Consider the following 72,089-nt stretch of genomic DNA (forward strand, 5'->3'; position numbering starts at 1 on the left):
GAACAGATATTAATCCCCATTTTCCTGAGGCACAGAGAAGTTAAGTGATTAATCCAAGGTCACACAGCAAGCAAGGCGTGGAGCCAGGATTAGAACCTTGATCCCCAGACTCCCAGGTCTGTGATTTTTTTTTCCACCAAGAACACTACTTTCCATTTCTCTTTTCTTTTCATCTTTTTTAAAAAAAATTATTCTTACAAAGATGGCGAAATGGTTTGGTTTTCTGTATGCCTTAAAAGGATAGTGGAGGGAATGAAAGCAGAATTTACGATAGCAGGAATGAGAGGGGGTAAGTCTTTGAAGGATGCTTTGCTTCTAAAACCCACCAGCTGCTCAAAAGGAGTCTTTCAGCAAAGCAGGGATTGAGCTTCATGGCTGGGGACCTGAGAAACTGCCCGGAGGAGTTGATTATGCTACTGGAGATTTGCACAGCACCACTCACAGCACCTCAACCCCAGTAATAATAATAATTATTATTATCATGGTATTGGTTGAGAAACTACTATATGCCACGCACTGAAGTAGATACGAGATGATCTGGTCAGCCCAGTCCCTATCCCACATGGCGTTCACACTCTAAGAGGGAGGAAGAACAGGTTTTCCATCCCCTTTTTACAGATGAGGAAACTGGGGCCCAGAGAATTTTAAGTGAGTTGCCCAAGTTCACATAGGAAACAATCAGTAGATCAAAATCAATAGAATTTATTGAGCGCTTACTATGAGCAGAGCACTGTTCTCAGCACTCGGGAGAGTACAAAACAGAATTAGCAGGCACGTTCCCTTCCCAAAACGCGCTTGCAGACAAGCGGCGGAAACAGGATTCGCACCCAGATCCTCTGGCTGCCAAACCCAAAGCTTTTCCACTAGGCCGCACCGCTTCTTGAGCCCCCGAGTCACCTAGCTGGCATGAGGTGTCGACAGGGGCTTTTTGTCTCAGCTTGCACCGGCCAACCCCATAGGTAGGGGAGGACCCGTGCGTTCCATACCCTGCCTCCTAGTTTGGCTCGCTTTTGATTCGCCGTTTAAGTCGGACCACATGTTCCTGCTAATGCTCGGGAGATTTATCTGCAAACAGGATAAAGGCAGGGACTTGTCAATGGCGTGCTTTCAACTTCAAAGTCCGCTTCCTCACCCGGGCTGACAGAGTCCTGGGGGTCTTGACCCGACGTGCCGGTAGCATCGACTCGACATGATCTCATCGATAAGAAGAGTCTTGTTGGGTGAGAGGGAGTAAGGCCAGCTGTATTTTCTTTTCCTACTTTTCCCTTCGTACTGGGAGATTTTATGTTGCATTTGTACCGGAGGGCATCCGTGATGGGGCAATTATACAAACTGCAATCAAACTGCATCTCGCTATTGGCTTGTTCGGAGCAATGTAGCTTCCCCACAGAATCCGATTTTTCTGATGCGTAATACCAAAGGGGAAGTCAAGTCCTCGTTTACACCAACTCCTGTTGAGGGGTGAAGGGACTGTGCTCTTCCTTCTTCTATTTCAGCTCCCTGCTCAGTGAAATTGTTTCATGGAGTACTGCATAATGAAGAATGAGAATAGATACTGAAATGAATGAAATGCGGCCAGCTCAGCCGAAAACCTTGCCTAGAGACACGTCTCCACTAAACCTACACTGTTCAACACCACGCACTTGTGCACAGCATTCCTTCTAACATCAGATCACTTCGTTTCCAAATAATCTCCTCTGCCCAGAGGAATATTTCCTCATTCCCTAACCACATTCTAACAGTGTAATGAAGAGAAGAGCTGTGGCGGAATCGAGTGAACCTGGGTCCAAGTCTTTCCTGAGATCTTCTTTGACTCTGACAGAGACGATCCCAAATGTGAAATTTTTCAGAGACAGGAGAGTGTGGGCTCAGATAGCGCTTATCCACTTTATCTTCGAACGCATCTCAGACTTCCCCGGGGAAGTCCACGGTGCCTCTCCCCAGAACGGGATGTCAGGGATGACACCGTCCAGGGAAACCTCAGATCAACCGATCATTCAATCAGCAGTGGTATTTACTGAGCTCTAATTGTGTGAAGAGCTCTGTACTAAGCTCTTGGGAGAGTACAATACAACAGAGTGAGTAGACACGGTCCTTACCCGCAACAAGCCTACGGTCTACAGGAGGTGAGAGATGTCCTTGATTGTTTTCTAATTCCAGATTTAACTAAGTGACACTACCTTATGGGTCAAAAAATGTCAGAAGAAAGTTGAAAGATGGAAAACAACCAGGACAGTATTCGCCATAAATGTTAATTAAAAATGGGCGTTCGTTCACTCGTTCCTTTCCTGTCACGCTCTGACTGAAAAATACTCTAGCAATATAATTCACTTTTTTTCCTTATTGTGACACTGTTGTCTCGGCATATTAATCGATGCTCTTTCAATCTGGCAACTATAGCGACAAGTTAGGCTTCGCTATCTATACCTCCATGTAAACAGAAGGCGGTGGATAATTAAAGATAGGTAGTTGACATAACACTGCAAATTATATGTTTTTCCTGCCTCAAATTATGCAGGGCCACAATACATCGTATAATTTTACAACGCATTGTTACAGGAACTGATGCGCTATACACAGTTTGAACCGCATTTGCTTTTAAGGCATTTCAGCTGCCTTACTGCAGCAAACTACTTTTTCCAGTAACTTTACATATTCAAATACCAAGCTCACAGAAGGAGAAATAGAGAGTCATAGTCATAATAATGTTGGTATTTGTTAAGCGCTTACTATGTGCAGAGAACTGTTCTAAGCGCTGGGGGAGATACAGGGTCATCAGGTGGTCCCACGTGAGGCTCACAGTTAATCCCCATTTTACAGATGAGGTAACTGAGGCACAGAGAAGTGAAGTGACAAGGGGCAGAGCTGGGATTCGAACCCATGACCTGTGACTCCCAAGAACAGGCTCTTCCCACTGAGCCACGCTGCGCAGATACTGAAAGATAGTGATACTGAAACTCTTACTGAAATCTGACAGTGGGCTAGGCGATGAGCAGAATAGAATGTCTCACCCCGGTTCATACGGTCAACAAGGCGAACCAAGGTCTAAAATGGGTGGAGAAGCAACGTGGCCTAGTAGAAAGAGCATGGGCCTGGGAGTCAGAGGACCTGGGTTCCGATCCCGGTTTCTCCACTCTTCTGCTGCGTGACCTTGGGCAAGTCACTTAACTTCTCTGAGCCTCAGTTACTTCATCTGTAAAATGGGGATTATGACCGTGAGCCCTATTTGGGACAGGGACTGTGTCCAACCCGATCATCCTCTACCTACCCTGCCGCTTAGTACAGCGCCTGGCACATGGTACATGGTTAACAAATACCCCCTCCAAAAAAAGAAATCTATGCAGGGTAACGGTGACCATTCAGCACTCAACTGGTCACTTTTAATAGAAATTCATATCAAATATATTTACGTATTCAGTAGAAGATCTAAAAACCCACCGATATCTGAAATCCATAGGCTTAAGCACCCCTGGTAAAGTGACCCAGGTGATATCCCATTTCCAATAACCCCGCATTCTCTTCCTCCACTTGTCTGTCTCCTCAGCCAACTCGGTTCTGCAGTCCTCCCACATGGTGGTGACGCTGCTCTGCCTGCTGCTTCCGCCCCGTCGCCCACCGCCCCTGTAGGCCTAGCTCCTTTACCCCCTTTGAGGTCTGCCCAGCCCCAGCTCAGCAGATTCCCCATCCAAACCAAAAAGTAGCCCCCTACAGCCACATGAAGATAAGCCCTTCCCTCCACGGTCAGACCCAAAGAAAAATGGGGGCAGCTTCATCCACCGTGCCTACTACCCACCCTCTACCTTGTCCCTCTACTCCCGACTTGGGCAGCCCCAGCCTCATGGAGGGAAGACCGGTGCTTGAGAGGACCTTCCTTCCACCCCCACCAACCCAGCAGAGGCACTTGCCCTGAGAGGAATCACCCAGTGTGGGACTCAATCGACCCTGGAGCCGCTAGCTCCGGGGCTCAGTGTGGGAGGAACAGTTTAAGGAGAACTCCGGCCTAAGTAGATAATTGTACTGTGCATTCTGGCTGACACGGTGCTGGGTCTGGATCCAGCTAGGCAGCTTCGATCAGTCACTAAATAAAATGAAATAAACCTGCGGAGGATTCTAATCCACCCCACTCCTCCTTGCCCTCCCTTTTGCACAGGAACCTGGGTCTGCGGAGGAGCCGTGGGTCCGTTTGCCGGAGGCGGGCGCTGCGCTGTCCTAACCGAGATATGGGGGGAGATGGAAAGGCAGACGTAATCCGGGCACAAGTGCCGGCAGACGGAGGAAGATTGCCACTCCTGTGTCCCCAGATGTACCACAAAAGAGGCTGAGGTAGGAGGACCAGGGTTGGAGAGTGTGGGAATATCGATCCCCACGAGGTGTTCCCTCTCTCTGAAAGGACTAACTTCCAGCCCAGCTCATCATCGCCGGACACTGACTCACCCCTGGGCATGGGATAACTTCCAAGGCTGCAGGAAGCTACATCCGATTCCTGCCTGAATCTTGGTCTGAGTCACGGACTCTGACTGCCGATGAGCTTCTGCAGCGACTTCTTTCAGAATCGCAGCATTGCCGGGATCTAGCCACAGTTTTCCAAACCATTCTGCTTTCATGTCAGGCCTGCGGCTCCAGTGGAAAGGATGGGAAGTCAAGAGATCTGGATCTTGTCCTGGGTCCACAGTTTGCCTGGTAGGTGACCTTTGGAAAGTCACTTCACTTCTCTGTGATCGGTTTCCTCATCTATGAAACGGGGATGAAATACCTGTTCTCCCTCCCGCTTACACTGTGAGCTCCTTGTGATTATCTTATTTCTACCCAAGTGCCGAATGCATAATGACAATAATAATGCTTCCTAAGCACTTACTATGTTTGAAGAACTACACTAAGCCCTAGAGTAGATACGAGATCACCAGATTGGACACCACACCAGACCCACGTGGGGCTCACAGACTAACTAGGAGGGAGAATGATTATTCTCATTTTACAGATGAGGAAACTGAGAAATTAAATAACTTGCCCAAGGTCAAACAGCAGACAAGTGGCAGAAATGGGATTAGAACCCAGGTCCTCTGATTCCTGGGTCCACTCTCTTACTAGGCCACGCCGCTTAAGAATTTAATAAACATCATCATTTTGATTATTGGACTATAAAATCTGAGCTTCAGAAAGGGGAACCGCTCAATGAAGTCCACTCCTCTGGCAGAATGCTGACCTGTAGTTAGGAGTCTTCCTTCATCTCGTTGAGATAGCCCGTGCTCCACCAGGAGCAAATACTTATCCAGGCCCCTCTCGATTTGGACACGTTTCCTCTCAGAGGAGAAGGTGCAGGCCTCAGTTAGCCGCGTGACTTCTATCCGGGGCCCTCTCAGGCAAAGACGGTACAGTCCCTGCTAGAAGAAGCCCTGCTTTGACCAGAAACGACCGACTTGGCCCTTTCAGAGAGCGACGCTTCCTCAAACCGAGGAGGGCAGGACCCTTCTGGATTGTAAGATGAACTGGGCCCTCCCTCGGTGTACCTGCAGGACGAGTGACATCAGGGTCCGGTGAGCACAGACAGATGGTTCCCATACGAAACTCTTCCGGACAGGGCCTGTCAAGGGCTCCAGAGACCAAGACCCCAAACCCCTGAACGCCCCAGCAGGGCAAATTCCCTTTCCAAGTCTGTTGGACCCAGGAGTCCTTGCTGCAGCCTTGCCAGCTACTGACTGAAGTATGAAATAGGTCTGACTGCAGCTTGCTTTTATGAGGTTTTCAAATACGATTTTGGCCTTTGTTTCAGACGTCTCCACTTAGCTTTGCCAGAATTCAATTTGTGTTTTTTACCGTTATTAATAGAATTGTTTCATTCCTTATTCCATTGGTTTGAGTCAGGATCATGTCTCCTAATTCTTTCGTACTATCCTAAGCACTTACTACAGTGCTCTGAGCATAGTAGGAGCTCAGTGAAATGCTGCCGATAGACTGATAGATCGATTAGGATTGGAAGGGGTGGTAATTCTTGCTGGTAATTTGCTTGGGGTGATCAGTTTGTTTGGTATGTCAAGTGCATGTCTTAAGTGCTTCTTGCAGTGCTCTGCACACAGTAAGCGCTCAATAAATATGAATGAATGAATGTCTTGCACCTATCGAACTGGCCCGATCATCCCTCGCTCTTGTTTTTTGGAAGAGAGAAAGAGTGCGATTGACCCAGGCAGTCTAAGAGCCTCCCAGATGTGTTTTAAATTTGTTCTTGATTTGGAATTTCTAAACTGGGGGTGCGGCATTTAATTTCGCCTCCAGTCCTGGCTTCGCCACTGTGGTTTCATTTTGATTTCAATTCCCTTTGGTCTTATTTTTAACAGCTGTAAGCTCTCTGCTTTGCTCTTTCCTCGGTTTGATTTTAGTTTGGGCTGGGTTCCGCCTCCCCTTTTGCTCTGCCATAGCTCTAGCTTTATCTTACTTCCCTCCAACTTCTCCCCTCTCCTCTCAGCTCCCTACTGTCACCTCCTCTCTCCTCTCAGCTCACTATTGTCACCTCCTCTCTCTTCTCAGCTCACTATTGTCACCTCTTCTTTCTTCTCAGCTCTCTATTGTCACCTCCTCTCTCCCCCCAGCTCTCCGCTGCTATTACATGTCACTGTCAATGCCTCCTGGGCAGCATATCTTGATGGGTTGGAGCTGTTCAGCACGCTCTAGGGGCCAGTTGGAACTTCTTTATGGATCGACTCAAGTTGCCTGAGCTCCAGCTCCTCTGGACTCTCCGTCTAAACCCCAGGCAACCAGTTGAGCCCCATGTGATTCGTTTCTACCTCATTCTACCTCATTTAGAGGCCATCTTTACCCTCTGCCCCAGACTCTCAGCTCCCTGAATGGATCCTTTCCTTCCACATTTCCCAAGTCAGTCTCATTGAAATTCCTTTCCCTTCTCTCAAAGACACTCAGCCTTACTCATGCATTCATATTTATCCTCCTTTTTCAAAGTGTCGTGAACTTAGAGGTTCCATGCTCATAGCACGTTGATACCTACTGTCGCCTCATTGTAATTGCCTACTGTATGCCTGATGCTTTTATTTAACACCATTAAAGCCTGCCTTATGTTGCTATACTTCTGCATTATGTTTTGGTCTTTGTTGAACGTCAACTACCATATTTTTGCTGCGATTAACCCTTTGTCTATTTACACTTCATATCTGAAAGCATTCCACTCGAGTACAACATCTTCGCCGACCGAGAGAAGCACCACGGCTTAGTGGAACAAGCACCGGCCTGGGAGTCAGAGGACCAGAGTTCTAATCCTGCCTCAGCCACATGTCTGCTGTGTGACCTTGGCCAAGTCACTTAACTTTTCTGGGCCTCGGTTACCTCATCTACAAAAGGGAAATTAAGACTGTGATTCCCACAGGGCCCCTGGACTCTGCCCAACTTGATTAGCTTGCATCTACCCCAGCGCTTAATTTAGTGCCTGACAAATAGTAAATGCCTAACAAATGCCTTTTTTTTAAAAGCTGCCTCTGGAGTTCAAGCATTGAGGATTGCCACTGGTTGGAGACCTCTGGCATCGGACTCCGAAGCAAAAGCTTCCTGAAACTGGGGGTGCTTACCTGTACAATTCCAAAAGGTATTATTTATAAAAGTCCTATTTATTTTCAGAGCAATCCAAGAAAAATGTGGGATTAGAAACTCTAGCCAGAATGTCTACGAAAACTCCTGCAATTTTGGCAAATCCGATTCCCAGACCAAAGAAATGACTAAAGGCAAGATTTAATCAATACTACAAACTGGAGAAAAATACCAGCAGAAGATACAACGACTAAGGTTTACGGAGTGATATTTGAAGTCACTGAACTTTGAAATACCAGATACAAAGCTTGAGTCTCCGATTACCAGAAGCCACTTACCCACATACTTGGCCACCTGGGCCCACTAAGGCTTTGTTTGGGGAAAGTGAATGGGCCAGACTTTAGACAAAAAGAACCTCAAATTAGCTCAGTCAACTTCCTTTTAATCTCAGGTATATCTTAAGAAGAGAGAAACCTCTCACCTTGTAGAGGTTTCCTCCTGGCTGGGTTTCAAGGGAGCGGCAGACAAAACAACAGTTCAAAATAGCCTGCAAGAAAAACCTAAGTGGTTTTTTTTTTTCCAAATTCCGTCTGAAGAAAACTCCACCCCCCGCAGCATGGATGGAGTTCTACTATTGGCAGAGAAGCCAAACTCATTCTAAAGTGCACCAATAGCCTCTTGTACTTGAAACCCTTTGCAACCTGGATTTTATAACTCTGTCCCTTTTTTCCAGTGCATTTCTCTTGCCAGTTTTTAAACCAGACCTGATTGAAAAGGCTTTAAAATATATCACCTAGGCTGTGATTTCGCCCACTAACCCCTGGGGGTTTTGAATCCAGCCCAGGATGGCAGTCCCAGAGTAAAGAAGAGCATGATGGACTGGCTGAGAGCTATGCTGGTGTCTATTTGCAAAGAGTGGGCTGGATGTCTAGTAGAGTGGGAGTACGTGTGTGTGTGTGTGTGTGTGTGTGTGTGTGAATTTGTGGTCTGTGAGTTCCAGCCTGCCACACTCCTATTCTCCCCATCATCTCTGCCCTCTTAGAGGCTCATCTACCCCAACCTGCTTCTTCCGATCCCATTCTCCCAGCACTTCCGGTTTGCTTTGGGGGCAAGTCCGATTCTTCTGTGCATCACTGTCATCGGGGTCCAGTTCACGTCCTGTGCTCTCCCCACCTCTGCAACAACCGTGCCAGTCCAGACTCCCCTACTGACGCCACCGTCGACTCTGAACCCAAACCCCACCTGCGTCATCCAGCCTTACCCCACCCCCTACCCACATCTCATCCATCCACTCTCGCAAGCGAACAATCCCGGCTTTTGCCAGGCCATTCATTTTTCAGGAATAAAAATAACTGGTGATGCAGAGGACTTCGGGCAGAATGTAATTACTCGAGATGGAATTGGGCCAGGAACGAAGGCTAACCCCTGGCTTTAATGAGAAGTGTCTTAAGAGCCTTACTGACAACTAGGCTCTGGGCCTCTATTGCGAATCACACCGGAGATAAAAGTTGAATCACAGCATTACAGTACATTGTTATATAGAAGCTTCCTTGAAAAGGTCTTGGCTGCCCTTTTCCCCATCATCAATGGAGCAAACCAGGATTATGTTTTCTACACGGCAGAGTAGGAGTACGCGCGTGCGCACACACACACACAAACACACACAACACACAAAGACCTGAGAGCTCGAGCAAATAATGCTTTTAGCTTTCTAAAAAATCTCTCCCAACACAACAGATGATGATCATCACAGGCAAGAAGGCCCACAGTTGACTGTGAACCATCTGTCAGAGGCGGCACAGCATCATGAAAGACGATCAGCCCGAAGAAGACAGGTTTGGGGCCAGCCTCCCCCAGGCAACTGTTATGCACCCCTTGTGGGACAGGGACTGTGTCTCATCTATCTCGTAATATTACTACTATTACTAATAATGATATGTGTTAAGCCCTAACTGTGTGCCAAGCAAGCATTATACAAAGTATTGGGGTAGATACAAGATAATCAGGTCGGACACAAGTCCTCGTCCCAAATGGGGTTCATGGTCTAAAGAGGAGGGAGAACATGTACTTCATCCCCATTTTACAGATGAGAAACCGAAGCCCGGAGAAGTTAAGCTATTTGCCCAGAGTTACACAAAAGGCAAGTGGCAGAGCCGGAATGAGAACCGGTACTCTTTCCACTTGGTAACCGCTTCCCACAGTGCTTCTTGTAACCGGCCCGGCACTTAGCCCAGTGCTTGACGCACAGTTAATAAAGAACACGATTCTTGCTGCAAACCGACAATGTTCACCCCCAAATCAGAACTAAACGTGGGGCAAGAATACTCTTCAGCCTCGAGGCAAGGGTGTTCTGGGTCCAAATATTCACACCCTCCCAATGTTCCCCGTGTTGCGAAGGTGGCTTTTGCTGTTCTGGTAGGATTGCCGCTGCTGTAACATAGACCTAATGTGTCATATTAAGTACCGTGTTTCCTAAAATGCTGCAGAAATAACCACGTGAATGTTTTTGGATGCATATGCCAAAAGCTATCTTTTTTAAAACTTTCTGTAACTAAAGAGACATTAAAATTTTTTTCCTGCCAAATTTTCATTTCATTTCTTCTGTTGCTGAGTTACCTTTTTCTCAGTTAATGAAAGGTTTTGTGGATTTTTTTTTTTAAAGGGAGAAGCTCATTTTTCAGACCTGCATAATTCACAAAGAGCTGAAGTCCCTTAGTAGTAAAAAACCAAAAAATATTTTGCTTTCGGTAGATGAGCATAAGGGGTGTTTTGGTAAAATGATGGGTAATTGAAAACCCGAGGGTGGGAGGGAGAGGAGAAAAAGAAAATATTTTTGAAACATCAACAGTGGCATTTGGGACTCTGAAAGCTTTAGGAAGCAGTGGCCCAATTCTTCCTCTCCTTGCCTCAGGCACAACTTGTCTCTCCTTTAAAGAGCTCTTTACACTCAGAAGAGATAAAATGATGAGATTTCAGGCCCCTGGAAAAATGAGTGTTTCCTATTAGAAGCGCCCTGCGCCTATCGTCTCTAGCTAGGCGGGAGAGCGTCACTGAGGACTAAGCTCACAGGTTCCCCTCCATCCTGCTACTCACTCCCTTCAGGTGACTGGTTTTTCCTATCACTCATCTGGGTCCAGATGTGTCCTCCCTGCTCATCATGACCGGAGTGTCTGTAAACTGTGGTCTCAGATCCAATTCCACCATCTCTCCCCTTTCTCCAGGATACTGTGCGGCTGCTTCATCCCTTCAGTAGTATTTAGGGAGCGCTTACTAGGTGCGGAGCACTGTACTGGGCTCTTGGAATGTCCAACTGGGCAACAGATAGAGACAATCCCTGCCCAGTGACGGGCTCACAGTCTAAGCTTCTTCGAAACTCTGCTTCTCCTGCCATGCTGCACTCCTCTAGGGTCCTTTCCCAAACCGACACCCGTTGTCCAGGTGCTGCGGCTACCATACTGGCCCCTGGCTGGCGATGGTGACCGAACCATCAGAATTAGGAGAGGTCAGGATGGAGGGGATTATGGCTAGCATGGAAGGAGCTGAGTATGTTCATTCATTCGATCACATTTATTGAGCCCTTATTATATGCAGAGCACTGCACTAAGCCTTGGGAGAGGACCATATAACAATAAACACATACATTTCCTGCCCACAATGAATTTACGGTCTAGAGGGAGAGGCAGACAGTAATATAAATAAATATATTACAGATAGGGGCATGTGTTGTGGGGCGGGGGGCGGGGGTGGTGGAATAAAGGGAGCAGGTCAGGGCAACGCAGAAGGGAGTGGGAGAAGAGGAAAGGAGGGCTTAGACAGGGAAAGCTTCTTGGAGGAGATGTGCATTCAATAAGTTTTGGAAGCGGGGGAAAGGAGGTGTGTGTGTAATAGGAGACTAGGTAGTATATGTTATATATATGTATATATATTGTATGTCATATATACTATATACGCGTGCATGCATACAGTCTCTAAACTGTTAACTCACAGTGAGTAGGGAACATGTCTACCAACTCTATTGTACTTTCCCAAGCGCTTACAGAAATGTTCAACATCACCCTTTAGTATGATATCCTTAACCATCGCAGGTGAAAGAACTCCAGCATACTTAAAGTTTCCTTACTAAGTGTTTATTGTCAACACGCGGTAGACCATACGCATAGCATTCATATTTATCGAAATCCATTTTCCCCGTCTTGAAGGAGCTTCAGGTCACCTCAGAGGAATTTCAAGGAACAAAGATCTGGTAAACACATGCAAATCATTACTCTATTCTATTTTAAGACACTTTGAGCCGCACAGCCTTGGGGACCTGAAGTTACCCTTAGAGAGTCAAACTCGTAGATTATTTATTTATTTTGGGATATACAAAATATGTTTTCCATCACTGACCAGATGCAAGGACACGAATGAGCCTATCTAAAAAATCAATATTAAAACATTGCCTTCATTTTTACCTGCTTGCGTGTCCCATCTCTTTACTGAACCGAACCCACTTTCAGAGCTGCTTTTAGAAGCGGGTGAAGTGGGTAGTCATCAGACTGCCAAGTTTGGGCCAGTATTCCCTCCCTCAGAGCCTGCTTTAGGGGAAGGCCATGTGAGAAGCCACATAAGGGTCTCCACTAAAACCAGCTCGGAGTGAGCAGCAGCACATATATGTCTGGTGCTCTTGGAGCAGCCCCAAACGAGCAGAGTGGTCTGGTGGAAAGAGCGAAGGCCTGTGAGTCAGGGGATGTGGGTTCTAATCCTAACTCTGCCTCTTGCCTGCTCTGTGATCTTGGGTAAGTTGCTCAACTTCTCTGTGTCTCAGTTTCCTCATCTGTAAAGTGGGAATTAAATACCCATTCTCCCTTCGTCATAGACTCTGAGCCCCTAGCAGAACAGGGACCGTGACTGGTCTGATCATTTTGAATCTACCCCAGTGCTTGGCACATATTCAGTGTTTAACAAAGATCACCATTATTTTTAAACTGGAATTTTGTAGCCCTGAGTCAGAGTGGGCATAAAGAGTGGAACTATTTGTCCCTCTACTGCACATTCATTGAACTCCTCATACCGGCATCCCTCCCGTTCGCCCAATTCAGAAAGCCTTGCCTGATTGTGTGCAAGGTGAGGTGTAGACAGACCCCTGACCTTTCAAGGCCTGACAGTGAGGTTAAAAAGCCCACCGGTTTGGATCCGTCCCGGCTTTGAGGAGGGGGGTGGAGGGCAGAAGACGCCAACAGCTAAGCTCCCTTAGCTTAGTCACGGAGGAAGTGTGTGGCTCTGGCACCTCAGTGGCAGGCAGATACTGTATCTTCTCTCTGTTCTAGTAATTGCCTGACACATTTGGATGTACAGTAAATCGTATTTGATAGTGAATTTAATGACCAATGTCAATCAAAAAATATCTCTTCCTTTCTCCTACGGGAACTGTGCCGTCAAAAAAAAGTAACGGCCGACTGATTAAGAAATGCTTTGCCCAGAAAGATAACGGTCTACATTTCTCAGAGCAAAAGCAGAGGTCCTGTTTATTCTTAGACTTTTATTATATAAAAAAATTAGTAAATGTTTTCCGTGAATTCTGATCAGGATATTACTCTGGGTGGCAGGGTACCCTCATTATAAAACTATACAATAAACCTAAACTCCAACAGAGCTCTTCTTCTTTATCAGACAGATGGTAATTGCTTTTTAAAAAATATACAGCCTGTGTCTTATCCGTTTGAGTTATCTGCGTTTGGTATCTCAACTAGGTGATATCTATCTTTTAAAATTACCTAATCATTTATTCGGCAGAGACTAAAACAGCTCTCTAACTCTTCGGCTTTCCTGAATAAAACATCGCTGCCTTAATGGAAAAGCAGGGCAACAAAAATATTTCCTCAAGGACGAAGCAGAAATTACAAGATGATACGACTCTGAGATATTGAAGATTCAAAGAAATATTTAAATAGTTTTTTTTCATTTAACTGTTTCGATCCATTTTAGTGCAAGACAAAGTTCTGACTGCAAACTGACATTAGAAGAAATGTAGGATGCAGGTCTTAACAGATTTCAGTAAACACAGCACTCTGCACACTACAGCAATTCTTCTATCATGGTTTACTAGCTACCCTTCTCCTGGCATCTAAAAATTTCATGCTCAACAAATTCAAGGCAGTTTTTTTAAATGTGTATAAAATGAGAGTGTTTTTGCAGCTTCTCTTTCAAAAGCCTCTTCATTCAGACAGATCCTCCCAGATACTTTTTGGAACTAAGGCACACTGGGAAGTTTATTTACTGCGGCAATCAATGATCACATGGCATTCCAGTGGCCCGAAAGAATCAGTGCTTTTCCCCAAGTTTCCAGCACACACTCAGGAAATAATTAATGCTCTGGGAAGATGTGACTGATTATTTAACTGAACAATGTTACATGGTTTTCCTATTGCACCAAGTACCAAGAAGTCATATCTGATGTCTCTGCTTATCTGCCAAATAACATCAACAAATGTGCTACTGGAAGCTCTTCAATTTTACATTACTTCCGAAGAAGTAAATCACATATCTCCTGCAAGGATAACAAAGAAACAAAAAATACCATCTGGATAAATGTTACTCCAGCGCAGCACCTCATTTTTAAGAGTTCTAAAAAGGTCCGAGACCCATCCTTTCCCAGTGAAATGCTTCTTGTTCATTTTCTCCCAGACTCTCAGTCTCATTTATATGTGCTCACGGTGTTTCTCCACTGGTACAAGAAGCAATCCCGAGGTGCCTGGAATTCTTCTACGGGGCCAGCGATGAAATCGCTCAGTTCCATCAGAGAAAATAAAAAAGCAAATTAAAATCAGGACACGTGGGTTAATTTCAGGGTCTTCACCTCCTCATCCACTGTGGGTGGCCAAACTTGCAGCGTGGCTCAGTGGAAAGAGCCCGGGCTTGGGAGTTCGTGTTCCGGCTCTGCCACTTGTCAGCTGGGTGACTGTGGGCAAGTCACTTAACTTCTCTGTGCCTCAGTTCCCTCATCTGTAAGATGGGGATTAAGACTGTGAGCCTCATGTGGGACAATCTGATTACCCTGTATCTACCCCAGCGCTTAGAACAGTGCTCTGCACATAGTTAGCGCTTAACAAATACCAACCGTTATTATTAAAACTAATCTGACCATGGATACCCAATCTGTGAGCAAATCCTCTTGGTTCAACCTTCACAACATGGCTAAAATCAGCCCTCTCTTCTCCATCCAAACTGGGACCACTTTACTCCAGGCACTAAGCCTATCCTGCCTCGATTATTGCATCAGCCTTCTTGCTGAGCTTCTGGCCTCCCGTATCTCCCCACTTCAGTTCCTCCTTCACTCCGCTACCCAGCTTTATAAGATCTTGTGAGAGTTATAGGGGCACATCTGACTCCACAGTCTTGATGCTCCGGGTAAGACATTACACTTTAATTATGACCTCTGTGCTCTGTCAAAATACTCACGTCAATTGACTGATGGGTTTTTTTTCCTCCCAGTTATTTTTCAATCCATTACCACATCATCTCAGGTAACATTTTCGTGTACAACTCATCCCTCTCCTGTTTTCATGGACCAGTGCCTGACGCTGTCATCCCAATTGATTTCCAGGTGAGAAGTGCTCACATGACACACGCTAAGGGTAAACTCTTCCCTGAACGCGCAGCTGCGGCGCACGGGGAGATGCATGATCTCAGTCAATTAGGGAGCTGACGGCTTGCATGCTGCCAATCGGCAGTCACGACGGCATCGCGATAGAGTGGAATCGGGCCTGTTTCCCTTTACCTCCACCGGTCCGGAAGCCCAGTAATGTCCCCCAAAGGAGGGAAGAGTAGGTTTGAACTCTCTTAGGTCTCACCTGGTTAAGAGCGGGAACTAGCAGTTCCGCAGCAGACGGTGTGATGTTCAATCGGCACAGCAAGGACGGCTTACATTCACAGGTTTTAGAGTAACCACGGCTACGTATTCACTAGAGAGCCATGCTCTTGGCCATCAACATAGATAAATCTGGGGCGTCCTTACTCATCCAAGCAGTAAAATCACTAGTGAGAGTTGCTTTCATTAGGACACGGAAACCGAGCTCTAGCTTGTTTCCATCTTGCTGCTTACTATTTAAATACCCCACCGCCCACCCCCCGCCAAAATAACGATAATAATAACTATTATCAAAGTACCTGTTAAGCGCTTACCATGTGCCAAGCCCGGTTCTAGGCAGTGAGGTAATACAAGTTAGTCAGGTCGGACACACTGGGCTCGCGCTCTTAATCCCCATTTTTTTACAGATGAGTTAAGTGAGGCTCAGAGAAGTTAAGTGACTTGCCCAAGGTCACGCAGCAGACATGTGGCAGAGCCGGGATTAGAGCCCATGACTTCCGACTCCCAGGCCCGTGCTCTATCCACTACTCCATGCTGCTTCCCGTAATGCCAAAATGCCGATCCTCAAACCTAACACTGTCCGAGCGAGAGATTTTTGGGCAAAAAGCCAGTCATATTCTAGGCTCCTGCCTGCGACATGATCCGTGTAAATGCAGACGCAATGCCACAGATGCAACACTTTCACCTACCAGTGCAACTTCTCCTGAGATCGACAGTACGATTAGGTGATCTGATGCTCATCTGGAGCTCAGTGGGTCGAACCAAATTGACAGAAGCCATTTTTAAAAGGAGGACGTGGAGGAGGATTCCGTTTCTTCAAGTTATTCCATCACTCCAAAACACTGGTGTTAATAAAAGACAGCTAATGATCTTTCCATCAGAATCGATGGCAGTGAAAATCAGAAAATGAGTCTAGCCCCTTAAAGGTCCTTTCTTTATTACGTACAAACCAATGAAAAATGCCGAGCTACTTTTTTCTGCATGATTTTGAGTTCCCTTTAAACGAAATGTGTGATCCCGATGCCTATCCCTCTCTGTGCCACCTTCCCATTTCCGTTTCATAAAGAGCATCACTGACTGCAGATGAAGCTGTAAGCAAGGAAAAGGGTCCTGAAGGGAGGCAGAATTTGTCCCAGAAAAGCTATACAAAAAAGGATTGACCCCTTTAAAAGAAATATAAAACACCCCCCTAAAAAAGCTCTTTGCCTTAGGTAGTTGTATGTTTCTCTCAGGGAATTCCAAGAAGATCGTTTCAGTCTGGCCAGTTTGCTACCTGACCTGGTTGCAGCTCTACGTGCCCTGGCTGAAGTTGAAATGGAAGGGCAAAATGAGAATTTCTCTCTGTGGAGAAGAACCCAAGTCCAAGCATTTTCATCTTCAGGAGAAGGGCCTACTATGTTTTTTCCCCAAACTTGCCTCAATCCCCAGAAACTCCGGTTCTAAGTCTCTACTACGTCCAACTTCTTCTCCCAGATCCCTGCTCGATGATATAATAGAGATGATGAAGAAAGTGGAAAAGATCGCTCCTTACGTCCGAGGTGCCCGCGAAAAGCAAGCGTGCGTGAGCACGCTGAATCATTTATTCTAAGACCTTCATCCCCTGTCCAGCACTGGCCAAGTGAGAAAGTCTCCTCTTTCCACACCACTGCAACTTCAGAAATAATTTCCGCGCTGCTACTCTGGGCCACACCCACTCACGGTTCAGTGGACGCCTGCCGGTATTAACCAGGGGGAAGCCGGAGGCAGCGTCGGCAGGAAGGCATCGATAACCAGGTTGAAACTCTTATTATCCCTCGGATAAGAATATGAGAACATAAGCAGGGCCGTTACTGGGTCATTCAGCTCAGTATTCAGTCTCCCGTAATGGCAACGGGATGCTTAGAGGAACCACGGGAAGCAGCGTGACCTAGTGGAGAGAGCATGGGCCCGGGAGGCAGAGGACCCGGTTCCAATCCCGGTTCCGCTGCTTTTCGTTCATTCATTGAGTAGGATTTGTGGAGCGCGTACCGGACGCAGAGCACGCTTGGGAGAGTATGATCAGTGCTTGGGATGAGTGGCCTGCTCATTATTAACAGCATTAATGGCATTAATGGAGTCACCGAGAAACAATAGGAAAGAGGGATGTCCTTTACCAGGCAGTCCACGAAATAATTACGGGCTCAGGTGGTTAGTGTTTTTAACCGTCACCGTTAATCCGTAGCTAAGATCAGAGTGCTCTCTCTTAAATCCGTCTTCCCCCGTGTCCCCCCATCCCTCACTGTCCTTCCCCATCTTCCCTTTCATCCCTTTCTCACCCTCTTCCGTCTTCTTCGCCTGCTTCCTCCGTCTCTCCTCATCACTCTTCATCTTCGCCATCTACACCTCTGTTTCCCTCCCTTCTCCTCCAGTCTCCTTTCCTTCTGATCTCCCTGGTCTTCCTCACCTTCCGTGCTTTTGCTTTCCAACCTTCTCTTCTCTTGCAGCCACCCATTTCCTTGCTCTGGCCACTACTTCTCCTTAGCTGTGTGAGTGACGGAGGAAGGCAGAGGCGCCTCGGCCACATTTATAGCAGCCAATACTGTGATGGCAATACCTCTGTCCCCTCCTCTGAACATACAAGCCACGACAACTGCAAATACCCGGGTCAGCAGGCAGAGAGGTTCCTCTTATTAGAGTCTAAGTAGAGAGCCACCCACCCAAAATCTCCTCTGCGACACACAGTCCCACGAGGGGAAAAGCACACGTTCCCCGAGCCGGCATATATGTCCGAGTTGCAAATCACTTACCCTGGAGCGCTTGGTATTTTTCATAATTTGGAAAAACAGTGACCACGGTGAGCAGACAAAGGAATTCATCAGCGGCATGAAACTTGAGAAATAAATGTCATATTCCACGAATTTATTTATCGGCTCTCACTTTCGAAATCCAATTCTGAAAAGTCAGTAATGAAATTTGGAGTTATAACCCAATTGACTTTATATGGTACTATTTGTAATGGCTTAAAAATGAATTTGTGAGTTTGGTGAACCCTGGCACCCCAGACCACTGGCTAGCCCCAACAAATTTTGTGTGGGGGAGTCAAAGATAGGGTTCAGAAAGATGATAAGGCATCCACCGATAACTCTGCACTACCCTATTCATATGGCACACTGATGCCACTCACCACCCCCCTTGCAATCCCCCTCTCACACACACATACACACACACAAACACACACACCCCCCTAATTAATTTGTATCAACCCCTGTGCTTAGAACAGAGCTTGGCACATAGTGAGCACTCAACATGTACAATAAAAATAATAATAATAATGAAAACGATAACAAACACACACACAGAGATTTTATCTCTAGCTAGTGCTTTGTCTCGCTTAATCAGTTCAGCCTTCTTTGGGTCTTTGTCCTAGCTCTTTGTACTATACTCTTCCAAGTGCTTAGTAAAGTGCTCTCCACAAAGTGCTCAATCAATGCCATTGATTGATTGATTGACTGATTTAGCTGCTCCTTCATCATTTTCACCCATTCTTCCTCTGTCCCTCCTCCTCCCCCCTCCCCCCCAACCCCAACTATGGGGGTCCTGCAGGGTCAATTCTGAGTTTCCTCCTAGTCTCCATTCTCCATCTACCTTCCCCTCCCGCCTGACTTTCCCATCACTGTTGACTTTCCCTTCCTGTCTCGTAAGCCCGTACTCTTGGCATTATCTTTGACTCATCTCTCTCTTTCAATCATATATTCAGTCAGACACATCTCCAGAATCAGTCCTCTCCCCTCCACCCAAACTGCTGGGTGCTGGTCCGACCACGTATATCCCTTTTTGACTACCGCATCAGATTCCTCACAACCTTCCCGCCTCTACTTTCTCCCCTCTTTGGTCTTCATTGTTCAGAAACAGCATTTCATACGGCTCTCTCCATTCCTCCGAAACCTCCAACGGTCACCCGGTCCTCCACATCAAACCCAAACCCCTGACTTTCAGCCTTAAAACACCGTCATCTCTCTCCTCGTTATATCCACTCTCACCTCCCACTGCATCCCGGCTCACGTTCAGTGCTCCGCTCGAGCTAAGCTACTCGTCGTATCGTTTTCTCATCTCTCCTGTTGTCTAATTCTCGCTCGCACCCTCCCTTCTGCCTAAAACTCTTCTCCCTCCACATCCAGAAAACTGCATCTTCAAAACCTTTTCTGAAATCACATCTCCTCCTGAATAATCGCTCATCTTCCCATCTTATTTCTCCTCCAACTGTCACTGCAGCACTCTCCGGTCACCTAAGCACTTGGGTACTCTTTCCTTCCTCCTTCCCCAAGCGCTTATGAAGATTCCTTTGATCGACCAGTAGAATTTACCGAACACTCACTACGTGCCGAGCACCGTACTAAGCACGTGTTTGAAGTTCAATACTTAGTCGATGTCGGTAGAGATCATCGTCAGTACCCACGAGGAGCTTACGGTCCTCTTCGGGGTGAGGCCGATCCTAAAATAAATGCCATCTAGGAAATATAGTAGGGTATAAGGGTGCTGGGGGGTTGGAGCGAGTAACGAACTGCTCAAGGGGAACACGGCCAAGGGCATAGATGCCACAGGGGAAATGAGGTTTCCGCGAGGGAAGGCCTTCGGGAAGAGATGGGACTTTAGGAAGGTCTTGAAGGTGGGGAGAGTGGCGGACCGTCATACGCGAAAGGGGAGGGAGCCCCAGGCCCGAGGGAGGACGTGGGCGAGGGGTCGACGGCAAGATAGACGAGATCGAGGCACAAAGAGCAGCTGGGTGCTAGAAAAGCCAAGTGCCTGGATTGGGCTGCGATGGGAGAGCAAACTCTTTAAACTCTGGTGCTTCCCGCTACGTGTAGTTCATCTTTCCCCGGCTAGACTGTAAATTCTTCCAGGGCAGGAATTTTAGCCGTGAACTCTGCGGCGCTCTCCGAAGGGCTCGGAACAGTGATCTCCCCGGAGAAGTCAGTCTCCCCTTCTTGACTGCAAGCTCTTTGCAGGCGGGGAGCGGGTCTACCGACTCTCTTCCACTTTCCCAAGCCCTTAGTAGTGTCCTGCACATAGTAAGCACTTAAATAAGTATATGATGGATCGACCGATGGACTGATTCAGCCCAGCTCCTCCTGCCAAAGGGAGTGCCCTTGCGAAGGAACGGGGTCCAAGCATTGCACGGTTTGTTTTTTTCCTTTTTTTAAACCGTGGGAGGATGGTCCTTTCTTCTCAGATGTCCAGACACAGGGCAGTGACTCTCCTCTGTCTTTACTTCGGGGGGTCATACCCGGTGGGGACCCGGAATCTCTCAGCGGCATCTCTGGGCGAGGGTCTCCTTAAAGCCCGTCAGAATACATCGCTGCAAACATTCTTTCAGGGCCAGGCCCGGCCTCGAGCTGGACACTTCTTTCAGATGCTAACAAGGTTTCGGGGCTTCTTCCATTACAAAGGTGAATCTATTGCTACCTAACGCTTTATTGTCCTCCGAGACAAAGGGCGGGCAGCTTCACTTGCACACACGCACATTCACACACACGGACGCACTCCCTCTCGATGTTTGCAACTGCAAAAATTCAACACAACTTTGCAGAAAGAAGTAGAGATGCTTCGCTTACACACACACATTCACACAAACACACTCCCTCTCGATGTTTGCAACTGCAAAAATTCAACACAACTTTGCAGAGGTAATTATAAATGCTTCACTTACACACACACACACATTCACACACACAGACACACTCCCTTTCGATGTTTGGAACTGCAAAAATTCAACACAACTTTGCAGAAACCACTAGAAACGCTTCCTCTTGAAATTGTAACGGTTACATACCTTTCCGATTATGGCCCCTATAACACCTACTCTCTAGGTTACAATCTGTGTGCGTTAAAAAAAAAAAAAAAAATGAACTCGAAATCGAACCTGATCCAAATAAGAGCTTCAAGGAATGGAGAGGAAAGAAGACAATACAAACGAGCGACGTCTATACGGAACTCTCCTCGGCCCAGCAGATCCAAAAGGGCAGACTCCAATCTCAATGAGTTTCCCTCATGCAGTCTCTCTGCAGTGCCTAAGGAAGGCTTAAACAACGGTTTTCCGAGGTGGACCGCCCCTTCTTAGAGAAGCGGCGTGACTTACCGGAAACAGCCCGGGCTCGGGAGTCAGAGGTCGTGGGTTCTAATTCCGACGCCGCCACGCGTCAGCGGTGTGACTCTGGGCCAGTCGCTTGACTTCTCCGGGCCTCAGTCACCTCATCTGGAAAGTGGGGATGAAGACCGCGAGCCGCATGCGGGACAACCTAATTGCCTCGTATCTCCCCCAGCGCTGAGAACGGTGCTTGGAATTTGTTTAAGGAGATGTACGTCACCCTGACTCTATTTAGTCGCCATTGTGTTTATGAGATGCTCTTCCCCTCGACCCTATCTATCGCCATCGTTCTCGTCCGTCCGTCTCCCCCGATCGGACGGTGAGCCCGTCAGAGGGCAGGGACCGTCTCCGTCGGTTGCCGACTTGTTCGTTCCAAGCGCTCAGTCCAGTGCCCCGCACATAGTAAGCGCTCAATAAATACTATCGAACGAATGAATAGTGGGCGCCTAACGAATACCGGCCCCATCGTTCTCCAAACGGGGGAGACCTTTTCAGGGCACAGCAGGGTGGGTAGCAGAGTGCCTCAGCGGCAAGAGCCCGGGCTTGGGAGTCGGGGGTCACGGGTTCTAATCCCGACTCCGCCACTCTGGTGGCGACTCTGGCGCGTCACCTTCATTCATTCGTCCAATAGCATCTGTGGAGCGCTTACTGGGTGCAGAGCGCCGTACTAAGCGCTCGGAATGGACAACTGGGCAGCAGACAGAGACCATCCCCGCCCGACAACGGGCTCACGGCCTAAGAGAAGCAGTGCGGCTCAGGCCAAAGAGTTCAGGCTTGGGAGTCGGAGGTCGTGAGTTCTAAGCCTGTGACTCTGGGCGGGTCACTCCACTTCTCCGTGCCTCGGTTCCCTCCTCCGCAAAATGGGGATTAACACTGTGAGCCCCCACCTGGGACAACCTGATCACCTTGTAAGCCCCCAGCGCTTAGAACAGCGCTTTGCACACAGTAAGCGCTAACCAAATACCAGCCTTCTTATCGTATCTACCCCAGTGCTTAGAATAGTACTTGGCACACAGTAAGCGCTTAACAAACACCATCATTATTATTAAAAGGAGGAGACGGACGACCAAACAAAACAAGTAGTCAGGCGTCGACACCTTCGAGATAGATAAATAGAATCCTAGACGTGTACACATCATTAATAAAATAGAATAAACAACAATATATGCCTTTCCTTCTCTGGGCCCCAGTTACCTCATCTGTAAAATGGGACAGTGAGCCCCACCTGGGACAACCCGATTACCTTAGAACAGTGCTCGGCACACAGTGAGCGCTTAACGAATGCCATCATTATTATTATTATTATTATTATCACGTGCGGGATGTGCGGGAAGGGGCAGGGGTGTGTGTGTGTGTGGGGGGTCTTTCTGCCCCCCTTTTCCCCACCTGCTCCCACGGGGCAAAACCGCCGGGCTGGGATGGCGGGGCTGGGGTTGCGAGGAGTTGGGGTGTAGAGGGGGAAGGGCGGCCTGCAGAGTGGGGAATTTGAGGGTTCGAGGTGTAGAGAGGGTGGGACAGAAGGCTGGGCGGGGGGGGTTCCGAGGGTTTGGGGGTGCAGAGAGGGAGGGACAACCTGCCGAGAGGGGAATCCGGGGGTTTGGGGTGCAGAAAGAGGGGGGTGGCTAGCTGGGGGGGGGGGAAGCTTTAAGGGTTTGGGGGTGCAGAACGGGCAGGGCAGACGGCTGGGTGGGGGGGGGTCTGAGGGTTTGGGGTGCAGAGAGGGAGGGGCAGTCAGGCCGGTGAGAGGGGAATCCGAGGGTTCGGGGTGCAGAGAGAGAGGGGCCGTTGGCCGGCCGGGGGGGCTTTTAGGGTTTGGGGTGCAGAGAGGGAAGGACAGCCGGCCGAGGGGGCGGCGTGCGTTGGGGGTGCAGAAATGGCGGAGAGGGGGAATCTGGGGATTCGGGATGCAGAGAGGGAGGGGCCGCCGGCCCGGGGAGGGGGGACGGGGGCTTTGGGGGTGCCGAAACGGCGGAAGGATTTGGGGCGCGGAGAGGGAGGGGCAGCCGTCCGGGGGGAGGCTCTTAGGGTGCGGGGTGCAGAAGGGGCAGGGCAGACGGCCGGGGGGCAGTTGGAGGGTTTGGGGGTGCCGGGAGGGAAGGGCAGCCTGCCGAGGCGGAGGGCGGGGGGGGGGGATCCGAGGGTTTGGGGTGCCCGGGGGGACGGACAGCCGGCTGGGGGTGGGGGGCTCCCAGGGTTTGGGGGTGCGGGGAGGGAGAGGCAGCCCTCGACGGGGGAGTGCAGGCGGGGCCGGGGTGCAGAGAGGGGAAGCCGGGGGTTGGTCCCGGCAGGTCCCGCCCCCGGCCCTCCCCCCCGGCCCGCCTTAGCGCCGCCTCCCCGCTAGCTCTCGGCGGGGGGACCCGGAGCCCTCTTATTCGTCTGCAATGTCCGCGGCGGCGACGGCGGGGCCGCAGAGGCAGGGCCGCCCGCACCCCCCCGCCTAGCAGCCGGCCGGGCCCCCCCCGGGACCGGACCCCCCCCGGGACCGGACCCCCCCGGGACCGGACCCCCCCCGGGCCCGGACCCCCCTCGGCAGGACCGGTTCCTCTCGGCGCCGGACGCCCAACCTAGAGGCGGCCGGGGGGCGGGGAGGGGGAGACTCCGCACCGGCCGGAGAGCAGGGGCAGCCTCCGGCCGGACCCTCCGGGCGGCGGGGGCAGCCCGAGAAGCATCCTTGCAGCGGGGGCAGCCCGCGGGCCAGCGCGGCGGCGGCGGCGGCGGCAGCGGGGACATCCCGAGAGGCATCCTTGCAGCGGGGGCAGCCTCCGGACCCTCCGGGCGGCGGGGGCAGCCCGCGGGGCAGCGGCGGCAGCGGGCACATCCCGAGAAGCATCCTTGCAGCGGGGGCAGCCTCCGGACCGGTTCCCCGGCAGCGTCCGGGACCAGGCGGGGGAGCATCGGCGGGGGCGGGCTCCGGAGCGGGCGGGCAGCGCCGGCGGCGGGGGCCGGGCCGAGGACGCGGCGCTTGGCGGGAGCCACCGAGCCCCGGGTGTCGGGGCGGCCCCCCTCTCCCTCTCCGTCTCCCTCTCCGTCTCCCTCTCCCTCTCCCTCTCCGTCTCCCTCTCCCTCTCCGTCTCCCTCTCCCTCTCCGTCTCCGTCTCCCTCTCCCTCCCCCCTCGTCGGACTGCAGAGGCCGAGCGAGGCGGCGGCGGCGGTCGCCCTGCGGCGGGACCCAGCTCGGCTTGCGCCGCCCCCTCCCCTTGCCTCCTCGTCGTCGTCGTCCGCTCGGGGTCCGGGGACCGGCCGGGGGTCTCGGGGGTGGCGGCGTGTCCGTCCCCGCTCCCTCCCCGGGCTCGGAGAAGACGGGAAGATGGCCACTCTGCTCCGGAAGATCGGGCTGATTCGGCTGCACAACCGGGACACGGAAGACCCCAAGCATCACCACCACCATCACCACCATCACCACCACCATCACCACCACGGCAGCCGGCACCACGGCCTCAGGGCCGGGCCAGGGCAGCAGGCCTCCTCGCTGAGGGCCAAAGGGGGCCAGAAGCACGGCGGAGGCGGAGGAGGAGGCAACAAGCAGCAGCAGCAGCAGCTGCAACAGCAGCAGCAGCAGCAGCAGCAGCTGCAGCAGCTGCAGCCCGGGGGCGGCGGCCACGTCCAGGGCCAAGGCAGCCCGGGCCACCCCGGGGGCAAGGAGACCCCCGAGCCGGCCGGCCGAGACCCCCAGCAGCAGCAGCAGCAGCAGCAGCAGCAGCAGCAGGGGCCGAAGGAGAAGCCGGGAGGGCCCAAGGAGCCCCCCGCGTCCAGGGAGTCCAGGCCGCAGGGCGCGGGGGTCAAGGGGTCATCCGCGCCGGGGTCCGCGGCCGGGCGGGCTCAGCACTGCACGCAGGTCCGGAGCCGGCGACTGATGAAGGAGCTGCAGGACATCTCCCGCCTGAGCGACCGCTTCATCTCCGTGGAGCTGGTGGACGACAGCCTCTTCGACTGGAACGTGAAGCTGCACCAGGTGGACAAGGACTCGGTCCTGTGGCAGGACATGAAGGAGACCAACACGGAGTTCATCCTCCTCAACCTCACCTTCCCCGACAACTTCCCCTTCTCGCCGCCCTTCATGCGGGTGCTCAGCCCCCGGCTGGAGAACGGCTACGTGCTGGACGGCGGGGCCATCTGCATGGAGCTGCTCACCCCCCGGGGCTGGTCCAGCGCCTACACGGTGGAGGCCGTCATGAGGCAGTTCGCCGCCAGCCTGGTCAAGGGGCAGGTAAGGCGCGGGGAAGGCCCGGGGGAGGAGAGGATGCCCCGACCGGGACCGCCTGATCGCTTCTTCTCCTCCCCCGCCACGCCACGCTTAGGACGGTGCCTCGCGCCTGGCGGGGAGACGGGGGGGAGGGAGGGCCGAGAGGAGGCCCCCCCCCCCCCCCGAAACCGAACGCGCCTCCGCGCTGTCGGGCCCGCTCCGGTGACAGCCAAGACGCCCCGCCGCGAGCATCCCGTTCCCGTCGGGACGCTGGGGAAAACCCTCGACCTCCTCCGCTCCCGACCTCCTCCTCCTCCTCCTCCTCCTCCGCCGCCCTCTAGTTGAGTCTCTCCGCCGCTTAGGGTCCGGGGCCGGCGCTTGCTGGGATGGCGGTGGCGTCCCTTAAGCGCCCGCCCTGTGCCGAGCGCTCTTCGAAACCCCGGGAGGGGGGACGCGAGGGGATCGGTTGGGGCTCAAGGTCTTAATCCCCATTTGACAGACGAGGGGACCGAGGCGCGGAGAAGTTAAGTCACTTGCCCAAAGTCACGCGGCCGACGAGTGACGGAGCCGGGGTTGGAACCCGTGACCTCCGACTCCCGTGCCCTTGCCGCTGAGCCACGCTGCTTAACCGAGGGCGAAGCGTCGTCCTGAACGCTACGAGGTGATCGGGTGGTCCCGCCCGGGGCTCGCGGTCTTCGTCTCCCGTTTCCCGGGTGAGGGAACTGGGGCCCGGAGGAGTTAAGCGGCTCGCCCGAGGTCACGCGGCGGACGGGTGGCGGAGGCGGCATCGGGACCCACGTCCTCTGACCCCCGAGCCGCTTTGCCACCGAAGCCACGCTGCTTCTCGACCGTTGAACGCCCTCCTCCTCCTCCTCCTCCCGCCCCGCATCTTTCCCCGGGTTCGCCCCGCTTCCCCGAAGCGCTGCGCCCCAAGAGCCTGGATCCCCCCTCCCCCCGCCCCTCCGCAGCATCCCGGGTGTCGAGGTGGTAACTGGCGCGCAGCCTCTGTCGGGCCGCAGCTGAACATCTGTTCTCTTCGGCCCCCCGAGAAATCCGTCCCCTCCGGCGGCCGCCCCAGGAGGGGTCGTTTCCAGCCCGGGGATGGACAGGGAGACCGAGTTAGCCTGGTGAATCAGTCTCCTTCCACCCCCACACCAGGTGCCTTTTTAGAAAGGCACACTGGTGCGATCTGCCGCTTTTCAGAAATGCCACGAGGTGCCCCGGGATTCGAGAGGATGAATTGGCCGAAGGGATGCCTCGCTTTTCCTCCGGCTCCCAATTCCCCTCCTTCTCCGGCGTGTCGTTGCTCCTCCCGGTGGTCTGCTCGTTGGCGGAGTGCGTTTTGGCGGTGTACTCGCCGAGGTGAGGGAATACAGTGACCGCCGGCCCCGTCCGGATGTCAGAACGAAATCGCGGAAAGGAAGGAGCGGGTGATCGCTGGACCGCTCCCAGATCCACTTGTCTTAAATACCCGGTGGCGTAGGCATCGCCTCAGGTCTTTTGACTATCCAGGGGTTTCATTCCAGAACGCTTGCAAAAAGCGATCATCTTGAGCAGGGTGGGTTACTTCGACCTCACCAGAATACAGAATTGCTGGCAATAGGAGCCGGTTCTTATAAGAGCGTGTTTATCGTCCTTTATGGGGTCGTCTTGGTCTCCCTCGCCCCCACGTTCTACCGCTCCACATCCTTCCATTTGCGATCTCTATCGCGGTCCGTTAATCCCGATGAGAGATGTAAATCGATACAGAAAACAGGATGGCGTTAAATACCTGTCGTTTTTAAAAAAACAGATCCGAGTACGCCGATAGAAAGTTCGCTTAAACTCCTGGCGGTTGACCCGTTTTCTCCTCACCTTCCCCTTAAACGTCTCTCACGCACACAGACTCATTTTCCTCTCCTAACTGGTATAAAAGGAGAGGGCTAGGGTTAAGAAAATGATTCAGATGAAGATTTTTCTGACTCTCCTTGGAGCGTTAATCAAACATTGACCTCCGATTTGGGAAAAATAGGTGCTCGCTTAGACTGCCGTAAATGCTTACCTAGGGTATTTTCAGTGTCGTTCGATGCTTCGGGAGATTTCGTTTCCCAGGTCCCCCAGTTGTTTGGCCCCCTTTCTGGTGGTTCTTTATTTTAATCTGTTTGAACTCCCTGTTTCATCCCAAAAGGTCAAGTTCCACGGGGCACCTTGGTTGTGGGGAATATCCTTCTGATTCCCCGAGGGGAGATTTGCTTAATTCCTAATAGATTGAAGAACTCTCTTGCAAAGGCCACCAAGTCACACTGATTTTATGCTCTCTTCCTCTTAGCGATCCTCTTTCCCTTCCGCATTTGTATGAGGACCGAGTAAAGCAGAACTCGTGTCTATCAATAACATCTTTAACTGACGGAGGATATCATTAATCCTATAGTAGAAGGTTGAGCCGAAAGAGCCGCAAACATTTCTTTTGGGGGGGTGGGGGGGGTGGGGGGAGAGCGTACTTTATATTCGAAAGGAGGATCATAAATTGGAACAAAATGCAAAAGAAATACCCATACTACGCTCACTTAACCTCTTTTTCGAACTCTCTGGAAAAATCTGCCACCTTCTGTCCGTAACCCCAAAGAAAATTTTTATAGGTGGAAGGAGAAGTGTACTTTGTAGTGGTGGTGAAAAGAGTCTCCCCTTTTAAATTAGCAAGGTATCTTTCTTTTGCCTTACTGCTAAAATGCTGTGTAGTTTGACGTATTTACGTCGATGTCGGTTGTAGCGTATCTTGGTGAGTCTGTAGATACAGTAACTAGCCGGAAAAGAGAACTAGGATATTTGAATTGGGCACAAGGTAACCTGATACTGTGGCTAACGTAATTAGTGGTGCATTAATTAGTGATACCTGTGATATATGAGGGATGTACTCTCCTAGTACCCCAAACCGGGACTCGCTATAGTTTGGTAAACACGTGCATACACTTCCCCCTAATTCTGTTGCATAAAATAGACGACCCAAATCTCAAAGTTCTGTAATCCCGGTTCAGCGTTTTTCCCCCCCCGCATTTGATATACTGATCTTGTTAGTTTATCAGATAGATTCCCCAAAAGGGGAAAAAAAAATTGCCTCAGGAAAAATTGGTTCAAGTGTGATATTGCTTTAAGTTATAGCTTAAATTGTAAATAAAAACCTCGCAGGGAAATCTCTAATTTGGTATTCTGTGGACGGCCACCCACATATTATGCCAATTATCTTCCTTTCGTGAATTCGCTGCTTATTTTTCCGTGCCTATTCTGTTCTCCTCCAACTCACCTTCACCTCCTTGGCTCACTGTTAGAAAGCCACTGCTCTTAGGGGATTTTTATCAGGAGAGGATATAAAAATTATTCCTTAAAAATCGGTCCGTGTTCCTAGTGACGTCGTGCGTGATTAAAGGCCTGGAGAAAACAAAATCCAGGTGATCATTGGGGGGGGGGGGAGGGGTTTACTTTTTGACAATAAAAGGACTATAAAACTAGATAGGCCTGTTAAATTTGGGGTTATGAGTCGATTTAGATTTTCACTATTGATATTAAAGACTAAATACTGCTGGGAACGTCCACAGTTCTAAATAAAAATATCACCGGGAGTCTCATGAAAGCAATTCTAATGATCTTAGGTTTGTTCAATCTTTGATCGTTTTCCAAATGGAAATTTTGGCCTTAGTCGCATGGCAGGGTCTATGATCGGGGGCTCTGATCCTTTACAGAGACTTTTAATTTGACTGTAAAAAATCAGTCCCTGGTTGAAACTGGCATAGTAAAAGCTTCACTGAAAAGTATTTTCTTATTTGGCTGCATTTTAAATAAATGCATATAACTGTCTTAGTCCTATACACTTGCAAGGGAGGTCAGAATGCATCTTTCTCTTAATAAGTAAATGATTTTTTCAGCCACATAAAAGGATAGTCAGATAATCTTTTACTACTGTACTCTACATTAAGAATAATTATTATAATTATGTCGATGACACCTTCTGAAATGATGAAGATGCGTTCTGACCCAAAAATTGATTTGTTCTTTTACTGGACGAGGAAATGATCAATCCATCCGTCGATCGTATTTATTGAGCACCTACCGCGTGCACTCGGGAGAGTACAGTTCAACAGAGTTGGTTTGTCGCATCTATCGCCCACAACAAGTGATATGAAGAATTTGAGTCTGCATGATGTGCATGTAGGCTATCTATGGGAAAACTGAGTTCATTACTTTTGAAAATTCGTCTGAACTAGTGGTCACGGTGCAAAAATGAGATTTCATCTAAAATCTGACTGTTTCTCTTTAATTTTGCCCATAATGAGAGTTTTAACTCAAGTACTAACTCTGCGTATTGATTTACCAATATATCGGAATCTGAACTATACAAAAGTGAAATTTATGAGAATCATTATTGTGGCTAATAGTCTTTTTGTGTTATTGTCCTTGCTTGGTTCATTGACTGTGTAGAAGATTCTGGGATGCAATTTTGATTCCCAGTACAACTCCCTGAATCTTTTGAATCTGTGTAGCACATTTCTTTTTCCCAAGCACTTTCATGTTGTCATCTCATCTTGTCCCCGCAACGTCTCCGTTTGGTAGGAAAAGGTAGGTGTCCATCGATTACTGATCATTATCCCATTTTACAGATGGGATTAAGTGAAGTACAGAAGGGTCTTACTCAAGGCCACACAACAGGCCAGCAGACAATAGGATCCGGATTCTCGGACTCCAAACACGCTGCCTTTTTAAGGAGATTTGAACAAAATACACCGTTTTCTTATACCGCGGAGATTACGTTCTTGACGAAACCTGCCTTTAGGAAAATGCGCGTTCTAGTTTACACAGCTTGTTGGATAGAGGTGATGCGGCATCTCTGTGCACCGCCGTTCCCTGCCATCGCATCGTGTCCGTCTAGCTCGGCATTCCATGATTCCCCATTGGTGATCTCTCCAGGGAAGGGTGGAGCGAGGAGAGAACTACCCTCAACTTTCTTTTTCTAATCAGTCGGTAGTATCTATGGGATGCTCGCTCTGGGCAGAAACCTGCACTAGTCAGTCAGTCAGTCGTCTACCACTGAGCGCTTACTGTGTGAAGAGCACTCCACTAAGCGCTCGGTAGAGTACAGTATAACAGACACATTCCCAGCCCACGATGAGCTTACAGTCAAGAGGGGGAGAAAGACATTAATATAAATAAATTATAGAAATGCGCATAAATGCCGTGGGGCTAGAAGGGGAAATGAATAAAGGGAACGAGTCAGGGAGAGACAGAAGGGAGTTAGAAAAGGAAAAGCGTATTTAGTCGGGGAAGACCTCTTGGAGGAAATGTGCCTTCAAGTAAGCCTTCGAAGGACGGGGGAGAGAACTTGGAGAGTCGTGCAGTCTATTTCGCATTCGCTTCCTCGTCCTTCGACTCTTTCTCCTCCCCTGCCCCGGTGCTTAGAATAGTGCTTGACATCTAGTAAATGCTTAACAGATACAATGATAATAATAATGGCAATCCTCTCTTCCCTCTGACCGGGGCCCCAAGGATCATAAAAACGAACTCATTCGCTCTCACGGCTTTGACTACCATCTCTACGCAGATGACACGCAGATCTACATCTCCGCCCCTGTCCTCTCCCCCTCCCTTCAGGCTCGCATCTCCTCCTGCCTCCGGGACGTCTCCACCTGGATGTCGGCCCGCCACCTAAAACTCAACATGAGCAAGACTGAGCTCCTCATCTTCCCTCCCAAGCCCGGTCCGCTCCCAGACTTCTCCATCACCGTGGATGGCACGACCATCCTTCCCGTCCCGCAGGCCCGCAATCTCGGTGTCATCCTTGACTCGTCCCTCTCGTTCACCCCACACATCCTATCCGTTACCAAGACCTGCCGGTTTCACCTCTACAATATCGCCAAGATCCGCCCTTTCCTCTCCACCCAAACGGCTACCTTACTACTACGGGCTCTCGTTATATCCCGGCTAGACTACTGTGTCAGCCTTCTCTCTGACCTCCCTTCCTCCTCTCTCGCCCCGCTCCGGTCTATTCTTCACTCCGCTGCCCGGCTCATCTTCCTGCAGAAACGATCTGGGCATGTCACTCCCCTTCTTAAACAACTCCAGTGGTTGCCTATCGACCTCCGCTCCAAACAAAAACTCCTCACTCTAGGCTTCGAGGCTCTCCATCACCTTGCCCCTTCCTACCTCTCCTCCCTTCTCTCTTTCTACCGCCCACCCCGCACGCTCCGCTCCTCTGCCGCCCACCTCCTCGCCGTCCCTCGGTCTCGCCTATCCCGCCGTCGACCCCCGGGTCACGTCCTCCCGCGGTCCTGGAACGCCCTCCCTCCTCACCTCCGCCAAACTGATTCTCTTTCCCTCTTCAAAACCTTACTTAAAAATCACCTCCTCCAAGAGGCCTTCCCAGACTGAGCTCCTCTTCCCCCTCTACTCCCTCTGCCATCCCCCCTTTACCTCTCCGCAGCTAAAGCCTCATTTTCCCCTTTTCCCTCTGCTCCTCCACCTCTCCCTTCCCATCCCCACAGCACTGTACCCGTCCGCTCAACTGTATATATTTTCGTTACCCTATTTATTTTGTTAATGAATTGTACATCGCCTTGATTCTATTTAGTTGCCATTGTTTTTACGAGATGTTCTTCCCCTTGACGCTGTTTAGTGCCATTGTTCTCGTCTGTCCGTCTCCCCCGATTAGACTGTAAGCCTGTCAAACGGCAGGGACCGTCTCTATCTGTTGCCGACTTGTTCATCCCAAGCGCTTAGTACAGTGCTCTGCACATAGTAAGCGCTCAATAAATACTATTGAATGAATGAGTATAGGACATGTCGTTCTAAGACATGACAGGGTGCTACAGGTCACCTGCCATTTTGGTGGATCTGAGAGAGCCCGGTTGTGACCAAATTTTAACTGAAAACCAGGTTTCTACAGCATTCTGACCAGGCTAATATTTTGTTGTCTCTCCATCACTATGTAACTGAACATTTTTCTCGCCATAGCAACACCCGCTGTCATCCATCGACAGAAGAACTAAAGAGTGAAAGAGACTTGTAAAAAATTACTTCAAATTTTTCTTTTCAGTACAATATGTTTGGCATTCTAGAACCATTTTATTGTCCCAACAGTATTAATTTTCTGTGATATATGAGTGAGGGAAATTGGAACACTGCCAGACATTTTATAACCGAAAAATAGAGTAAAGGTCTGATGCATGGCTGAGATGAGCAACAGCGCTGTATTTCATGAGCCAGTGAAAGACAAAAATGCAGAAAGTAAGCATTCTCCAAGATTTCCTCCCAAGTACGTAGTAACGTCCTCAGGAAGGACATCGGCTAGTTTTATAGAGAGTTATGGGTTCAGTGAAGAATCTGATCGTATAAAGTGAAGAATAGCCTCGACGGTCGACGGAAGGCTCCAGATTAATCACATGAAGCAGTAAACGTGGATTGCTTAATTTCAGAAATTAGCACGAGGTGGTCCAGAGATAACTTCTCACTAAATGTCATGGTGGAAAAGTAACATGAAGAAATAGGAGCCTTTTCATTCTAGCTCACTGCCATGCACAAGGGAACACTTGTTCGAATGTTATTTATTATTGATGAAGAGGTGGAATCTGTTTTAGAAGCGGGAAGGAGAAAGACACATTGTTGGGTGGTGGGAAAGGCAAAGAGTGCTAAGGGAAAATAATACCCCACATGAAAAGCTTGGGAATTTGCATATCGCTGGTTCCCGGTCTAGGTTAGGGCCCTGATGTTCGGTTGGGATTTTTATAAATTGTTTCCCCACCCCCTACCTTCATGTAGGGGACAAATATAATTAATACCAACTGACTCTGAGATCCTGTTAAACCCGACCGTCGAGGAGGAAAAAGAGCGGTTTCTTAATTCAACCAGGACAGGTGTGTTAGAGCAGACAGGATCTTCATCCTAAAAATAGTGAAGTAACTGAGAGTGTTCTGACATCTGTAAGACTAGTGGTTGCTTTCCTCTGACAAAGTTAATAATAGTAGCAACTTACTTTTAAATTGGCACTTAATTTCTTTCGGTGGAGGTAGAAAGTATGAGTGATTGAAATTCGTAATACAGTAGATTACATTGTATCATTCAAGTTTCAATTTCTAAGTTTAGGTTAAAGAGTCGGTTTTAATAGCCTACGTCTCTCTGTATTTTAAAGGAAAGGCATCATATGTCTCTGTATTTTAAAGGGAAGGCACCGGTGTGAAATTACAAACACTCCCACTCTCATTCAGCTGCGTGTAGCCTCCACGAGTACCATCCATCCCCGATTCTGCTTCCTGTCCCTCCTTCCCCATTACGTTCCGTCCTCGGAAATTGACCTAGTAGGTTAGTGGAGCCCGGGTTTCATAGAAAGAGGGCCTGCTTAACTCGGCACTTCGAATGCGATGTCTGTTGAATTGGCAACCGCTGTTTCTAGGCTGGCATCCCGTCTTTTGACAGACGACCCTGCGAAGGCTTCTGGCCATTTTTGGTGAGAGGGAGGGGATGGCTTTGGAAGCCTAGCTGACACGGACCCTCAGGCTTTTTGGTAGGGTCACGTGAAAAGGCAGAGTCCTTGATCGTTGAGTATCGTGCACGGATGCCTCCGGATTAACAGGCGAACCCTGGGAAGGGAAAGCTGTCCTAGAAATGGTGGTAAAATTGTGTGAAGAAAATTACAGTTTCAGAAAGCGCAGATGAAGTTAAAGCTGTCCTTGAGACTTGTATTAATCAATCAGTCGTTCAGCAGTATTTATTGAGCACTTACTGTGTGCAGAGCTCTCTACTAAGCACTTGGGAGAGTGCATCGCAACAGAGTTGGTAGACGTGATCCCTGCACCTTCGTGTCAGACACGGGGATCGAAGAAGAGCCTCACTCCTTAATCCCTTGGTGTAATAGTGAACGATGCTGTTATCATTCTTAATGTTGATAATAAGAACAGTATTTGCTAAGCGCTTACTATGTGCCAATCACTATTCAAAGTGCTGGGGTAAATACTGGATAATCAAGTCAGACTCAGTGTCCGTCTCCACAAGGGGCTCAGAGTTAAATGGGAGAACAGGCATCTTATCCCCATTTTACTAAGGCACAGAGAAGTGAAGTGACATACCCAAAGTGACTTGCCCAAAGCGGGCACGTGACAGAGCGGGGATTAGAACCCAGGTCTCTGACTCCCAGACCTGTGCTCTTTCCACTAAACCATGTGACTTTTCAATATACGGAAAAAGCTGAAAATAACACGAGATGGTTTTTAAAATGGACAAATTAGTAAAATTTTTCAGATTGAAACCGTTAATTCTTTTAAAATGCCATTTTCTGGAAAGTAGGATTACTTTTAATTGGGAAACCGCATGGCTTAGTGGGAAAAAACCAAAACGCGGGTCTGGAAGTCAGAGGCCCCGGGTTCAAATTCCAGCTCGGCCAGTTGCCAGCTGGGCAACCCGGGGCAAGTCACGTGACTTCTCTGTGCCTCAGTTGCCTCAACTGTAAAATGGGGATTCAAAACCTGTTCTCCCTCCTATGTAGACCGTGAGCTCCATGTGGGGTTAGGGATGGTGTCCAACCTGACTAACTTGTATCTACCCCAGTGCTTAGAACAGTGCTTGACGCATGGTAAGTGCCTAACGGATACCATAAAAAAATTCCATCTTAATCTATCGGCACTCCAGTTGCTTTGTAACTCTGCGCCGGGCATATAAAATACAGCATCTTAAAACGGCAATATTCTAATGGCTCACATTTCTAAAATCGATAGGTATGGATGTACTTTCCTAAGGATCAAACTAGCAGGTTTATAAATTGAGAGGCAGATTCGTGGAGGGGGCGTTATGGGGTTTAGTCATGCCTGTGTGGGGCAAATATAATGGCATTTTTTTAAAAGTTGCCTGAAATCTGCCTGCTCCTTCCTGCAGCTAACCGTATTTGACACATTAGCCAGCCAGGATTTGCTGGTGATTTTTGTTAACTTCTGTAAGGTAAGCTGAAAACCGATAGATCGAGGTCATTCTGGAGAGTATTATTTAACATTGGATGGCATCCTTTTTTAAAATGATATTTATCAAACACTTACTACGACTACCTGCCAGGCTCTTTACTAAGCGCTGGGATAGATGCGAGATAATCAGGATGGACACAATCCATGTCCCACATGGGGCTCATAGACTTAATCCCCATTTTACAGATGAGGTAATTGAGGCACAGAGAAGCGACGTGGCTTGCCTAAGGTCACACAGCAGACAAGTGGTGGAGCCAGGATTAGAAACCAGCTCCTCTGACTTCCAGGTCCGTGCCCTTTCCATTAGGCCGTGCTGCATTCCCGGGTGAATGACTGTGGGTTAGGAGGAGCTTTCCTTTTCATACCGCCCCTGTCCTCTTCCTCCTCCTCCCATTTATTCTTTTTCCCTTGTTAGTCAAGTGAATAGGTCACTGGCGCTCAGGAAAGAGGATCTCAAAGATCACTTTAAAATGATACGATGGCTCTATAGAACTGGAATGAGATCAAAGGAATTCAGAGGCGATCAGCCATGATTTCATTTTATACTAAATGTGTCCCTTTAGTGCATAGACTCTTCAGGGAGCAAATTCCATATTCCAGATGACCTGGAAACGCAAAGTAGTTCAGTCTTAATGATGGTGTCTGTTAAGTACTTACTAGGTGTCAAGCACTCTTCGATGCTATTTGTTAAGCACTTACTAGGTGTCAAGCACTGGGGTAGATACAAGCTAATCAGTTTGGACACAGTGTCCCAACATGGGGCTCACAGTCTTAATTTCCTTTTTACAGATGATGAACCGAGTCACAGAGAAGTGACTTGCCCAAAGTCGCACAGCAGACAGGTGGCAGCGCCCGGATTAGCGTTTAGTACAGTGCTCTGCACATAGTAAGCGCTCAATAAATACCCAGGAATGAACCCAGGTGCTTCAGACTCCCAGGCCTGTCCTCTATCCTCTGGCCTATGCTGCTTAGAGTTACCCACCTTCTGTGACGCCGCCGATAATTTAATCTTTCTTCAAAACGTATTGCAATGTCACTATTTTAAAAACCTGTGCTCAGGCAACACTCCCATGTCTTTTTCATTCAGTCTATTCCTCTGGTCCTGGTAGTCTTTGAGATAGAAAGATGTTTCACATGCAGCGGAGCACAAGGCAATTTTGCCTTGTTTATAAATTGAGATAAATACTCTCAGCAACATTATTAAAAACATTTTAGCAGCACAATTAATCAGTCAATCCATCAGTGTTATTTACCGAGCATTTACTATGGGCAGAGCCCAGCACTAAGCGCTTTGGGAGAGTACAAGACAATAAAATTGGTAGACATGTTCCCTGCCCACAGCGGGCTTACAATCTAGAGGACTGTAAACACTTATAAACAATCGCCGGTCATAGCAGCAAACACTGCACTTACAACTGTTTTTGTCGCTAGCACTTTGACACGACATTGGCCTCGAGTCAATTTTCTTGGTCTATCATCTCGTATGTAATTGAAGAGAATTGTTTTCCTCTTTCCTATTTTAGAACACAATCTCTCAGATCCTGAGTTTTCCCTTTGGTTCTCACCCAGATTTTTGTTTGTCACCAGAAGGGAAATCAAGCATATGAGAGGTTAGGTGACCCCAAAACTCCTCAATGACAGGGATGAAGAGAAGCTGAGATTAGCTTCCTTAGAGGATAGGGTGGTTGTTTTTTAATAGCATTCATTAAGTGCTTACTATGTGTGGGACACTGTACTAAGTGCTGGGAGAGAATGCACAGGTGGAAAGCCTTTACAGTTTTAAGCCATCCGGATCTCTCCTAGCAGAAAATAGGACTCAGCGACCTCGGTATTTATTTTCCTTGTCCATTGAACAAAACCATGTGCCTTAGAAACATGTCTCAAGTTTTTTTTGTCTCTGCAGTTAATGTTTTGATGTTTTCTGAAACCACACTCCTGCCTGCGGATAAACTACTTTGAAAGAGAATAATCAATCTAAAATGTTCAGAAATAGCTGTTAGAAGCATCCTTTCATACTTAGGCCTCGAAACACAAACTACTAAGCCTTGAGCGGTGAATGAAAAGAAACCCGATTAAGGTTCACAGTAGGTGATGGGATTTGTTAAGACTGATCCTTCCCTCATTTGTAATTTCAAATTGTCTCTTTAAAAGGCGAAAACCAGGCATCACTTCGTGAAGTTAGCGATGGATAAAATGAGCGCAAATCAAAAGGAGATATTTCTTCACATGGCTTAGAAATCAGTTGATAAATTCAGGGCTGCCTAAGGTCACCAAGTCGGACTGGATTTGAAAGTCTGACGAATGGTGAATACCATTCGGGATTGCCGCTACTTAAATGGAGCTCACTGAATCCCAAGCCTCAGGAAGCCATTCTGTTTTCCTTTAGTTTCACCCAACTGTCCAGATTCATTATAGAGGATTTTTTTTTTTCTCCTCGTAGCAACAAGAATGAGCTTGAGGAGACTGGTCTTTTGAGGGTATATGATCTGATCCAGGACATCAGATCATATCTACCTGGGTGCCTTTCTGCTCTCTAATGACTCTGCTCAAACCGTTTAAACACTGTGGAAAAAAAACATAAATGTCTGAATAATAGTGAGCCCACTGCTGAGTTGAGAACAAATAAAGTCTGTTATCCGAATGGGACTCAGGAAAGAATGATTACATTTCACTTCCATATCACTAAACAAACAGCCTAGAAGAAGCCGGTGGATTGAGAGGAATAGGATTAGAGAGAGTCTACCTCATTCGCAGAGTTCATCCACAGTCAAGAAGCAGCGTGATCTAGTGGGAAGAGCACAGGCCTGAGAATGAGAGGACCTGGGGTCTAATCCGGGCTTCACCACTTGTCTGCTATGTGGCCTTGAGCAAGTCACTTCACTTCCCTGGGCCTCAGTTGGCTCGTCTGTAAAATGGGGATTAAGACTGTGAGCTCCACGTGCGGCAGGAACCGTTTCCGACCCTGTTAGCTCATATCTAGCCCAGGGCTTAGTATAGGGCCTGGCACATAGAGGCCTCTTCAGCCGCCGATCATCTCAGAACCTGGTGTATTCCAAGTGAAGTGTTCGCTGTCAACAAATGTGCCGTTAGAGCTTTCTGAGATAAAGACCTTGGGAAACCTTTCTTTCATTCATTCAGTCGTATTTATTGAGTGCTTACTGTGGGCAGAGCACTGTACTAAGCACTTGGGAAAGTGCGACACAACGATAAACAGTGACGTTCTCTATCCACAACGACCTTACAGTCTAGAGGAATAATAGTATGATTTCTTCTCCTTTTTTACCATTTCCCTTTCCTGACAATGGGACAGGTGGGTAAAACAGCCTCTAAAAAGGACAATTTTAATTCCCTAGACGATTTATTGGTTATATCAGGTATTTTTCTAATAGCGATGCACCCCTTCTGGTCTGCAGTCAACTCCAGAGGAAGACAGATGGAGGGATAACAAGGAAGTAGACCATGAAAAGAATCAAGTAACTTGACCAAGGATCTTCATTTTGCCAAGAGTTGGCTTAGATACCACAGAGTGGAGAGAAGAATCTATCCTTAAGGACTTGGTGGTGGTTGGATAGAGTGTAAATCTCGACCTGATTTGCTCAAAGAACGTACCGGTATCTGATTTCTTCACTGCCCTCTACACTCAGTTCCGCCACAGCATGTGCTTTCCCTGCACATTTTGGCTAGGGAACTAGGCAACATTTCTGCAACGATCCAGACCTGTTTAGATACAGCACACCGAGACATTGGAAGAAATGGTGGTGCCATGTGCCCGCTTGTGACAATCAGAACGGGAAAGTCTGTCGTACAATTTTTTCTTAACTCTGGATTTTGCCAGAATGCAAGTCGCACAGTATAGGAAAAGTGGTCCTATGCAAGAAATCTAGAGCAAAATCCATCTTTTCCTTAAGCCCAAAGAGAGCTCCTTATCTTCCCTCCCAAACCCTGCCACGCCCCCATCTTTCCCTTCACTGTAGACAATTCCACTATCCTCCCTATCTCACAAGCCCGGAACCTTGGCTTTGTCCTCATCTCATCTCTCTCATTCCACCCCCATATTCAGTGTTCCCACGTCCTGTCGGTTCTATCTGCACAACATCGCTAAAATCCATCCAAACTGCTACCATGCTTGTCCAAGTACTTATCCTATCTCATCTTGGCTACAGCCATCTGCCTCCTCGTCGACCTCCCTCCCTCCTGTCTTTCTCCACTCCAGTCCGTACTTCGTTCTACTGCCTGGATCGTTTTTCTAAAAAAAGTTGAATGAATGTCTTCCCACTCCTCAGTTACCTTCAGAAGTTGCCCATCCACCTGCACATCGAGCAGAAACTCCTTACCCCCAACTGCCATACCTGACGCATCTCCTAGGACGGCCCACCCGCCGCACTTCACTCCTCTACTTCCAGCTTGCTCACCATGCCCCGATGTCATCTATCTCTCTCCTGACCTTTTTCCGGCATCCTCCCTCTGGCCTGGAACTCATTCCCCCTCCACATATGCCAGACTACCACTCTTATTCCAGACCACTACTCTCCCCACCTTCAATGCTTTATTAAGATCACATCTCCTTCAAGAGGCCTTCCCCAATTAAGGCTTCTTTTCCCCAACTCTTTCCCATCCATATCATCCACAATCTTGGATCTGTGCCCTTCAGGCCTTTAGTGTTCGGCTCACCCTCAATCCCCCGGCCCTTATGTCCATATATGTAAGCTATATTGCATAAATTATATTACATTATTTCCCTCTACACTGTAAGCTGACTGTGGGCAGGGAACATGTCTACCAATTCTGTTGTCTTCCCCCAAGCACTTAGTACAGTGCTCTGCACGCAGTAAGTGCTCAGTAAATACCGTCGATAATACCGTTATATAATGTTTTTCTGTAAAATCCAGTTGCCCTATTCTGTAGTTGACATGATTCCGGCAAAGCCATTTGTTTTCTGCCAAGGAAGAAGTCTTGGGTATTTTGGAAAAAGATCTACGATTCTGACAAGGAGAAGACCTTTTGAGATTTTGGCGTGTAAAGTTGAATCGATTAAGACTACTCAGCTAAAAAGGCCAAAGAAGCTATTGTAATGTGCTTGTCTTTGCTGAGAAGGCTACAAGAAGCATTTAGTCTTCATGAATGAAGATAGAGGCAGACAGGACTTGGTTTGAATGAATGATTAAAAGAGTGAAGTTTCTTTGATGAAATCATGTGTGCTCTGCTTGTGATTTCCTCTTCCACATTTGGAATTATAAATTGTTTTCTGTCTAATGAAAATGAAGGTTAGTAGATTGAGTCATTTTCATCTTTCTTCAGAACTGTTTTATCTCTTCCCTGCCTTTTACTCTCTTTGAAGTCAAAACTATATCAGCGCTTCGTAAGATGAGTAAACGGAAAGGATTCTAGAAGTTTTTGGGTGGTAAGGACGGAAGTTTTTCCCTATCAAAAAATTCAGCTGAAAAAACCCAGTATCTTGAAAATATGATCCTGCCTTACAAGTATGTTAAATACTTCTCTTTTAGGCCTCAAGAGCTTTCAAAGGTGTCCATTCAGCACTATAACATGTGGTATTTGGGCCTAAGAGTGGAACTGAAATTCGATTTCTCTTTGAATAAACTTTGAATTTACATGCCGTGGTGGTCATAGCAAACCATGCCCAGGATTATCCTTGTGATACATGGTGTTGAGAAAAATATCGTAACCTGGTGACAGATTGGTAAATCTTGTTCCAGGTTAATGGGTTTTCGTGCCATAGATTCATATACGTGGGCAGGGTGTCTTATGATCATGGAAAATAGCCTCAAAACTGCCTTTAGATCAGTGCTAATACAACTAAATTTAGTGTACGCATTCACGATTTTTGTAAAGTTTACTGAAAGGCTTCATTTGAGAAAGCTGAATCAGCTTGTCACCTTCCTTCAGGGTTTCAATCCCACCATGACTCCATTTCTTAGAAGAATTCTTAAGCAGTTGCATTGAGGTCTGTAATAGCATATAAATCCTCTTCTCTTTCAAACTCTTAATGGAGTTTGATAGAGGCCTGATATAGAGAGGAGTAGAGAGGGGAAATCCCAAAATACCGTTTAATTTGTTGTAAATATGCATTACAATAATATATTCTATGCCCAAGCTAGCCCCCCTGCAGGGTTTTTAATGCCTTAATGACATTTCAGAAGTTATCTATTTATGTATGCATGTGGGGAGTTATTTTGTGCCTCTCTTCATTCTCCTAGGAGACTTTCACCCAGTGAAACAAAGAATTCATGTTAGAGCAAGCAGATATGTTTTGAAGATAGCATCAGTAGCTTTACTTTTGATATTAAAACCAGCCCTATTATTTACAACTGGTGATGAAATGCTCATCTGAAACGAAAACGTACTTTATAATGAGATTTCACTTCGGACTTCTTTGGAACTTTATTTCAGAACAAAGTGGTAGTCTATGTCAAAGTTGTTTCACTCACTCTGCCAGAGTAAATCTTCACTATTTTAAAGTAGTAAGAGAAGGCCGATTCTGAATATTTTCCTTTAAATATTCTGCAAACTAGAAAATGAAACAGACCAGGGAGAATTGGTTTCCAAATTGAAAATTCCTGTGGCTGGGATTAAAAACACCCATAAATCCTTCCCAGTGAAATCTCTTTCAGTGGAAGTGAATGAACGTTGAAGTGGGAATTACCTATCGGTTCATCGGTCCCCCCGATTTCAAGTTCTCCCTGTTGATTGGCCCCTGATGATTTTTTGGGAGAAAACATTTTACACAATCTTGAAGCCGTCTGGAACCTGTTCTTCATAGGAATGGAATTACGCCTGCCTCCACCTGAAGCTTTCAGACAGGCGGGGTGACTCAATTGGATTGTCCCTCTATGTTTATTTATGGTATTTGTTAAGCGCTCAGTATGGGCCAGGCACCGTGCTAAGCACTGGGGCAGATACAAGCTAATCAGCTTGGAGGCAGTCCAGGTCCCATATAGGTCTCACAGTCTTAATCCCCCTTTTACAGATGAGGTAACTGAGGCCCAGTGCAGTGAAGTGACTTGCCCAAAGTCACACAGCAGACAAGTGAAAGAGCCTGGATTAGAATTTAGTTCCCTCTGACTCCCCGGCCTGTGCTGTAGCCGCTAGGCCACCCTGCCCCTCAGCTGGTCCTTACCTGGGACGCTGTCCTTTACAGTCCAGTACAAGACCAGCTGCACTAGAGAATCGAGGACGGTGGTGGAAAAAGGCCAGATCCTTTCTGAACAAATGGAACTGATTATTGATTACTTAGTGAGAAAAACTAATGAAAAAAAGCAGCACACTTCTGCCTTAGGCAGTCACTGGTAAGAGAGAATAAATTCTAAAAATATGTTGTGCAGTTTTGTGGGTTTCTACCAGACAGTCAAGCAGCCAAAAGCATTTGAGCATTTACTGGGTGTGAAGAGCACTATAAAAGGAGCTGTGAGCATCAGGAAAGAGTGCCAGTTCCAGAAGAGTTGTTAACCCGGGACTGAGCAAATTACTGCTTGCCAACCGATTCTGTCTGACCTCCCACTCTGGCTTGCAAAAATAGGCATCTCTTTGAGCAGAGCTATGGGGGCTGCCTTGTGCCAGATTAGCTCTCTTGTGGGCAGGGATCCCATCTACCGACTCCATTGTATCATTCCCTCTCTAGCGCTTAGTACAGTGTGCTGCACGCAGCAAGCGCTCAAGAAATACCACTGGTTGACTGCTTGGCTATGTCTGGGTGCGTGGCCTCTTCTGCCTCTCCAACCTCCTCTCTCCCCTCTCTCCCTTTGCTCTCCCCAATTTCAAAACCCTTCTGAAATCACTCCTCTTCCACGAGGTCTTCCCCGATTAATTTCTCACCCGCCCCCTTTATAGTCCCACTTCAGCACTTACATGTCATCAGAGCACTTGGGTACTCACCGGACCCCCCCCCCCCAGGGACCTATGTCCCTATTATATTGATTACTTCCTCCTATGTGTATCTCATGTCCGTCTCACTAAATTAGAGAAGCAGCATGGCTCAGTGGAAAGAGCCTGGGCTTGGGAGTCATAGCTCATGGGTTCGAATCCCTGCTCCAACGCTTGTCAGCTGTGTGACCTTGGGCAAGTCACTTAACTTCTCTGTGCCTCAGTTACCTCATCTGTAAAATGGGGATTAAGATTGTGAGCCTCACGTGGGACAACTTGATGACCCTGTATCTCCCCCAGCGCTTAGAACAGTGCTCTGCACATAGTAAGCGCTTAACAAATACCAACATTATTATTAAATTGGAAAGCTCCTAGGCGGTCCATATCATGTACAGTGATCCATTGCACTTTCCCAAACATTTAGAACAGTGGTCTCCTCACTCAGTGAGGCAAAAGAGAATCACCGCCACCCTCAGGCCCTCACGGACAACGATCCCAAATCATCACCATCAAAAAATATTTACGGAGCACCTCCGACTGTACATCGTATCCATTCAGTCGTATTTACTGAGCCCTTACCCAGTGCAAACCACTGTACTAAACTCATCATATGGAGAATATACAAGAAAAACTGAATTCGGAACAATTCCCAACCACAAGGAGTTAAGGATCCAGTGGGGCAAGACACTCCCAAAACAATTTACTTTTTAAACCAGTGCAGCTCAGTAAGAGAGCTGAGAAGAGCCGCAGGATTCCCCTGGCCCTCCTCCTGTGTCAATTTTATAGTCTCTATTTCTGGCCAAGTGATAGAGCTCTTAGTTGAAGTGTTTACAAAGTGTTTACTGGTGCTTCAGTGAGAGGAAAACAATGACCATGAAGAAGACAATGAATTAGATAAGTGATAAGGACGGTTTTTGGAAGGAGACAGTTTTGGACTCCCTGGACTCCAGACAAATCAGGAAACCACCGGAATCCCCAGCGCTCTAAACCTGCTGGTGCAACGTGGGGGACTGGTCTGGGTTTTGGGGGGCGGTGACCCCCAGAGCTTCCAGTCTTAAAGGAACAGTAGGCCATATGGTTCTCAGTTCCTGTTCTCCCTGACTGAAAGGCCATACGTTAGCCAGACAATTCTTAGTCTCTTCAGATTAATAAATGTATAAATCAGTTGTTCCACTAAATAATGGCCATGATGTGAAAACTCTTCTAGTGTCAGAATCATCCTGGAAGGGTCACTTGCACATGACCTAACACCTCCCCCCGACCCCGCCATGTATTTTTGGTGTTTACTTCCATTTTAGTTAAAACAGTTAAATGGCAGTTTGGAATGATTCGGAAACACTTGAAAAAGGTGTACTACTTTGAGAACCTGAGGACGGAATTCAGTTTGTCACGTGATTGAGGTTAGATTGGTTTCTCTTTATTGCTATATGTTGTTGACTTTGTTATCAGCTGAGGTTTGAAGAAGAAACCACATGAATCAAGAATACAAATAAGGCTTATTCTAGATAAACACAGAGGAGATAGGAAGGATTCTTTTCAGTGGTCGGGATACAGGGATTACAATAAGCTATTTTAAATAAAGCCATTTCCAACCTGATCTGCAAAAACAGACATTTTCCCGCCGGAGTACAATAAAGGGAAGTAGGGTGGCCTAGTGGAAAGAGCTGGGCCTGTGGAGGTCTTAGTTATAAACCCTACCGAGCCACTTGTCTAATGTGTAAATTTGAAAAAATCACTTCATTTCTTTGTGCCTCCGTTTCCTCATCGGTAAAATGGGGTTTAAACACCTGTTCTCCCTCCCCCTTAGACCATGAGCCCCATGTGGGACTTGGACTGTGTCCAACCTGAGTATCTTGAAGCTACACCAGAGTTTAGTACGGTGCCTGGCACATAGTAAGCGTTTAACAAATGCCAGAATTATTATTATTGTTAGTGTTCTAGTGCCCAGCTTTCTACTCTTTTTATTGACTTCCATCATTAACATTCGAGGTTAGAAAGCATCCATTGCCTGGCATATTGCTCCCACCCACCAGAGCTCACTCTTTGACTATCATGTGCAGAAGCTGCTAATGACGTGCTAATAAGGTGTGAAGGCTAAGGTGCTAATGCAGAATAATGCATCCTCTCCACAAGAAAGTAATCACTCCACTCCACACACAAACACACCTCAACTCCTTCCGAACCCCACTAGACTGAGGTTTCATTCCGGGCCAGAGAATTTTGCTTTATAAATCTAGCGAAGACACAGGGAGGTTTGATACTTTAATAACCTCAAAAGAACTAAAGTTTAAATATAAAACAAATGGCCGGTGTGACAGTCAGTCGTATTTATTTAGCGTTTACTGTGTGCAGAGTACTGTACTAAATGTTTGGGAGAGTACAAAACGACGATAGAGACACAGGCCCTGTCCCAAGTGGGGCTCAGAGTCTCAATCCCCATTTTGATAATAATAATGATGATGACGGTGGCATTTGTTAAGCCCTTATTATGTGCAAAGCACTGTTCTAGCACTGGGGGGATACAAGGTGATCAGGTTGTCCCACGTGGGGCTCACAGTCTTAATCCCCATTTTACAGATGAGGTAACTGAGGCTCAGAGAAGTTGCCCAGGTTCACACAGCAGACAAGTGGAGGAGCAGGGATTAGAACCCATGACCTGATTCCCAGGCCCGTGCTCTATCCGCTATTCCATGCTGCTTCCCATAGACTATGAATCCCATATTGTATTTGGCATGATGTAAACCCATCACTGGGCAGGGATTGTCTCTATCTGTTGCTGAATTGTCCATTCCAAGCGCTTAGTACAGTGTTCTGCACATAGTAAGCGCTCAATAAATACCATTGAATGAATGAACGAATAAAGTGCTTGGCACATCATAAGTGCTTAACACATAGCACAGGTGTTATTACTTAGTGGAGTAATAGTATTAGGTGTTAACTATGTGCAGGGCACTGTCTTTAGCACTGGAAAAGAATAACGGGTGGGAAACAGACACAGTCCCTGGCCCTTAAGGGTCTCACGATCTCTTTAAAATGGTTGGCTATGAGGAAATTATGATTGCTATTTACCCAATGACCTAGGTATTTTGTGACTTGGTTAAATTTTTCAGTGCTATGTTACCTTTGGTCTTGCAATAGGAAAGTGACCTGAGGGAAGAGTCTTATCTGAGGCATACTGGGAGTCTGGTAAATGACAAATACCTAGGAGTAAAAAGTCAACATGAAGGCTTAGTGGGGTTGACAGCTGTCTCTGAGGTAGTCTGAAGTGTGTAGTTAGCGTCAGTGCTATTTATCGAGCGCTTACTTTGTGCAGAGAACTGTACTATAAGCTTGTGGGAGATTACAGAACAAAAGAATTGACAGGACTGCAGTTCCTACCCCACCCGGGTTCACGGTTTAAGGGGGAATTTGGTTCTAGCCGAAACTAGAAATCTGGGAGTGGATTTGTATATTTTCTAAATGCAAACAAGAGGACTTGAGAGACTTTTTACCAGGGTCCTTTCCTTTCCTGCTCAAAGAGACTTCAGGTAGAGAATAGGATGAGCTGTGTGAGAGAGAAAGAGAGGAGGGGGAGGAAAGAGAGGGGAGGAGGAGGTCAGTTTGATCATTCGAAGAGGAAGAAGCACCCACCCATTCCATGAAACTGCCCGCAAGCATCCATGAGAGCCAAAGGAGAAATTCAGGAAACTAAAGAGATGAGTTGAGCTATTTCTGCTCAGAATTAGGTTAAATAAAAGCAATCGCTACCAAAGATTGATATGACAGGGAAGGAGGTTGACTCAACAGAAGAAGAAAGCTGGTTTTAAGGTACCAGAAATGAAGAAAAATGCCATGTCTAATTCTTGACATGATTGTTCCATTTTCTTGAACAGCAGTTTAACTCATTCTAAACCGCAAGGCTGTGCTTCGGGCAATATTGTTCCCATTGGCGAATTGATTTGGACATAGTTTTGTGCTCAAATAGCATACATTTTCTACCTTAACTAATATTAAGAGAAATAATACCCGAATTGAAGTCTGCATTTAGGGTTTCCTGCTTATGAGTACAAACCGTGATGTTTTCCTACGTTTAATGATGATGGAAATGATCGAAGACATCACAACACAAAAAGAACCGATGGAAATTGTCCAAGTCTTAGTATTTCCTATAAAATGCCACCATGTGGGCCGAACGGCTTGGCTATCTTAGTTGGGAAGCCCTAGAATCTGCCAGCGCTTAGTACAGTGCCTGGCACGTAGTAAGTGCTTAATTAATACCATTATGATTATTCTCTTGTGAAGTTAAATGTGGATCTAGTTTTTCCACAGAGACTTGACATGAGTCTAAAGTTGGGTCTTAGATCAGCTGATGAAGGTGAGCAAGATTTCCTCAACTGGCTAACAGTAAAAGGGGAAAAGATTGGGATAAGATTGAAAGGTGAGGGAGGTGGGAAACACAGACCCCCCCCCAAACCCAGGTACTGCTGGGCTGCAATTGGCCAACTCGTTCAATTGCTGACTCAGATTAACTACTATCGAAAGAGCCATTTCCGAAGCTCTCCCCGTCTTGAGAAAAGTTGCCCCGGCTGAGCCGATAAAGTTATATGACCCTAGTATGGAGAAAGACCTTACAGATTACAGAGGGAACAGTATTACCTCATCTGATCTCAGTGGCAAAATCCATCCAGCAAGAAGCTAATATAGGAATTACTTCTGAAATGCTATTTCCTTTGCCAGAATGGATGGAGCTAAGAAGTCAGAAGAGGATGAGCAATTTTAGTGATGAGATATGAATTGAGAGACTATCATTTTATTGGTAGGTTTTCTTTAAAGGTCTCTGGTCTTTTCTCTCTACATAAGATTGAAGTTGTCTGTTTGGGTCATCACCTCCATGCATTCCGACTGGCAGGGAGATCGCTTCCAGATGATAACTGGGTAGGAGGTCTTGCGATTGTAGAAGCAGAAGCTGGTGCAGGGAAAAGGGGGAAGAAAAGGTAGGATGATCAGGGGGAGGCATTTGGGGAGGGGCAACACACAGACCTTAGGAGAGAATCTGGCTTCTGAGGAAGCAGCAGAAGGAAGAGGGAGAACGGACGGGAAGGTGATGACAAGAGAGGCAGGAGGGTGAAACACATGGGACAAGGGTGAAGACGCTCAGTTGTAGAGACAGATGCAGTACTGCAGGGGTTGAGTTTAAATGTCAGCTCACTTTATTATCGGCTTGGAATTCTGTGTGCTGAATTAACTGAGGCTTCGCTATTATGGGCTTTATCTTCATCTCTCAAAGAGCCACAAAGAGGTATCTGTTCATTTGCACATTTCGGTTGTTGTTTTTGACAATTGGTACTTTGACAAACAGGACAGAGCATGTATCCCTGCCAAAAGGGCAGAATATATTTTGATACTCTCGAGGCCCTACTTGAATAGTTCCTTTCAGTTCACAAGTTCTGAAGCTTTCATGCTGAAATTATTTCAGAATGGTGAAAGTATAGAGGTATCCCCCTAATTACATTATTTGGCACGAAAAATGCAATTCTTGATATTTCTAAGAATGATTTTCTGCATTAATTAGGACTAAAGTCTACCAGGGAGCATTGCATTGGCACATAGTTCATGTTAGAATTTGTTCCCCATTAGACGTCTCAGTAATATTTGTTTTTAAATGGATTAGATTTAAATTGAGCCTAGTCCCAAATGAGTTCAGGCATCGTGTAGAGAACCCGAAATGAGAAACCTCATCAAATTAAAACCAGTAAGGTGAGTGGAGGTGGAAATGTGGGGAGCAGGGAAGGGACAAAGGATAAGTACCTAGAGTTTAGGAATGGAAGGGGGAAAAGAGGAGGAAAACACATCCAGCTAACTGGGCCTGTTTAAACCCAAGTATTCCTCATTCAGATATTCAAAAGCCCATCGGGTACCTGAAGGAGAAGATTCCTCCCCTCCTTACCTCTCATATGGGCTCCTTAAGGACTAGAGACTGTGTGTCTGATCCACTTATTCTGTATCTACTCTGGCACTATTACAGTGCTTGTAAATTATAAGAGTTTAATCCATTTCATCATTAACTACTGAGGCGCTGCCCCGCCGCTGACCACATGAAACTAAACATCTTTTTCCTCATCACCTCTGAAGCCCACTCATCATCTAAAAGCACACACACACAACCCAAATTGTTTCGGGGGCCAGTAGATTTAATCAACTGTTGAGCAAAGATCAGAGTTTATTTGCCAGCTCTCTGTTCAGGCAGAGCATTGGCTCATCTTTTTAATTCCTGAGGTAGGCCAGAGGAAAGAGATTTAGGAAAAGTTAGGAGGCACCTGCAAGGAGCCTAGAAAATAACCGTTTGACAAGAAGCCAAAAATCTAGTCAGAGATCTGGCAGGAATTCCAAGAGTGATGCTTTAAACCAGGGAAGCCATTTGGCATGAAGTGTTCTCTGGAAAGTCCAAAGTAACCAGACTCAATGGAGTTCTTTCAACTCTCCTCCCTCCTAAGAATAACAATAATAATAGTATTTGTTAAGTGCTGGGATGGATACAAGCAGTAGTCCTGTCCCACAGGGGACTCACAGTCTCAATTCCCCATTTTACAGTCGTGGTAACTGAGGCACAGAGAAGTGAAGCGACTTACCCAAGGTCACACACCAGACACGTGGCAGGGATGGGATTAAAATCCAGGTACCTTGCTCTTTCTGCTGGATCACACTGTCTTCCTAATGGAAATCACTTGTTGGTTTCCAAATGAGGTTGAGTATGGGGCAAACTGACTTAGATACAAAAAAAAAATCAATGGATTTCACTGAGCTCTTACTGTGTGCTGAGCACTGTACTAAGAGCTTGGGAAAGTATAATAAGTCACTAAAGTCTCAATAGATGACAGCTAGATTCTCAATAGATGACACAGATTCTTGAATCGATCCATGGTATTTGTTGAGTGCTTTCTAGATGCAGAGCACTGTACTAAGAATTTAGGAGAGCACAGTACAATAAAATTAGCAGACACAAATGGTTGGCATCAAGACTAACCCAAGACAGCTCAGGTTCCTCCCACCTGTCCAAGGTGATGACAAGCAGGTTGCCCCACAAAAGTGTTTTTGGGGGGAGTGGAATACAAGCCAGGCGTGGGTCCGTCATGGTGGGATTTTTGCAATCTGACTCTGGGTCATGAGACACTGCGATGTCATAAATTAGTCATGCTCGACAAAGATCCTATGAAGCTGGACTGTTTACCACTGCAAAAGGCCGTAAGGCAATAAGTTAATCATAGACATAGGAAAGCCTGAAGAATGTGTAAACTGTCTGTTAGATTCATTTTCATTTGGGGGACATTTTCTCAAAGCTGAAGTAAATATTCAGACCCATGTAGGATGTGCATATATGAAGTCTGGAAAGAGCACATATTCTTAGGATCCTTTAGTTATCATTTCTAATGGGTAAATTCTGTTGTTTCTCCTCTTCTGTGAAAATGATTCATTTTTAAAGTCAGCCTGCTGAGACTATCACTCTGAATTTTAGAAGTTGTCCACTCTAGTGTTGATTAATAGTAATTGCCTTTTTATTTCTAAGTAGTCTGTGGGTATGCCTATTTTTGCTCTAATAAGACAGGTTCAGTAGATTACATTCGGAGTGTCAAGGGCTCACAGATGCTTGTAGGGCACTATTTGAAAAGTCACTTAGCGGTTTCTTGGTGCTCGGTCCTTTATTCAGATCACATGAGTGATCCCTGAGTCCTTCAGTCGCAAAGCATAGTTTACTGGTTTCCGAGAGGGTCAGGACCCTTGAGAGAAAAAATAAATCCCAGATCTGAAATTATGGGTTCTGCTTGTTAAGGCTAAAAGAGGGTTTCCCTAACCTATTTCCACTAGAATATGGTTCTTCAGAGCTCCGGTTTGAAAGGGATTCTTAAAATACTAGAACTCCATGAACGAGATTTGCTGGAAATGCTTTGTCAGTTCAAGAAACAGCCTTTTTCTGTTTCCTGGCTAGTGGCAGTAGCAAAAAGCAACCTCTGGAAAATTGTGAGACTTAAATTTTCAATGATGTTACCAAAGTCAGCTCTCCATCAAAAGCATTTATTACCCAAAAGTGTTTTAGCTCTTCAAAGCTCACTTGAAACAAATAACACTAGTGAATTAGTATACTAAGAAGCAGCGTGGCCTAGCGGAAAGAGGATGGTCCTGGGACCCAGAGGAGCTGAGTTCTGCCACTCACCTGTTGTGTGACCTTGGGCAAGTCATTTAAGTTTTCTGTGCCTCAGTTCCCTCACCTGCAAAATGGGGACTCATTACCTATTTTCCATCCTACTTAAACCGTGAGCCCCATGTGGAACAGGGACTGTGTCCAAATTGATCATCTTACCACTACCCTAGCTCTTGACACATAGTAAGTGCTTAACAAACACCACAATTATTATTACAAAATAATTGCAGTTTGTGTTGTCCGGCCCCATTTATCAATCTATCAGCAGTACGTATTGAGCGCTTATTCTGTGTCGAACACTGAACCGAGCACTTGAGAGAGTACAATAGTGGATGTGACTGCTGCCTTCAGGAGTTGATGATCCCGGTTTTTTTTTTCATTTCTTTTCAAAAGTCATTTAAAACTTGCAGCTTTACTTCATGCATGCTCGTATATTTGACAAGAATGAAAATGACCTGCTACTGAATCCTTAACATGGACTCTTCTCTGTTTTTGGCACAGGGTCGAATCTGTAGAAAAGCCGGTAAATCAAAAAAATCCTTCAGTCGCAAGGAAGCTGAAGCAACGTTTAAGAGTTTGGTGAAGACTCATGAAAAGTATGGATGGGTCACCCCTCCGGTCTCCGATGGCTGATGTTTGCAGCGTGGGCGTCAGACGCTAAACAAAACAAAACAAAAAAACAAATACTATGACATCTCCTCAGTGCTGTACATCACCCATCCTTTTCTACTTCAACTTCTGTTAGAAACTGTACCATGAATATCAAGGAGACATTTAAGTTATTTATGAACAGGCGTGTTTACAGAGAGAGAGAGAGAGCGAAAGAGAGTGAGAAAAAGAGTGTGTCTGGGAGCAAAAACACTGTTTAGGATTATGTTTTGAGAATAATGAGTGATCCTTTAAGTCACTTTTGAGCGGGTGTTGAGATTGTGACATTTATCCCTCCCCTGTTTCCTTCCCCTACCTACAGACCACATTGTCTTCAGCTTCTTTCCATGGCAGCAACACCAAAGAGCAGTTGTGGAAATTCTATCCTTTTCTGCTCAGTCCATTTAAATGTAAATGAAGCCGTTAATATTTAATAGGAAAGCAATGCATTGCAGGTATGTTTGCTGTGCTGTTTATCTCTGTTCCTTTTCCTAGCAGGTCAACATAACTTGAAGATTCGTCTTTCTGTGGAGCTGTGGTCTGCTGTGACTCGATTTAGACCTCATCTGTGCTCTCTATGACCTTACTGGCTCATGAAAACAGAATTAGAGCGATGCTAAAAGAGCCGTCCAATGAACTTGCCCAGTTGTTCACAATGTGCTATCTCTGCTGATTTTTGTGGTGTGCTGTTGTTCCGAGATAAGCCAATGCCTTTAGATGAAAGGCAAGGATGCTTCCGATATCAGACGTGTCCACCACGTGGCTCAAAACCCAATCCGACCAATGTCATGCAACACTCCTAGCACAGCATGTTTGCTGTCAACTTCTGACTGGCGAAACGCTAAAGAAGCATAAGCCAATGAAGCGCTCACAAAAGTTATCTGACATTTAAAAATTCCGTGCCCGTGTCAGTGCAAGTCAGATCTTCGAAAAGTAACACAAGTGATTTGTAAAATGATTTGCATGACTGGATTTTTTTTTCCCTTAAGCTGAATAGTCTTTGTATGTACATTGAGCCCAATATCTGAGCCTGTATATAAATGTCCTGTTACTTCATCTTTAAAATTGAATTTCTCTCTTCTGTTAAGTTTCTTAGAAATTTCTAAGAGGCTCCATGAAACCAGGAGATAATGTTTATAAGAATATGCAGAAAGAGGTGAACAATGTCAAATCCAAGTGCAAAGTCTTATTGGGCCCATGCTGAATAAACTCATCAGTACCCGTTGTGTTGCCTCAAGAATTCAATCATTTTGGGCTGTTCCTTCATTTCAAGCATTTGATTGAAAACCTATCATTCTAAAACCGTGAAATGTATTGATATTTTGACTTGAGTAGCGGCACTTTCCTGAGGAAGCAGGACATGACTGATAGCCCTGTTCGGTCCTGTCAGAAATGTGTATTTTTAAACGTGTCCATTGTGTGCACAGGGCCATTGTTTTCTCATCAAGGTGGCTGAATTGTTCGTTGCTCCTTGCATTTGACGACCAATTATTTATGATGATTCAGGCATTTCTGGCTGTCGAGTCACCCTGTTCAGCCCTTCTCATATGTTCTTCCGATCTTAAAGTTCACAGAGACATTTCTGCAAGGGGCAGATAGTTCTGGGTTCCCGGTGGTTGGCCAAATTCAATTCTTTCCCCTTATGGGCAAAATTTACCAGTATATGTTGACCAAATCAAAAATGACTAAAGATATACTTGGGTCTGGGGCCAACGTTGAATCTTGAATGACGATACCCGTTGGGAGAGAGATTTTCCTGCTCACGGTGCTGAAACACCTGTTCTTCAAAGCGGAAGCAGAGTAAAGAATGGGGAGGGTCTTCTTCGACCCTCCTCCCTGGGGGAACTCTCTGCCTGAAAACTGGAAGGTTAGCCTCCTTCTGGTCCTGGGCTTATGCGGGGAGGTTTCATTAGAATGGATTTCTATCCCATGAAATTCTGTTCAGAGGAATTTACAAGACACTGGTACACTTAATAATAATAATGTTGGTATTTGTTAAGCGCTTCCTACGTGAAAAGCACTGTTCTGAGCGGTGGGGTAGATACAGCGGAATGAGGTTGTCCCACGTGAGGCTCACAGTCTTCATCCCCATTTTACAGATGAGGGAACTGAGGCACAGAAAAGTAAAGTGACTTGCCCACAGTCACACAACTGACAAGGGGCAGAGTTGGGATTAATAAAAGGATGATACCCAAAGTTTTCATCCATCCTTTCATACCTCCCTTCCCACACCATTTTCCATTCTGAGGTACTTCATTTTCTTTATTCTTTTTCAATGGTATTTGTTAAACACTCTGTGCCAGGCACTGTACTAAGCTCTGGTCTAGATGCCAGCTAATCAGGTTGGACACAGTCCATTTCCCACGTGAGACTCACAATCTTTATCCCCATTTTACAGATAAGGTAACTGAGGCACAGAGAAGTTAATGACTTGCCCCAGGTCACTTAGGAGCCAAGTGGTGGAGCAGGGATTCAATCCAGGTCCTCTGGGTTTGAAGAAAGATAAAAAGGGACCATTTTCTTGAGTGCTCTGCCTTATTCACTTGAATGAAGCAGAAGCAGAATTACTTATGCCTCAAGCTATTTAAGCAGTTTTTTAAAAGTCACCAGTTCTTCAAATATGCAGACAATATAAATGGTGAAGAGCTAGGGTTGTAACAGTGGTTCTATCTGAATTGGGTCTACTCTATTTTTCACTCACTACTATGCTAATTTGTAAAAAAAAACTTTTTTGCGTTTTCTCACAGACTTTAATGTATCGTTGGCATTTAAGATTTCCTTGAGTTTTATTCAAAATCTGAAGAAAGGCAGGAAGAGGTCCAGTGGGAATGGTTAGACTGGGACACTAAAAGTTCCTGATTCTTTTTCTTTTTTTTTTTTTGCATGGTATTTGTTAAGGGCTTCCTATGTCCCGGGCACAGTACTAAGGTCTGGGGTAGATACAAGCTAATCAGAATGGACACAATAAATATCCCACATGGAGTTCCCAGTCTTAATCCCCATTTTTCAGATGAGGTAACTGAGGCCCAGAGAAGTTTAGTAACCCACCCAAGGTCGCACAGCAGACAAGTGGCAGAGTCAGGATTAGAACCCAGACCCTTCTGACTCCCAGGCCTATGCTCCATCCACTAAGCCATGCTGCTTCTCATTCCCCTGTCTATTTACTGGCTCACCGACTGACACTGAACACGAATCACGAACCACGAATCACTTAGTCCTCTGGATGCCTCATTTATTAATGAGAGACAAGAGTATTAGCACAAAACAGTGTGGTTGTTTGTGTTGGATTGTGTCCACTTATCCTATTGTACTCTCCCAACCACTTAGGACAGTGCTCTGAGCAGAGTAAGGATTCAATAAAAACCACTGGTTGATGGATTGAATAATTGCTGTCTCTTCTAGCATGAGAAGGTACATCTAGAAAGGCAATCCTTGAAATCCAAGCCCCAAACAGGGTACATTGTCATATACATTTTACTACTTTCCAAGTTTGGGAAAGAGTTGTCAACCTACACAATTTCAAGTTGAAAAAGTTGTTGCTTAAAGTTTTTTCTTAGAGTTAAACACTCTTTGGCACTAACAGGCCGATCTTTGTCAAACCTAACGCCAGGTCTGGAAACCCAGGGTTTTTATTTTGGGGTCAGTGCAGAGGGCAAAGAAAATGAGATCCCCTTACTTTAGAGGAGAAAGTCAAATGATGGAAAAGGTAAATCTTGCCTCTTAGCAAATCATTGTCATGCATTGATCAATATAGTATTTATTTTGCAGTTATTGGGTGTCAGTATTGTGCTAGGGCACTTGAGAGAGTACAAAAGACTGAATAAACTGGAACCCTGCCCTCAAGGAGCTTACAGTGTAGGGGGATTTGCCATTTGTTCAAGTTTTCTTAGAAAACTTAGAAAGCTACTTGAGTTCACATCTTTTCTTTCACTATCCATTTCCATGGCTCTCCAGATCTAGATGGTGGATCAGATGGTTGTGGGCAGGATTCCTGCATTAGGGAAATGGGGTCAAAATTCAGTCAAACCTGACCCAGGATACTGACTAATTTCTGTGCCTTGTTCTGGTTGTATATTACAGCAAACTTTACATACATCCCTCTGAAAGTAGTCGACATTGTGTGGGTGAGGGTCACTAGCGAGGCATTCATTCATTCAATAGTATTTATTGAGCGCTTACTATGTGCAGAGCACTGTACTAAGCGCTTGGGATGAACAAGTCGGCAACAGATAGAGACAGTCCCTGCCGTTTGACGGGCTTACAGTCTAATCGGGGGAGACGGACAGACAAGAACAATGGCACTAAACAGCGTCAAGGGGAAGAACATCTCGTAAAAACAATGGCAACTAAATAGAATCAAGGCGATGTACAATTCATTAACAAATCCAAGATACGTTGAACCCATCCTGGTGACCGGACACCCAAATGATTTTGAGTCTCCCCTGTAACTAGTCTCTTCTAATTTAAGAAACAGAGACTATCATTTCTATCCATTATTTAAAGTCCTCCAAAAAATGGTGCCCACTTCACAGGAGGTTGCCTAGTGCTGGACTTTTGCATTTAAATGTCTGATTTTGTTGAAAATGTTGTAAAGCAGAAGGTAACTCCCAGTTGACTTCACATATCAGCGAGCCTGTGTGTTTGGCTTATTCCTACAGATGACGAGGATAAATTATACTTGTGAAATCTACTCCTGTTAGTCTTACAGAAGGAGAGGGCTTCTCCTTCTTTTATTAACAATAATAATAATAATTGTGATATTTGTTAAGCCCTCTGTGCCAAGCATTACGTTAAGCATTGGAGTAGGTACAAGATGATTAGAATCAGTCCTTGTCTCTTGCAGCCTAAGGGGAATTGAGAAAAGGTCTTCAATTTTTACAGATGTGGAAATGGCAAGATGAAATTGACTGGCCTAAGGTCACTTAGCAGGTAAGTGGAGGAAGCGGCATTAGAACCCAGGTCTCCAGATCTCCAGACTCCTAGTGGAGTCAGGAGACTCCACTCACCTTTCCACTAACCTTTCCATGCTTAGGCTCCCAAACTGAACAAGCTCAGGGAGGGCAGACCCCACCCAGTCCAAATCAGAAGAGCCAAACAACCCATTCCTCAAAAAGCCACCAAAACTCACACCTGCCACAGATATCTTCTTCTAGAAGGCTTTCACCGTCTCAGCTTGACATATGCTAGATTCCAAATTTTAGGAGAACAAAGTGACCAGGAATGAAAGGTTAATTTGGGGGAAGAGATTCCTGGATGTAGAGAATTGTCAGGTCCTTCCTTCCTGCTTCCCCTATGGGAGGCTGAAGAGACCACACCCTCTCCACCCTCCCGATCTTCAGGGACTGCGCAACTTGAGTGCAGGGTCACATGATAATGATAATGAGTAGAATTTATTAAGTACTTATTCTGTGCCCAACACAGTACTAAGCACTGGGGTCATTAGGTCAGATACAGTCCCTGTTCCACATGGGGACATAGATTTTCCCCAGTGTGATGAATCTCCAGTCGGTCAGTGAGTCAGTCAATCATATTTACCAAATGCTTACTGTGTGCCATGCAATGTACTAAATCCTTGGGAGAGTACGATACAACAGTATAATAGGCACATTCCTTGCCCACACCAAACTTACAGTCCAGAAGGGGAAACATTCATTAATAGAAATAAGTACATTTCGGATATGTACGTAAGTGCTCTGGGGCTGGGAGTAGGGGTGGATAAAGGGAGCAAGTTAGGGTGACAGCGTGAAAAATGTTTAAGAAAAAGGAGGCTGCAGAAAAAAAACCAACCCTGTTTCCCCAAGCAATGTGGATAATTCATCAAAAGCAGATCATTTGCTTGATTTCAAGTCATTGCCTCGACTCCCTAATTCAGTTTGTTTATGGGAATACTCCATGGTCCGGCTGCCGGCCAACTAAAGCACGTTCCTAATGCTACTTCCCTCTGGGCGGGGAGGGAGCACGTGGCAGTAAGCCCACAGAAGTCCATCTCTAAGTGGCTTAGAGATAAATAGTCTTCCCCGTGCCCACGGACACCTAAGGCAGTCGAGCAGGGCCTCAACAGATTACAATCCTACCTTCAGTGTGGTCCTTGTGATTGCTCTTCCCTTCGGCACCTGCCCCACGGGACTCCTCCAAGGGAGTGAGCAGAGGGAGGAAATACAGCCCATGGATTGACCAGCCAACAACTCTCCAATATTCCTGCTCCAACTGGAGAAACAAGGGACTGGGGAAGAATGAGCCTGCTCTCTCCCCTCTGTAGCTCTGGAGAGTTCACCTGTGGCAATAGGTGCAATCTGGATTCCCACAGGACTTTTTTTTCCAAAACTCAGTCCCCTCCCACACTCCAGTTTCCCTCACCTCATCCCTGTGAGGAAACTGGAGTAGAGAACTTTCACACAGGATAACTTTCATTTCTTCATTCAATTATATTTATTGAGCACTTACAGTGTGCAGAGCACTCTAAGTGCTTGAGAGAGTACGAAATAACAATAAACAGACACATTCCCTGCCCACAATGAGCTTACAGTCCAGGGGGTTAAGCATACAGTCTAGAGGATAACTAAGGCACAGAGATTAGTGACATGCCCCAGTTACCCAGAGACCGTGTTCATAATGATAGCAGTAATAATAATAATAACGATGATGGTATTCGTTAAGCGCTTACTATGTGCCCAGCACTCTTCTATGTGCTGGGGTAGATACAAAGTAATCAGGTTATCCCACGTGGGGCTCACGGTCTTAATTCCCATTTTACAGCTGAGGTAACTGAGGCACAGAGCAGTTAAGTGACTTGCGCGAAGTCACACAGCTGACAAGTGGTGGATCTGGGATTGGAATCCACAACCTCTGACTCTCAATCCCAGGCTCTTTCCACTAAGCCATGCTGCTCATTTATTGTGTGAAGAGCAGTGAACTAAGCTCTGGGAGAGACTATACAGGCGGAAATTAGACCCTATCCCTGCCCTTGGTGTCCTTTTCCCTTGATCAAATTGCCAACATTCACCTGAAATTCTGTCTTACGTAGCCCGCTAGTTCTACCTAAATAGCAAGTTCGTAATCGATCAGGGTATTTATTGAGCACTTACTAATAATAATTGGGGCATTTGTTAAGCTCCTACTTGTTTCAAGCACTGTACTGAGCACTGGCACACACTAACACACGATATCAGATCAGACATTCCCCCACCCATATGAGGCTCAGGGTCTAAGGGGAGAGAGAAGTTCCTCTTTATGACCAGATAAATTTCCATGTCTTAGACCTGTCTCTAGTTATGGTATTCTATTAGAAAGAAGCAAGCTTTGACTGATGATAATGATGACGAATCCTTGGAGGATTCACTTTTTTTGTGTGAAACTGCAGAGAAAGGACACATCAAACCCACTGTTAAGAGAATCGTCTCAAGGATTTGCCTCTTTCTGCAACAAATCTAGTCCAACAGATCACCCGGTGTTGGATCCTGAATCCTCTGTGATCATTCAGTCCCCAGCAAATGGAACATAGCCACAGACAAGTGGGAGATTTTCCTACAGCACCGTATTTTCCCCAGAAGATAGGAGTCAAGCGGAGGAAGACTCTGATCTTTAACCTTGTAAATGGCTGGGCAGCGTCCCCTTGGATTTGAAAAATGAGGGAAAATACTGATTCACACCATGCTGCCTTTGTCCAACTCAGAGCCTCCCCGAACAGCGAGGACTATCCAGCCTATCCCAGCCCGATCAATAGTGACATTAAGACAAGAAGCAACACCAGGTTCGTCAACAGATGTTGGAACGTGCTCCATAATGAACCCAAGAGCCAGGCTTGCTGGACAAACAGAAATGATCAAAAGGAGGGATTTGAACAAGGGGGAAAAGATCAGAAGGAAAAGTGGATCCTGTTTCAGTGTCGCTGGAAGCCACGCTAATAGGGAAAGGGATTGAGCCAATGTTTTGGTTCAGTAAATCCAGCATATACCGGAGTAAGTGTAATACATCCTGCTGTCTCTACAGTATGAGCTGAATTTCTGAACCTTGGCGGGTAGAGATGTGTTCGTGTCCCACCGCTGATTAACTCTTAGGCTTATGAAGTTGAAACTAGATGACTGTTGTCCCACTTTTAGATGATAGACTAAAAATAATTGCTGCTTTATTCCTATTAAACCCCAAGGAGATACAAGGTAGAGATTGATCTAATTTACTTTGGGACAAAGGCCTGATCCATCCATTCATGACATTTTCATCCCATAGAGAAGCTATCGCTGTGTCTGTTTAAAGTTGCTTATAAATGGTTTCAATCTAGATTTTGAAAAGATCCAATCCAGAAGTTCACCAGAGTTGGTAAAACACTAAATGACAAGTAATATCAAGTTCACAGAATCTAATTCAGGCAGTTCTCCAACTGACCTGGGCACCCACAGAAGTATTCCATTAGGATTAAATGATTCCTATCAGTTGAAGTAAACTGAATTATGTTTCCAAGTGAAAGGTGATTAAAATGCACTTGTGATTTTAGAACAAAAATTAAAATTACTGCAGCCTCTGTAAATAAAATATATAACTATAAGGCATTATGGATGCAGTGACCTCAACCTAAAAATTATACTCACATTTCTAAGCGTTTTTATACATCATTTTAAATACACAATTTAAAACTCTTTTTTGCACAACTTTTTCACACTGTTTCTCCTGGGTGGATTCACATTTCATCTGTGCATTTGGTAATATCTGACCGAGCAAAATTGGGAACACTGATTTAAGCTTGGACATCGTTTGTATTATTTCTGCTTGGCTTATCTTGACAAATCACCATCAGGACAATGGCATAAGGCTGAAATATGAGAAAGAGACGATTGCAAGCATCTGATTTCTCACTTTGGTTTAACTTTTGGTACCGTTGGTATATGCTACAGTATCCCCAAATCACCCTTAAGTTTTTCTCAGAGGGGAAAAAACTGCAATATGCCCTAAAATATCTAAATAGAAACTGAAAGGAGAAATGATTTGAGAGACAAAGACAGTTTCCCTGAAGTGTTCATTCTGAAAATCAATTTAAATCTAATAGCCTTTATACTGAATATTTGCTGCATAGTTGCATGGTATAAAATCGGTTATTGCCTGTTTTCCTGGCATTCACTATCCTTTGTGGTCATTGTTATCGTGTTTTCTGTCATGTGATATTCTATGATCCTTTGTGCTTTAATTTATGTGTGGTTTTGCCAAATGAAGGCTTTGAAGCATGTCGTGGGTATTCTCTATAAAAATCAATGAAATGTAACTGAACCAAATCTAATGAAGTGTCTGCGTGATTTAGAAGACCTCTCCTTCAGCTCCCATTTGCATTTAAAAGATTTGTAGACTTGTTTGCCAAAGATTCCCATTAAAGTTTCTCAACTAAACAGAAACTGTTCTTTCAGCAAATAACCACAGTGAAATGTATTCCTGACCTGACCAGTACATTTGGGGGGGAAAGCAATGACACCGAAGTAATGCTGGAAAATGGTCAGATTTCCATGTTTGCAATTCAAATAGTATAAGAAGCATGTGAGTAGAATAAGATAACTACCTTGACTCTTAAAAGCTATATTAAAAAGCCCACTTAGTGGGAATTAAGAAGCTTTCTCTGAATAAGTAGCTCTGTCAACTTGAAAAATATTTTCTATATTAACTTTAATATAAAGGGTTGTGGAACTCAAGATTACACTTATTATTTCTCTTTAAAAGCAGTTCTATAGTTAAAAAAAAAAGGAATCTTCTACTAGAGAGCTTGAAATAACTTTCTTCCTTTACAATTGCACTGCAACAGTTCATATGAAAATTGGATTTATCTTGCCCTTAATTGAAAAGGGGTAATTAGTTATGAGACAGAAATGGATATTTTTCTCTCCTGGAAAATTAAAAATGCAGAGTCCATTCAGAACAAACTTCCATTTATTTATCTTTCTGAGAGTTTTGCCAGGGTAAGCAAAATAGCCCTGGCTTGAAACCTGAAACTTTCAAAGCTTTACCACTCATTTGAAAAAAAAAAAATTCCTTAGTCCACAGTTTGCAAGAGTGGCTATGTGCAAAGATATTTAGAGGTGCACCGTTTTCAGTGAGGGAGCAAAAGACTCACTGTGCAGTGTCTACATAAAGAATTCCTTGTCACACTGATGCACGACCATTACAGCATACTAATAAGAACTTCTTAATAGCACTGGAGATATCTTTTAATACCTACAGATTTTCATTCTAACTTTTTACATGGCCAAATGATGGTCTTCCAGTTTGTCTGAATGCATTCTGTCCATTAAACGTGAACACACTGAGTCACTGATTGATGAGAACTAATTTTTTTTTAGATCATAGCAGAATGGTGGTGTGTTGAGGGGAGTGGAAGGAGATGCAGGCCTCCTTACTTATCCTTTTTCGGAGAATCTGTTCCAGTCCAGAGGCGGTAATAGAGCCTCAGTGACGGGAATTAAAGTGGGCATTCATTCAATTGCATTTATTGAGTGCTTACCATGTGCAGAGCACTGTACTAAGCACTTGGGAGAGCACAATGCAACAATAAACAGACACATTCCCTATCCACAACGAGTTTACAGTCTCGGGGGTGGGGGAGAAATACATTAATATAAATAAATGACAGATATATACATCAGTGTTGTGGGGCTTGGGGAGGAGGGAAGAACAAGGGGAGCAAATCAGGGGGATGTAGAAGGGAGTTAGAGAAGAGGAAAGGCTTAATCAAGGAAGGTCTCTTGGAGGAGATGTGCCTTCAATAAGGCCTCAAAGGCGGGCAGAATAATTGTCTGTCAGATTTGAGGAAGGAGAGCGTTCCAAGCCAGAGGCAGGACGTGGGCAAGGTGGGCGAGGGGTCAGTTGCGAGACAGATGAGATCGAGGCACAGTGAGAAGGTTAGCATTAGAGGAGCGAAGTGTGGAGGCTGGGTTGTACAGTGCTTAACAAATACCACAATTATTTATCTATTTATTTAGTCTATTGAGATACCACCTTTCTTACCTGAGTGGGGATTTTCCCCACAGCACAGAAAACAGACCGCAGTCCTGATTCACCCACCCACAAGTCAGCAAAAATTGAAAGGGCAGAGTGGGAAAGGAAGAAGAAATAAGAGGGATACCTGGCTAGTTTACTCTAAAGTATACATAAGAGCTTAGCTCTGTTGTCATAGAGACCGTCAGTGCGTACACAAAGGTTTCCCCTGCATTGTCCAGCTTTGCAGTGAAGGTTAACCCAGAGTCGCTCCTTAGTTTGTAACTCTGTGACTATGACATTATCTATGTCCATGACCAGTGTAAATAACCCTTGCCTTCATCTTAAAAGTCCCAAGCATTTAACAGAAATTATCTTGTTAATTTCCCTACATCCCTCAGGGAAGACAGATGGCAAGTACTGTAAGACCGCAAAGTGTTTACAGGCATCAACATGTGTTCCCAATCACCCCCTTGTAGAATGGGATTTTCCCTACCCCCTAGGCGGGAGGAGCTGGGGGTTTTCAAATTACCACTGCCCACCCAGTTGCTAGTGGTGGAGGGGTGACAGTGAGCCCCATGTGGGACAGGGACTGTGGCCGCTGGATAAACTTGTATCTACCCCAGTTCTTAGAACAGTACTTAACACATAGTAAGCACTTTACAGATACCCTTTAAAAAAGTGAGTACAGAACTGCTGACTTTTTTGATCTTCAAAACCTGACTAAAATGACATCTCTTCCAGGAAGTCTTCCCTGACTCATCTCTCATCTCTCTCTATCCTATTTTCTCTCTCCACTGCATCAACGCTTTAGGTATTCCCCCTACCCCTAGATTCTTCATGTACATAACTCAATTGCTTTCCCTATCTATAATTTATTTTTGCGTCTGTCTCCCCCACTAGATCGTCAACTCCTCGAGAGTGTTTCTACCTACACTGTTCTCTCTCAAGCTTAGTCCAGTGGCCTGCGCACACTAAGTGCTCAGTGAATGCCATTGACTAGGGGGCCGGGTAGACCTAGGTCCGTGAGAAATTGACCATGCCATGTCCCCGGGGGAGGAAGGAGGGAGAGTTGGTTCTGGAGAGTCATTGGTAAGAAGGAGCAGCTGCCTGGCCCAAAATCTTGGCTAAAGCCAATGGCACTGTGGAACCCTGTGTAAAAAATCTTTTCCTGTTGGTGAATCAAGCCATTCTGGAAAGCTGTGGTTCTCGCAAAACACTACTGCCATTTTCATGGATATTCAGATCGGTATTTAAGATTGAAAACACCTTGTTTTCCAAAATAAACCGTGGCTTGGTTGTTGGTTTGGTTCTTCCTGCCTTTTCCTTCTTGCAGAAAGAGTCAATCAGCTCTGGGCTCCAATCTTACAATAGGGCTCAAAGGCTCAAAGAGATGAACCAAGTGGATGATGACAGAAGTTTTTTGGAGGCAACAATTAAACCTCACCTATGCCTCCCGAGCCTCTCTTTCCTATACTCCTTAGCCCTTGCAGCGTAGGACAGGTGTATATTTTCTTTTTGCACAAAGCTCTGGAAGGCAGATTTCACAACGAACCCTAACTGGGAGAGAAAATGAAGACGATCCACCTGGAAGGAAGCGTGCTCTGTCATTTTCCCAGCACCCAGGCCAGAAGCTTTGCTGTACAAGCTTTGATCCCCTTCGGTTCAGGTCGCTTTGATATTTCGCAGTAGAAAAATAGGCAATCTAAGGGCAAACACAGAAAGTGACAGCTTCATCTTTCATTCAAGTACAAGAAATTGCCACAGAGTAAAACATAGCAACATTCAGATGAAATTCTTAACGGGCTTCAAGAAAGCAGTAAGATAGAGTTAAGGTTGGGGAGAGGGAAGTTTATTAAGTGTTGTTTTCTCGATCTGCAATCTTTCTGAACGTTCTGTTCTTTTGGAGTTGGGAGTGCTTACCTCCCATCTGCCACTTGCATTTTTATTCGGGGTGTCCTAATGCATGTCATTTGAAATATTAAAACTAAATGGAAATCACCCAGGTAAATCTTATTTTAAACCTACCTCCTCATTGTGGATAGTGTAGGCAGCACGACCCTGGGAATCAGGAGACCTGGGTTCAAATCCTCCCTCTGCCACTGGCTTTCTGGGAGAATTTAGGCCAAGTTATTGACTCTCCTGGTGCCTCAATCAATCATATTTATTGACTGCTTACTGTGTGCAGAGCACTGTACAAAATGACAGAGTTGATAGACATATTCCCTGCCCAAAAGGAGCTTATAGTCTGGAGGGGAAAATTGACATTAAAATAAATCACAGATATAAATAAATTATGGCTATTTATGACTCAGTTTCCTCATCAGTACATGCCAGTTAAAATTACCTGCCCCTCACCCCAGAAGGATGTTGTGAGGTCAGAATGAGATAAAAGATACAAAAGCATTTTACTAATTTAAATATAAATGCATTTGGTTTATGTAATAGACCACTACAGATCACTAGAGTGCACACAACGATGGGGACTGTGAGTCCCACATTGGCTATTTCAGCCACAGAGGCACTCTAGGGTGAATTTCACTGTCCACGGTGTCTTCTTTAAATCGAATGACAACTCTCAACATTTAGCTGAACCATCTTAATTCCTATTAAACCCATCCTGATGCCCTTCAGTGGTGTGGTGGTCAACCAGGTTATCCAGGTGGCCATTGCCTGAGGCCACAAATCCATGTATTTCACCCCTTCCTGTTACACATAGGCTCTTTACCCATATTCAAAATGTCTTTTTAGCTCTCGATGATCACCGTTACTGGCAGTGATCTGTCCACATACACTCTACTTAGGGAATCTTTAGAATAATTCACTGACGTGTTTCTCTTGCACTTGGCTTTGCTCCTTTCTTCTTCACCCCTCACTCAGCCCCACAGCACTTATGTACGTATCCGTGATATGAAAAATGGGGATTCATTCATTCATTCAATCGAATTTACTGAGCTCTTAGTGAGTGCAAAACCCTATATTAAGCTCTTGGAAAGTACAATTTGGCAACAGATAGAGACAATCCCTACCCAACAACAGGCTCACAGTCTGGAAGGGGGAGAGACACAACAAAGCAAAACAAGTAGACAGGCATCAATACCATCAAAATAGATAAATAGAACCATAGATTAAGTCTGTGAGCCCCAGGCGGGACAGAGACAGTGCCCAACCGGATTTACATGTAACCACCCCAACACTTAGTACAGTGCCTGGCACATAGTAAGTGCTTAATAAATACCATTATTATGATGGTTCCCAAAGGCCACCAGTGCAGCCCGCTAGTCAGACCTCATGCTCATGCCCACTTCTGAAGGTCGGCTTTGACACGGTGCGTGGAGGCTAGGGGAGCTGACGGGCTTCAGACGCATTCATCCAACTACACAAGGCTTGCTGTCCTTGCCAGACGGTGATAGGCGCCAAGGGGCTCCCCCTTCATCTCCCCACACAAACCAGTCACAGAAACCACAACTCCCAGTCTCCCAGTGCCCCAGGCCGGTGGCGGTTGAACTGGAGCTGGGGGTCTTCAAGCCTTTGAGGTCATCAAAGTAACTCAGCCTTCTGTCCTAAATGGCTCTTCTGATCCTCTTCTCATTTATAATCCAGAATCCCAGGACTCTCACTCACCTATCAGCCGTCTCTGCCACTAACATAATTCGGAGAATTGTGCAGCCCTGCTGCTTGGGTCTGATTTTTTAAAGGAATGACTGATGGATTGAAAGCCATGCAGAGAGATGAGGGAAACTTTCCAAAACTCCGTCCCCAGCTAGCTCTTGAAGATCTCCTCCGTGCCACAGTTTTAGGGCACTGACTCCAGTGCTCGGGTTCTGAAATAGCCGAGGCTGCTCTCCCTTTAAAGATAAGTGTTACAATCCTGGGAAGGAGAAGATGGGCCAGAAATTTATGAAATGTAAGCTTCCAGAAAAGCCCAGAAGCTTTTCACAGACGGTGCCATTCTGTTACCGATGTGAATTCACACTATCATTCACTAGATAGAAGTATTTCCTTCTTCAAAATAACTTCACCTTAGATGCTCTCCCAAACCCTCCACAGTAGCATTTGTGCAAGGACTGTTACGTGAAAACTTGATGCAGAAATATCCCAGTCTGCTAGTCGTTTCATTTGGAGAAGGACAGAGCACCATTATCAATCTTGAACGCTTGCTCAACTTACTCAGATTCTGTACTTCATTCTCATTCCTCTTGGCCACTTGCTCGTGTCTTCTCTCTTGCCTGAAGCTCCCTCCCTCTTTATATTCAGAAAACCACTATTCTTTCCATCTTCACAGACCTATTTTTAAAACAGCCTCCTCCAGGAAGCCTTCCTTGATTAATCTATCATCTCCTCATCCTATTTTCCCTCCCTTAATGAATCATCCAGGCTCTTGAGTCCACACTCTTTAAGCACTTAGGAACTCACCCCATCTTTCACTCCAGCACTTATGTACCTATTTTTATAGTCTGTTGTTTCCCTCTACCTGTTATTTATTTTAGTGCCTGCCTTACCTGCTAGATTACAAACTCCTTGAGGTCAGGGGCCAAATCTGCCAGCTCTATTGCGTTCCCCTAAGGACTTAGTACAGAATACTCTCAATATCAATCAGTAATTAGCATTCACTGAGCACTTACTCTGCGCAGAACACCGTACTCAGCATTTGGGAGAGTACAACGTAGGAGGCAGATACGATCCCTACCCTTGCGGATCTGACGATGGATTGATCGACTCAGCTTCCAAACTCAATCCCAAAGACCCTCCCTACATGAACCTTAGACCCTAGATGGTTTGACTGGCTTGGATTCTTTCTAGTGCTGCAGCAAATATCCATTCCCAGTGATCCAAGCATTGTTATCTCCCTACTTCCCTTCTCTTCTTAGCCATGGGTGCCTGAGCAATGCTCGCCTGAATGGCCAGGGAATAGAAAAGGGACACTACTGTATCTTCAGGGACACACTGCAAGTGAGCAAAAGATTGTCTCAAAGACACTCACGACAATGTTCTCGCAATGGGCAACGTCACCTTCGAACCAAGGGACTCTATTCCTCTTTTTCCTCCTGCCGTTCCCCCACCCTCTTGAAGGGTTAATTAAAAGATAATTCAATTGGGAAAAAGTTCTGGGAACAACAACAAAAAAAAGAACAGAGGGAGCGAGAGAATAGAAGTCAGCTCAGTTTAACTAGTTGGCAGCCTCTGAACTGCATTTGGAAAAATGTGGGTGGTACTTTGGGCTATATGAATTACTTCTCATCTCAAAGTCGATCCAGATTCTCTCCATACAGACCTAAATGGAGACACCACATAATTTCTGAAATAAACATCAAACACAACACCGGCAATCTCGTGGGGATCACAAGGGAAAAAAATTTCATCGCGTTTCAATTTCTCCTCTGTTTACAGCATTTAGAGCTGTCATCATCCTCGTGAGGGTTTTTTCATCAAGAAAATGATTTTAGCCTGGTTGCTGTGGAGCCAGAGGGGCCACTCATGACCCTTGAGAATACCAGACCGCCCCTCTGCCTGCCCAGAAAAAATGGACATACGTTCCGTTATGTAGGTTACATAATATAATGACATCATAAGGATGTAGAAATTGACTCCTTGCAGAAACTGCAGAACCTGGAGTGTGAAACCCCCACCCCCACGCCCTGCCTGAAAAGCCATTTCATTCTTCTTCTAGTCCCTGGAACCACCAGTGCTAATTCTAAGCCACAGGAGCTAAGATCGAGGTTGACTGGTTATTTAAAATATAAATACGAGGCATAAAGGTATCGAGTGCCTTATCGACATGGGACAGGAACAGCCAGCTGAAATCCCCATGGTCTGTTTAAAACCAGAAGAATGACCATCCTAAAATAATTCCTTCACTTTATAAAGCACTTTTACTCCCAGAGCTCACTTAGGTCACAATACTTAGGTCATTTTCGTCCTCACAACATCCCTATATAAGGCATGTATTATTATCCCCATTTTGCAGATGGGAAAACTAAGGCAGGGAGAGAACGAGTGACTTGACTCAAGTCACACAAGGGGCAGGGCAGGGAGTAGAAGTATATTTCTAGACCCGTAGTCGATCCACTAGCCCACTCAGGCTACTCAGGACACTGATTCCTATTAGACCCTTTAGAAGGCCATCTTGCACAAACCAGAAGCGATATGAGAAGGAAATGAGATTCTCACAGTATTGGACACCTCTAGAAGAAAGACTCCTAGCAGGAAATCGACCCACTAGGTAGGTCTGACAGAATTAAAATGCAGTTGAAAAACAGACATGTCCCGGTCACCGTTCCGAATGCAGTACCCAAACGAAGTCAGCCAGGAGGTGTAGGTTAGGCTAGATCTGTTGCAGACATACCTCTGCCTGTGTCTGTCTCTTTAATTTGCCTTTCCTCTGGGGCGGAGGGAAAATGAAAAATGGAGCCTTTGTCTAACCAACTGAATTGACCAAAGCTAAAAGATGCATCTCTGAAAAGTTCAAAGCTAGCTTGCTGTCATTTGGCCTTGATCTGAATTTCCTCCATGTGACTTAGCTCGGCGGGGACGGTCCTAACAAAGAGACCTTGGCAGGGAGAAGTTGTGTGGGTGTTAAAATGATATAATTTTCACAGAATAGGACCAAATTGCCCATTTGAGCTTCCTTTCTTCCATTTGGGTTTTTTTATATATTTGTATAAAGTCACGCATTTTCTATATTTTCCCCCTTTTAAAAAACAAGGGACGAGAAAGGGGTTTGATAAGAAGAGGAATAAGGAGTGTGTGGCAGTGAAAATGAGGAAAAGTGAATAAAAAGAGACACATAAAGGATGGATGAGGAAAGAATTAATCAGTGATTTTGCCTCTTCGTCGCGTATAAAACAGGGAGGGGACGATGGGCATTTAGAGCGAGAGAGAAGGAGGACGAGGATCTGGAACTTCCTCCCCTTCCATATTCGCCAGGCGTCCACCATCCCCACCTTCAAAGCCTTATTAAAATCACATCTCCTCCAAGATGCCTTCCCCGATTAAGGCCTCTTGTTCCCTACTCCCTCTCACGTCTCCTGCGCACCTGGATCTGAACCCTCAAACCGCTTGATATTCACCCCATCCTCAGCCCCATAGCAGTTCTGTACATATCTATAATTTATTCATTCATATTCACATCCACCTCCTCCACTCCTCCACTCCCCCGAGTTCTTAGTACGGCGCTTTGCACAGGGCAAACGGTTCGATGACTACTATCGACTGATTAATAAATACCACTGACGGACGCTCATCGAGTCAAAAGAGAAGGGATGTTGCACACATCTTTCACCCCGGAGAAAGGAAAGCAAAATTAAAAGAAGAAAAATGCCCGCCGTGCTTTTTTTAATAGTATTTGTTAAGGCACTGTGCGAAGCACTGGGATAGATACAAAGGAAAAAGGTTGGAAACAGTCCATGTCTCACACGGGTCTCCCGGTCTTAATCCCCACTGTACCGATGAAGTAACGGAGGCATAGAGAAGTGAAGCGGCCCGCCCAGGGTGAAAAAAGCAGACAAGTGGCGGAGCCGGGATTACAACCCAGGTTCTTCTGACTCCCGGGCCTGTGCTCTACCCACTAGGCCATGCCGCTTCCAGGTGAAGAAGCGGGGATTACAGTCAAAGTAGAAGCGGGGCTGAGAGAAGCAGTGGCTCAGCGGAAAGAGCCGGGGCTTGGGAGTCAGAGGTCACGGGTTCGAATCCCGGCTCTGCCACTCGTCAGCCGTGGGACCAGTCACTTCACTTCTCTGTGCCTCAGTTACCTCATCTGTAAAATGGGGATGAAGACCGGGAGCCTCACGTGGCACAACCTGATGACCCTGCATCTACCCCGGCGCTTAGAACAGTGCTCTGCACATAGTAAGCGCTTAACAGATACCAACATCATCATTATTATTATTATAAAGGAACAAAGCGTGCAAAGAAAATCCACCAATGTCAGGATAGCCGAGGAGGCAAAGGATTGGGGAAGCCTGCCCAGCTCAGCCACTAAACATCCTGCAACACAAGCTATAATCAATGATGTTGGGTAAAGAGTGGCCGTGTAATGTGCTGTTTGTTTGTCACCGGCAGGGAAGAGGACAGGCCCTGAGAAAGGATCACTCTACAGAGCCACTTGAGACGTAACCAAGCGATAGCCTGCGGTCCTTCAGTCCCAAATTGCATTCCACTCGGGGACAAAGTGCCCTAGGCCTTACTGCTTCTCCCTCCGCACTCCCGTAGGCCGAAAGCTTCACGTGGGACGGGGAATGTGTCCTGTCTGTATCTCCCCCACTGCATAGCGCAGTGCTTGACACGTAGTAAGTGCTTAACAAACACCACAGTTATTGTAATTAATAAAAACGCTCAGACCCTGAGGAATACCGAACTTTTTGAACTGGGCACTTCCTACTCCTATCCCTCTTCCCTCCAAGAACGAGAGATGACAGAGAAGCAGCGTGGCTCGCTGTAAAGAGCCGGGGCTTGGGAGTCAGGGTTCGAATCCCAGCTCTGCCGCTTGCCGGCTGTGTGACTTTGGGCAAGTCACTTCACTTCTCTGTGCCTCAGTTACCTCATCTGCAAAATGGGGATTAAAACTGTGAGCCCCCTGTGGGACAACCTGATCACCTGGTATCCCCCCAGTGCTTAGACCAGTGCTTTGCACACAGTAAGTGCTTAACAAATACCACCATTATCATTATTATTATTATTATTAATAGAATGAGAAGCACCTTGGCCTAGTTGAAAGAGCACGGACCCTGGGAGTCTGAGGACCTGAGTTCTAATCCCAGCTCTGTCAACTGTTTCCTTGGGCAAGTAACTAAAATTCTCTG

At 46.4% G+C, this 72,089-nt stretch overlaps 1 protein-coding gene across 1 annotated transcript; it reads left to right on the forward strand.

Annotated features, from left to right (window-relative positions):
• Positions 1-24,558: 24,558 nt before the first annotated feature.
• UBE2QL1 (ubiquitin conjugating enzyme E2 Q family like 1) lies at positions 24,559-53,564 on the forward strand. The gene is made up of 2 exons (XM_007655521.2): positions 24,559-25,689; positions 52,192-53,564. Exons 1-2 carry the CDS (start codon positions 24,790-24,792, stop codon positions 52,321-52,323), a joined length of 1,032 nt encoding a protein of 343 aa, XP_007653711.2. The 5' UTR covers positions 24,559-24,789; the 3' UTR covers positions 52,324-53,564.
• The last annotated feature ends 18,525 nt before the right edge of the window (positions 53,565-72,089 follow it).

The sequence above is a fragment of the Ornithorhynchus anatinus genome, chromosome X3, assembly GCF_004115215.2.
Source record: "Ornithorhynchus anatinus isolate Pmale09 chromosome X3, mOrnAna1.pri.v4, whole genome shotgun sequence".
NCBI lineage: Eukaryota > Metazoa > Chordata > Mammalia > Monotremata > Ornithorhynchidae > Ornithorhynchus > Ornithorhynchus anatinus.

What these genes read in the sequence shown, in the direction of transcription:
- UBE2QL1 (XM_007655521.2), top strand. Translation starts at nt 24,790, where the DNA reads ATGGCCACTCTGCTCCGGAAGATCGGGCTGATTCGGCTGCACAACCGG. An exon ending in CCAGCCTGGTCAAGGGGCAG is followed by an intron (nt 25,690 to 52,191) that starts GTAAGGCGCGGG and finishes TTTTTGGCACAG; the next exon opens with GGTCGAATCTGTAGAAAAGC.